We start from the raw sequence: 72089 nt of genomic DNA on the forward strand, positions 1-72089 counted from the left end.
CAACTGGAAGTGCGTTGGAGTCAAGAGGAGTATCTTTGTCTTCGATCGTAATAAAAGTTTCTAATAGTTTTCATTATCATCTAACCAAACCCAGTAAAGAGTATTATCAACACCTACCAATCTAGTAGAATCCACATCTTGTGGATGGTTACGGGTCACATCTAGGTTCTGGCTATACACAAAAGTTACAAGTTTCTTCCAAAAATGATTTGTAAAATCCTGACTTCATACTTACAAATGACCTTTTTTTGTATACACTTGTATAGTATACTCCTTGTGTACTTGGAGTATACTATAGTATACTATACTTGGAATATACCATACTATACATTGCTCTTGCATCTAAATAGGTCTAAACACGCACACATATTTCTTTGATGAGTAATAAAGATTTATTAACATAAAAATAAAAAATAAAATAAAAAAGAAAAGAAAAAGACACCCAAGTAAGTAAACTATACAAGTGATACAACCAATTACAAAAATTACATAAATCTAACTAAATCAAAAGTGAAAATAAAGATTGGTTTCTCGATGCTAAAAACCAATCCATTAAGATAATGTCTTCGGTATGATATATATATATATATATATATATTTTTTTTTTTATAGAAATGTTATCTCCATAATATTTTCATAAAAAATTCTAGATGATTAGTTGTTACTGATTTTAAAATGGACCCAAAATTGATATCATTTTTTTTTATCCATCAATAATGGCTTACCTACGATTTGTTGTGAAATTAATGTGAAAATGTTGTGAACTTAGCATTTTTTATTATTTGATTTATAAGAAATTAAGATCTCAACAATTGTGAAAATATTGTGATAACAACAAGTGTTACAAAATTTTCACAAAATATTTATTTTCAGTTGTGGTTGGTTACAATCTCATATTTTATTATTTTATTTCGACCTATAAGAAATTGACACTTTAATAATTGTGAAAATATTGTGAAATTTTTTGTGTTAGTATAACAATGTATATGCCAGCTCATATAAATATTTAAAAGAAAAAAAAGAAAGAAAAAAAAGGTAGAAACCAATGACCAATGAAAAAAAAAAAAAACGCCATAGCTACTGTGAATTTACGCGCGCTTTTTATATATAAAGATATACATATAAACCATTCAATTCAAATTTCAAACCCATTCCCACCCCTCTCTCTCTCTCTCTCTCTCTTAAAGCCAGTCGCACTCTTTCACTCTCAAAACCAACGACGATGTCACACTCTCTCACTCTCAGAACCAACGACAATGTCGCACTCTCTCTCTCTCTCTCTCTGTGAGCCAACAGTTTCGCATTCACTATCGACAGATGTCATTTTTGACATATTGTCGCGGTTGCCAATTAAGTCCGTTACCCGATTCAAATGCGCCTCCAAGGCATGGCGCTCTCTCATCTCGGAAACGGTATTCATAAAATGCAACCGGAAGTGCGTCGGAGTCAAGAGGAGTATCTTTGTCTTCGATTCTAATAAAAGTTTCTAATAGTTTTCGTTATCATCTAACCAAACCTAGTAAAGAGTATTATCAACACCTACCACTCTAGTAGAATCCACATCTTGTGGATGGTTACGGGTCACATCTAGGTTCCGGCTACGCACAAAAGCTACAAGTTTCTTCTAAAAATGATTTGTAAAATCCTGACTTCATTCTTGCTAACGACCTTTTTTTGTATACACTTGTATAGTATACTCCTTGTGTACTTGGAGTATAGTATAGTATAGTACAAAGAGTATACTATACTATACTTGGAATATACCATACTATACATTGCTCTTGCATCTGAATAGGTGTAAACACGCACACATATTTCTTTGATAAGTAATAAAGATTTATTAACGTAAAAATAAAAAATTAAAAAAAATAAAAAAGAAAAGAAAAAGACACCCAAGTAAGTAAACTATACAAGTGATAAAACCAATTACAAAACTTACATAAGTCTAACTAAATCAAAAGTGAAAATAAAGATTGGTTTCTCGATGCTAAAAACCAAGTTCTAAAAAAGAATAACTCGAGATCTAAAATAACGTCTTCTCTACCTTATATCTATCTCTCTCTCCCTATCCTATCACCGTGAAATTTGCCACTTTCCCTCAATCCATTAAGAACTTGACGTTGCAATATCAAGTAATCTCTGGCAATCTACATCTGTTGTGTTATAAATATACAGTGGAAAAGAATTGTCTTCCAATATCCAAGAAGTGATAAGGATCTCCTTCCTAGACTTAAGGAGTACGAAACTTATCCTACCAGCTAGATCAATACCAAAAGGATTGGGTAAAAGTTCCCAGTCCTTTAATACTGGGTCAAAAACCTCCATCCAACCTAAGAGATATGACGAAGAATCTTGTTTAAAAGAACCACCAAAAACATATGTTTTACTGTCTAGGACGATAGTTGTAGGGTCAAATCTGGGATGAGTCATTGGAGGACAATACTTCCAACATTGGCTAGGATCGGTCAGATATAGTGCCCACACTTTAGTACTATTGTTCTTAGATTCTCTATCACTCAAAATTAGGCCACCAAAAGAATAGAGATGAAAGCCTAGGATTGCGTGGTATGGGGACTTGTTGCTGTAAATGACAAGATATGTGATTCTTTGAAACGGGCAGTTGGGAATTCCATCTTCGTATAACGTAGAATCGGGTAGAAAAAGTGGATTGAGTTGCTTTTTATTAAAGGAACTCAATACAAAGCAACTCAATAGACAAATTAATATAATATTTATAAAATTAAAATAAAAAAAAAAAAAAAAAAAACCTCAACCTATTGCAACAAGGTTGTTTTTTGTAATAAGCTATGGCATTTTTCACATATTACAACAAAACCTTTGAAGCAATAAGCTATTGCCATAAAGTTATTTGTTGTAATAAAGAAGTTATTGCATCAACTTGTTTGTTGCAATATGTAGAATTTGTTGCAACGAGATTTTTGTGTTGCATAAACCTATTGCCTCAAAGTTTATTACAACGGCTTGCAACAACTTTTTCGTCATTGCAAAAACACCTTATTGCAACAATTTTGTAGTTGTTGCAACGATTTTTCCGATTGTAACATGCCTTTCTTATAGTGTGATACTGGATTATTATCTAATTTTGTTTGTGTGCATTTCTATTTTTATATTGGAGCAGGGTTTCATTGATTTTTGTTGATAAGTTTTGGCTTTGGGAGAAAAAAATTTCTATTATAACAGTGTTCTTTTTCTTAGACTTCAAATCCTACATGAAGCAGCCACTGGGCCTTGTAGTCTAGTGGCACCCAGTGTCCTTGTATACCTTGAGCTCGGGGGTTCGAGCCACCGCATATTTACCTAGCAAAAAAAAAAAAAAAAAAAAAAAAAACTACATGAAGCAAAAGTTTCTAATAGTTTTCGTTATCATCTAACCAAACCTAGTAAAGAGTATTATCAACACCTACCACTCTAGTAGAATCCACATCTTGTGGATGGTTATGGGTTACATCTGGGTTTCGGCTAGGCACAAAAGTTGCAAGTTTCTTCCAAGAACGATTTGTAAAATCCTGACTTCATTCCTGCTAACAACCTTTGTTTGTATACACTTGTATAGTATACTCCAAGTAGTAAACATGCACACTAATTTCTTTGATAAGTAATAAAGATTTATTAACGTAAAAAAAGAAAAAAAAAAAAACACCCAAGTAAGTAAACTATACAAGTGATACAACCAATTACAAAAATTACATAAATCTAACTAAATCAAAAGTGAAAATAAAGATTGGTTTCTCAATGCTAAAAACCAATCCATAAAGGTTCTAAAAAAGAATAACTTGAGAACTAAAATAACGTTTTCTCTGTTTCAAACCCAGTAGGAAGCTTCCACACACCTATTCCTTTGAATTTGCCACTATTCTTCTGGACTACAACCACCTATCATAAGATAAATTCAATTTAAGTAGTCAGATATATTAACCCATTATTGCACAAACATTCAATTTGGTATTTAAGTGTTGGAATTTGGAATAGTTAAGTCAAAGACACCATAGCAATTTGTTTTGCATATATGAAAAAAGAATCCAGGCTAGCTAAAAAAAAAAAAACCATGATCAAATTTTTTTTTAGGGTTTGAACCTACTACTTAAGAATCTAATCAAAACCCATTAAAATACCCAAAAAAAAAAATCAAAATCAAAATCCATGCCAAATAAATAAATAAATAAGTAAATAAATAAAAAAACTCATACCAATATGAATAGATTGATATCCAAAAAATTATCCCAAGCCCATCAAAATCATGAAATCCAAAGTTTGGGGAAATAGCAAATCATAAAAGAACAAACCTTAGATTTGGTGCGGCGGCATCAGCTCTAGAGATGACGTGTGCGGCGGCGCTAGCGACAGGGTGGAGCTCCAGTGGTCAGAGGAGAGGAGGAGATGGAATGGGTTTAGCGTTGGAGGAGCTGTTCTTCAGGTCTGAATAGTGTATACATGTTTGAGGATTTTGAGTTTAATTGAGATATAATTGTGTGTGCTAGAGTGTATTGGTTATTCCATACAAATTTGACGTGGCATTCATTTATTGGTGGCGTAAATTAACCCATTTCCGCCATCTCCAGACTGAAGGTTTACTATTTTAAGATCCACATAAGTACTTAAATTTAAATCTTTTAAAAAAAAGTCACATCAACATTTAAATAAATAACAAAATAAATTTATAGTTATATCTCTTTTTTATACCAAAAAAAAAAAATCACTTTCATAAACTCAGGGACATTTATCAACTTCATTTCTATCCAATCGTAGCCACTAAAAGTTCATAAAAAAGGCCCACTGTTGACCCATAAAACTTCAACTAATAAAACATTCTTATAGCTCAAAAAACTTCATAAAAGAAAATAATTTTTAAAAAATTATAAAAAAAAAAAAATCAAATATCCAAATCAAAACCTCAATCAAAATCAAGAATTCAAAAAAATGAATAAGCAGCAGCACCAACATCGACCTAACCCAAGCCCAGAAGGCCAACCATTCATCACAGTTGCTCTCCTTCCTCACTGTTCATCGCCACAAGCCACCATTGGGAAAATATCATTTCACACTACTTTATGTTCACTATTTCACGTATATTCATAATTGATGCGGGATTATGCACATTTTAACACATCTAGAGAGAGGACCAGCTTGCTTTTTTGAGACCTATCCAAAGCTTTAAATGATAGATATATTTTCACCGAGGACTTCAACAAAGCAGCATTTTAAGCACTTTTGCCAAGGTAGACTTTCCCTCACTTCAATTTCATACTCTTCTTGCATAAACATGTATCCTCAGTACATATTTAGCATATTGAGAATCTTCCCCACAAATCGCACAGTTAGTCGAGGTGGAGATATCTCTGTTTGACATCCACTTGTTGGTAAAATATCATGATCATTCGCCACACCAAGGTTTGTATTTTATGAGGAAAGGTAGATTATAATTTTTTTTTTTTTTTTTTTGAGTTTTAACCTATAGCGTTTGCTCTGGTGATGCTCTCTATCATCAGACCAATACATTAATCGGTTTTTGGTGTAAGCGGAAATTGAACTTCAGATCTTTTATTCAACCATCAGAGACTTTACCAGTTAAACTAACTAAATTACAATTAGAGAATCTAAGTTGATTAGTCTCAACTCAAAGTATTTATTTTGAAGATTATTTTGGATTACGCCCATAAATTACCTAGGATTGTACCTAGGCAATGCAAGAGATTCAATTTCAAAACTGTTTTATTTAGTCTATGAAATTTAAAATGATATAATATCCTCATGTGTTTTGTTTTAAATACATTTTTTTTTAGTAATAATGTTTTGAATTTTTTTTTCATTACATTTTTTTTTTAATTTAATTGTGTGTCAATGGGTGACTTGTTTATATATATTGGTCATTGTATGTTAGAAGACCAGTCTTCAACTTAGGCATTTTGACACCATCTCACTCTATTACTTAGACTTAGAGATTAGTTTAAGGAATGTAGGTTAGGCTTATTTATGTAATTTTTCCCCCTTTCACTATATTGTCATTAGAAAATAAAGACTTGTAATTTTTTTTATTAGCTTATACTTAGGACTAAAGCCATGTAAGTTTTTATTTTAAATATGATTGTAATTTCATTTATTCATAAATGAAAATTTTTTGAGGGTTTTTCTTTGTTTTTTCATACAATTAAATTAAGTGTAACTCCTTATAAATTCCTTAACATTTTCTACACTACAAGAAATGAGGGCTATAGGCTATAGCCGCTTTTACAAACACGGCTTATACAGCGCGACAATAGCCCCTGCGGGTCTATAGCCACATTTTTTTAACTGCAGCTATAGGTTGGGCCCTATAGCTGCGTTTTTTAAACGCGGCTATAGACCATATTTTGGCTGTGTTTAGAAACGCGGCTATAGGTTTTTTTTTCCTTGCTAAATCTCTAATCCCTGCCCAAATAATTTACATAACAACCCAACCAATAATTATCTGCAAGCACTCAACAAAAAATATACATAAGATAATTGATCAGCCAAAAGAAGTTCCTAGCAGCACTCATACAAGTTCCCAACAAAAAATTTCCAAAAGAACCATACATCACAAGGAAAGACAAAGAAACTAAAATCCCATGGTTGTCTAAATAACAGAAGATAGAAAGTAACAAATTTTGAAAACCCAAAAAATAAATTAAACTCACACTCAGTATACCATCCCCAAGAAAGGGGAAATCTTAAAAAGAGAAAATTTATTCAATAAGCTAAGTTTTCTTTTCAATTAGTTTTATGTAATTGATTTGTATTAATTGTATATACATTGAGCAAATTAGTTTAACAACTTAGAAACACAGAATGCTAAAGAAAAAGAAAGAGGAAAGGGCCAATTTGGGTAAAAGGAAACATATTATAAGGTGGCTGAACTTACTTGGAAGAAAATTTTAAAGTTGACATTAATTATTGGTAAAGTCAAACACACAAGCATGTAGTAGGTGTTGAACCCTATACACCAGTGACTGGCAGAAAATGAAAAAGTGAATGAATTAATTAGTGTAGAGTGATAGTGATATGAATGCAAGGAGGATATTTGCCCACAATTTAGGTGAAAGTGGATCCCGTTGCTTTAAGCCACAATATTGAGGGAGAAGAATTTTACCCAAGGAACCTTTCAATAGAATTTGATAAGAAACTGAGTAGAAGCATTACTTCATTAAATTGATCCAATGAAGACAAAAATTCATGTTTTCCAGCATAGCCAAAACGAAATCCCAGATAAGTCTATCCTAAGTTTTATTCATATAAATTTTTTAACCAAAAAAAAAAAAAAAATCTACATAAACTTTATAGGATGCAAACCAAGTTTTCCACCTCCTAGTCTTTCTAAATTTCTCATCCAAGTTATAAGCTCACAACAAAGTATCATAAATCAATCTCCCTTTAACAAAAGCATGATTGGCAAGAACAACTAGGTAGCAGCCCACACAGGTCACGGACATGAGCTTGAAGATGATCTTGAAATACTAACTTCTTAGCTGGAAGATGAAAGAGAATGTAAGTGTATGTGTGTGTGTCCTTGAATTTGTGAAATGGTCCAACGCATACCATCTTATACAGTTATTAGAAATCATTTGAACATTAAAGTATGATTAAATTTCATTAAGAGTAATGACATTATGAAAGAAAGTCTTATACAGTTACCAAAACACAATTACTACATTGCAGAGAAAGAACAACCCTAAGAAACCACACCAATCAAACAACATTGATACTCAGCTTAAAAATCACAAAAACTATAATTATGCTGTAACGTTTCGATCAATATTAACCATAATTTTTTTTCCTCTTTACCTCCTTTAAACTCATCAAACGATTAACAAAATCATAGAAAATAATTAAAATGAGATTAGTACAAATTTAAATAATTAATGTTTTTAGCAAAAGGCTAGCACTTACTTTTTTGGTAATCACCACTTAAAAAAAATCATTGATACAAAAATATAAAAATATCTCATCACGCATTTAGAGAGTTTAGATTTGCTTTAAATTCTAATTAATAGATACCATCGATATAATACTAAGATATTGTTACAGTATCCATCTAGACAAGTATATAAAAAGGCTGTTGAGGACTGTTTTTTCGGCCCACGTGGCATTACTTCATTGGCACCCCATGCCACATCAACATATTATTGGTTTTTTTGGGTAAATCTATTTAAAGCCCAAAATAAGCTCATATCTCATTCAACTACATGGATTGGGCTCACATGGCCCACAAGATCCTTACTTCAAGAGGCGAATTCATGGTCCACGTTTCCTCTTCATCAATTGGGATCATAACCCCACGACATTATCAACATCAACATATGGATTAGGCTTAAGCAATGAATCAAAGCTCACGGCCCATATTACCTATCTTACACTCATGGCAAGCGGCTTCTTCAACAAGAGCCCATATTTACACAAAATAACAACAAAACCCGAGATACGTCATCTCATCTTCGGCTTATGACCCAAGTTTATAAGTCTCTTTGGGGAAACTTTGGGAGTCGTGGTTTGGAGGGCCAAGAGGTATGTTCAGTAAAGCTCCAGCGGTTTAAAGTTGATAAAAGAAACATGTTGCTTGGCGTGTCTTCTCCAACTCCCTAAACTCTGACGAGTCCGTGTGTAGCATGTAACATATAGTAAGTATCTCTTATCACATAGCACTTTAAATGATAAAATTCCCCATTACTCTTTTCCTAAAGTTTAATATTTTTCATGTGACAAATACTCAATATCTCCAGCCATCTAACTGCTGGGTAATTATTCATTCGATCCCTAGCTGTTGCTATACAAATTTAGAAACTTCATTATATTATTTTACATAAATCTCATTACTTCTTTCAGCTAAAATCCAACTCAAACACATGGCCTAATCTAATTGGCTATCTTTTATCTCCAACTATATACAAAATATTCATGATATCTCTAATACCCAACTGCTGTCTACCACAATCAGACCATATATGTCTCTCCTAGCTGTTAGAGCAGAGCATTAAATACTCTTCTTGCTCACCAAGATTATGTCACAACACAATAAGGCCTTGACTAAATCTCTAAAGCTTCCTTAGCCTTCAACCAATCCTTCTATTACTTGCTAAAAATGTGTTGTAATGGAACCTTGGACCAAAAACACAAACACCCGAAAATGAAACATTTCTAGCTAAACCCCAGCAGTGCATTCAGCACTTGACACCTGGCTAGAAGTGATATCATCAGCTATTTAATACTAAAATCCCAGCAACCAGCTATTATACCTAAAATAGCAAGATACCCTTCAAAGAGATCTTACCATTTTTCAGTCAAATCCATCCAATAAATGCTGAATGTCCTCTCCAGTAGTCTGAAATCACCCATCTGACCTCATTGGCTTTTGCCCAAAGCAAACAGCTTTTCCTGATAGCTGGGATAGTTTTTTCATGATAGCTGTCACAGTTTTTCCTGACAGCTGGCACAGCTTTTTCATGATAGCTGTCACAGCTTTTCCTGACAGCTAGGACAACCTTTTCAAAACAGTTGTGACAGCTGACCCAGTAGCTTTAACATTACTGATTTTTCCACATTTGGCTAAAACCAAAACCAACTATTGAAACTACCTTTCTCTTGCTAAAACACCTTCCTTTTCTGTTACTTTTTCCCCAGCAACTCTTATCCGAAATAGCAAGAATACCTTAAAGCTAAACATACCATTTTTGGCCAAATCTTAAGATGGATTCTCTGAAGATTCATTGCTGTTTGGGACAGATTTTAGCTGATATTATTTGCTAAAATATCCCCTTAAACTCAGTTCTAAAGGGGACCCCTCATCAACACCTCAAGGGGAGACCAATGGAGGAGAACTCTCTCATACATTTCCCTATTCTTTCTCCCTCTAATAATCATCTGAAGCTCTCAATGAAGTACGGAGCTTTTGAGTTTTTAGTTTCTAGATTAGGAACTAAACTCTTCAGCCCTTAGCTCATAAATGCCTTCATAAGCCTTCATACAATCCCAGCACTTTGCTAGACATACTACAATACTATTACTCTCATATACTCATTATCTCACTCTCTATATTCTAAAAATGCATATATCGTGCTGCCCATATCTCTAAACACCTCTTTCTTCACCTTTCTTACACAACCTCATATATACTTACTACACCATTATATATAACACACCATAACTCTTCTAAGCTCCACTCTCATACTCTCTCACTCTGAAATTCTATTGTCTTGCTACCTATAAACACATCTCAATACTCTTCTACACCTATCTTACTGCTCCTATCTCCAAATGCCTAAACTCATTTCCATACTCTTCTCTTACAAAATCTTTCCTCTTGGAAAGCAATCTCTACAACATCTCCAGCAGTTATAATCTCATATTTTTACTATCCTTAACCACCATATCTCTCATACTTCCATATATCACACATATTACAAATACTACATCCCACAAAACATCTATGTCTTTACCATCTCCACACTTCTGAAGAGATGCCAAATACTCATACTAAAAGCCCTTCTCATGGAACGCATGAACTTCTATTACTAAAGCCCTTCTCCTAGAAGGCACCAAGACCCCATATCAAAGCCCTTCTCTTAGAAAGCACAACTATTTCTTACAAAAGCCCTTCTCTTAGAAGGCACAAATACTTCATACAAAAGCTCTTCTCGTAGAAGACAACACTATTCATAACTCCACAACAATTAAAAGAGCATTGTCAAAGGGGAAACTCATTTAAGTACATGATAAGAAGAGCAAGCTTAACCAGCCCCTACACACAGCTGGACATACTTTCTCTCCCTCCAGTTGCACCCACTTTTCCTCCTCAATCTTGAAGTTATCATGGCAAACTGTCTCTCTACTGCTAGGGTCATTCTGCTGGAATCCCATCAGCTCACAAAAGCTGTACAGTTGGGCTGCAAACCATCAGAGATAAGTGACCTTGCTTCCTTATCTTTAAATTTACATTATTGAGTATATGATTACTTCATATTTAAATACATATTACTTTATTCCAACTGCTATTACAACTATTAACCAAGACTTAAATTCATTTAAATGCATGATAAACTAGCCTTTACCGCTGACATTCTGCTGGAATCCTATCAGCTCACTGATGCTACACAGCTGGGCTATAAACCATACAAAGATAACTGGCTTTGCTTCCATATCTTTAAATTTATATCATTAAGTACATGATTACTTTACCTCTAAATAAATACTACTTTATTTCAACTGTTATTACAACTACTAATCAAAGCTATCATATCAAACACATATTACATATTTACTCAACCATTATCGCGATTCTTAGACTTTGGCTTTAATGATTTTATAGGCTTAAAAAATATGCCGGTAGCCATTGGATCACGTGGCCCAATGTTGAGTTTCGGACGCAACTCCCCAAAAAGAACCCGAGCCTAGTAAGATTATCCCTCCAACGGACCACAGGTGGCTGGGCATCCGTAAAAGGCCCTCAAACATTTGGCGACTCCACTGGGGAGTTGCATGTATTGCCATGTCATGCCTCCAAAGTCTAGAATCACATGTCATAGAGGAGAACTCGACTCCAAATACTCAAAGTGACTTGATCCAGCAGCTCACAGCACTGAGTCACATCAATATTATCTCATATTTATTCATGGAAATGCTATTCCACATGTCTTTCTCTCTCCACCATCCAAGCAGCTTCATGGCTACAACATGCTTATTATGAGCTTATTGACTCCATAAAAGAAGATATTTTATCATTCCAGCCATAGAGGGCCTCAATGGTAGAAACCCCTCTTATTGCTGGAGATATTCACTATTATCCATCATCCCAGCCACAGAGGGCCTCAGCAGCAGAAAACCCTCTTACCACTAGGGATATCTCTTATCCATCATTCCAGACACAGAGGGCCTCAGCAGCAGAACACCCTCTTACTGCTGGAGATATTCACTATTATACATCATCCTAACCATAGAGGGCCTCAGCAGCAGAAACCTCTCTTACTGCTGGGGGTCTCCGCTATTATCTATCATTCCAGTAATAGAGGGTCTCAGTAGCAGAAACCCCTCTTACCACTCGAGGTTTTCACTATTATCCATCGTTCCAGCCACAGAGGGCCTCAATAGCAGAAATCCCTCTTACTGTTGGAGATCTTTCCTATTATCTATCATTCTAGCAACAGAGGGCCTTAACAGCAGAAACCCCTCTTACTGCTAAAGATCTTCGCTACGAACAGTCATTCCAGCCACAGAAGGCCCTAGTAGCAAAAACTTCTCTTACTGCTAGAGGTCTCCATTATTATCTATCATTCCAATGACAGATGGACTCAGCAGTAGAAACTCCTCTTACTACGAGGCATACTTATCTCTTCAACAAAAGAGAGCCTCATATAGCTGGGCAGATCTATTATTCTCTAGCAATCCAACAAGAAAGGGTCTAATCAACAGCAACCCTTTTTACCACTGGACACGTTCATCTCTCCGATAGCAAAGGGCCTCAGCAACATATTACCCTTCTTTGGCTGCATTATTACCCAGCAATTCAACATCAGGGGGCTTTATCAGCAAACCCTCATACAGCTACGCAAATCTATTGTTATCTAGTAGTCCAACAAGAAAGGGTCTAATCGACAGCAACCCTTTTTACTGCTGGACATGTTCATCTCTCCAGCAGTAAAGGGCCTCAGCAACAGATTACCCTTCTTTGACTGCACTATTACCAACAGTTCAACATCGGAGGGCCTTATCAACAAACCCTCATACAGCTGGGCAGATTTATTATTATCCAACAGCCTAGCAACAAAGGGTTCGATCAACAGTAAGCTCTCACACATTGTTATCCATCACTTCTGTAGCAGCAGGCCTCATCAAGCAGAAAGCTCTCATTTTGCTGAACAACCTATTTTCTGCACCAGCAGTTCAATCAAAAAAAGCCCCAGCAGAAAACACTTCTTCAGTTGGATGAATTATTACATCTCAAATCCCTATTTACCCACTCACCAAACCTGACTAACTAACTTAAGACTCAATTAACATTGGTCAAAGTTAGTGAAAATCAAGTTTTAATAGTAAATTCAAGAAATTTTTTTTATCTAATATTCATTTAGCATGAATGGGCTTGGTGAATTAAAATTTTGGGACTCCAAGTGTAACATTTTAATAAAACACGCTTCTAGGGTTTACCTAGGCCGAAAATAAAATTGTGATTTTCGTCTAAAATTAAGGTGAATAAAGTACAATATCGACATATGAAGTGTTCCACGCACACACACAAATCTTGGAATTGAATGGAAGCATAATAGAATGGCTAGGCATGAATTGAGGCCTAATTAGTTGTTATGACAGATATTGTGGTTAGAACATTGATTGGGAAGTTGTTTTCCTGAAAATATTTATATTAATTAAAAAATGAGTGTGAGTTAAAGAGGATTAAAGTCTCAGCCGTGTATCCAAGAATTGCCTTTTTGGATATACATCACTGTTAATTTCTTTAAGACCTTTTCCCTTTTCCCGTGTGTGTTTTGAAAATACTTGGTATTCTATAATAAAAATTATTAAAAAAAAAAAAAAAAACTCTCTTGAAGTAAAGTTTTTTATTATCAACCACTGCACACTCTTGGTGCGATGATCACTCCACAAGTATAAATGCTTGTGAGGTGTGGGGGGCAAAGGTCGGGGTTCGAGTTTCTAAGAGAGAGTTTCACACACATATTCACTTATATTAGGCTAGAGTAGAATTCTATCTTGTATAAAAAAAAAAAAAAAATTAAAAAAAAGTTTTTTATTATCGCAAAAGATCTACAATTAAAACAATTAAAATTCTACCCCTTAAAACGGTGTATTTGTTCTCTATGATGCTCTCAGAAGAAAAAGTAAGATCCATAAAGGGCCAAATTCGTACATTAATTTCTTTTTATGGATAAAAATTACAGTGTTTCTTTTGACATGAATCATGGCTCCATACAACACTTTGAGAAGGAACACTTTTAATAATAACCCATTACCCATGCAGTATTGCACCTTCCTGCTCCTAAGACAATTGCACGTTCATTTCCACCTTTGGTGTTTCCGAATGAAGCATGAATAAATAAGTACAAAATTAATATGCAGCATCTTAACTCTCACATCAATTAAAACAAAGAGAAAAACACCCATAGGATTTTCTTTTCTTTCTCTACAAATATAATATTTTAGGGGGAGATTATTATCGCCTTGTCATTCAAATTAATATAATTAATATATATATATATATATATAGTCAAAACTTATCCACCATCAATGATTCTAAGAAACTTTATTAGAGTTTGTGTTTGATTGCAGGTCAAAACAAAAAGAAAAAACCCTTACCAATATTCTTTCTCAAGTAGCCAATTCAAGCAAAAACCCTATTTTTTTGAAATTTCTAAGTCAGCCATGGGTAATAAGCAATTGTCAAACACGCTTGAATCCCTAATCACATTCATCCAAAAGTAAGTACTCCTCAAACTATGAATACTTGGTAGCCATGATAGGTAAAAACTCAAAGAAAGTCAATGATAAACAAAAGAAAAGAAAAAATAGAAGAACTTACAAAAGATAGAACTTGAAAAGCTATTGAAGCCTCTGACAAAATCTGTTTAAATTGTTTAAAAACCATATCTGAAAGTAGAAGAAGAAGAAAGAAAAGGATGTAGAGTTAAACTGAATGATTTCAATCTGAAGAAGAATGAGAGAAACTAGCAAAGCGTATATGAGTTTGTGGATTTTAAAGTGTAGGAGTTTTAATTTACATATTTATCCTTGTTAGTTGAAAACTTGTAAGTGGGTATGATGAGGATATTTTAGGTATTAAAATTGTGGAATCCAAACAGTAAAAACCTCTAAAATAGTAGTAAATATATATATATATATATATATATACGATTATCCTCTCTAATTTAAAATCAATATAATTAATACAAGATATATGTAGATATTTTTAAGGCTAAAATGCAAAATTTATGTTTTAAGTTTCATAACTTTTCATTTCAGTTCTATAAATTTGCACTTTGTTATTTTAATCCTCTAAGTTTCAAATCTTCTCAATTCAATCTTCTGTCAACATTCACATTTGCCGTTAAGCTGCCCAAAATGATCACATCATTTTGGCCATTATTAAATATTAAATATTTATTTTATTATTTATTTCTTATATTAAAAAAAAAGTTAATTTGAAAAAAAAAAAAATTAAAATAAGCAAACATGTCGTCCCTCCCCCATCTGAAGAACACGAGATACAAACCCCACCCACCCCTAGCCTAACTCGATAACTGAGACTGAGAGGGAAAAGAGAGAGAGAAATCGAGAGACCGAAATGATCTGCATCTTGCTGTCCATCTCTCGAAGCTTAAAAAAAAAACTTTGAAAAAGGATTAAATGACCCTTGAAAGAAAAAAAAAAAATTTGTGTTGGGATGCAAAGATTGTTGAAGACTTTGATGGGAAAGATTATATTACTTTGTAGCTAGAAGAGATCGTACACTATTGATAATCTCAATGACAAAGATTAAGGACGAGGGGTCACCGCCATTTTCTAGAAGATCAACCTCCAGAGACATTTTCAAATTTTATTTTATTTTTTTGTGGGTTAAAATTTGGTTATTTAGTTTGATCAATCTATGTTCGTTTGTTTCTTTTGATTGATGGTGTAGATTGTAGAAAGGTACGTGTTGATCTGTATGACAGGAGTCTGAGGCAGCAACATCCACTTTTGGTCCTTCAATCTATCTCTCCTCTCCCTCTAATTTTTGGGTTTTTTAAATTAAGAAATAAATAAATATTAAATATTAAATTAAGACCAAAACGACATTGTTTTGAGCAAGTTAATGGTAGCAATAAACGGAATGTTAACAGAGGATTGAATTGAAAAGAATTAAAACTTAAAGGACTGAAATGATAAAATGCAAACTTAGAGGACTGAAATAAAAAATTGTGAAATTTAGAAAGTGAATTTTGCATTTTGGCCTATTTTTAAATCAGGTAAAACATAAGTTTAAAATTTTATTTATGTTTGTTTATATACTACTAAAAAAAGATCATATCTGATAAGGGTAAAATTGTGAATGTGAATATTCATGAATATAGTATCATGAAGCGACGTTCAAAATAGACCCGTCAGCCTCACTTGTCATAAATGGAAAGCTGACACTACTAAGCTGAAGGGAGTAGGCAAAGCTGACGACCCTAATGAGGCTGACGACCTCGACGAGGGAGCTGGCGAAACTGACGACCCCGACGAGGGGGTAGGCGAAGCTGACGACCCTGACGAAGCTGACGACCCCGACGAGGGGGTAGGCGAAGCTGACGACCTTGACAAGGCTGACGACCCCGACGAGGGGGTAGGCGAAGCTGACGACCCTGACGAAGATGACGACCCCGACGAAGGGGTAGGCGAAGCTGACGACCCTGACGAGGCTGACGACCTCGACGAGGGAGTAGGCGAAGCTGACGACCCCGACGAGGGGGTAGGCGAAGCTGATGACCCTGACGAAGCTGACGACCCTAACAAGGGAGTAGACGAAGCTGACGACCCTAACGAGGCTGATGACCCCGATGAAGGCAGTAAGCTGAAGACCGTAAGCTGAAGGCAGTAAGCTGAAGGCAGTAAACTGAAGGCAGTAAGCTGAAGAGAGTAGGCTGAAGAGAGTAAGCTGAAGATAGTAAGCTGAAGGCAGTAAGCTGAAGACCATAAGCTGAAGAGAGTAAGCTGAAGGCAGTAAGCTGAAGGCAGTAAGCTGAAGACCATAAGCTGAAGAGAGTAAGCTGAAGGCAGTAAGCTGAAGGCAGTAAACTGAAGGCAGTAAGCTGAAGGCAGTAAGATGAAGCTGAAGATAGTAAGCTGAAGGCAGTAAGCTGAAGGCCGTAAACTGAAGAGAGTAAGCTGAAGGCAGTAAGCTGAAGGGGATGCACAAAGCTGACGGTCCCGACATAACCTTGACTTAGCTTCCACGCATGGGTATATAAGGAAATACCTTGTACATCACGCTCAGTGTTAAACTCCTACAAGGAAAGGATTTCGCAAAATACGCTCATAAAGACTCCTATAAGGAAAAGACTTCTACAGCAAGAAAAAGAGGTCAATCCTCTACTACTATAAAAGCCTCAATATCCTCACTAGCTAAGGTACGCATAATTTACCCTCTCTAACAGTTTAGAGTTGTGAGAAGTTCTAACTTGACCTTCGGAGGGTATTTGGCCGACACCACACCGGTGCTCTCTGCGAGGTCTTCTCTTTTTGTGTTGTGCAAGCGTTGTTTCGAGCACGTGAGTGCCGTGTAGCTCACTGACGATTTTTCGGCATCATCAATATCTTACTTATATTTCACAATAGAATAGATGACTGAAAACAATGAAAGGAAAAAGATTTCGTAATTTTTGTTTGTCTTAAATTTTTGAACAAAAAAAATAAAAAAAATAAAAATAAAAAGACCATAAGGACCAGAATAGGTAGAACTTAAAAGACTTTATATATGATTATGTGAAGCTCTCATATTGCAATACATCTATCTCATATATGAGATAATTATAGTTATTTGACGCTAAGGATTGTAATGAATGCATCTCTCACTATAAAAAAAAACCGGTATAGCCCGAATGGACCTATGCCGGTGCTTTAAATACCTGTAGTGGATCTTATTAACATCAAACAAAATCTTCAAACTCAGAAAGCAATCAAACTTGCAAGAATAACAAACAAATTCAAGCAAACACCCACATTCACTCTCTCTTTGATTCTTGAACTCCCACTAGGTGTAGGAGCAGCTGCATCATGTCCAGAAGCAACAGGTTGAGGTGCATGCGCAGGACTGATCACTGGACCTTCTGCCTTCACCAACTGAAGGGTCCCATAGGAATTAAGATTTTCTGGATTGAAATTATGTTTCATAGGCCAGCCTTGTTGGGTCACACCAGGACCCACTTGCCAAACTTGGTTTACCTTCTCAGTGTTCTCTTTCAGCTTCCATTGAGCAAAGATTGTGATAGTCCCATTAGAGTTCTCAATGCATGCTAAGATCCCACACATCGTAGGACAAGTTGAACCCTGAAGTAGTGAAGTTATAGGAGACAATATTGTAGGTTTTGATGGTTATGACGCCGTTGAACTTGAAGGCTAAGAGAGCCTGAGCTCCAACCATGCCTGTAGAGTTGGGGTTGATAGCCCAAGCGACCCAGCCATCGGGCATAGCTGGTGGGGCTATGTAGGCAATGGAAAGAGAGGAATTGGTTGCGTTGTAGGTCCAGTGGAGATAGGCATTCAGGTATGGAAGATCGGTGCAGTTGGTGAAGACCTTGCCGTTTGTGAAGCTCTGTGATGTGCAGGTTTGTGACTCGGTGAAACCACTGATGATGCCGAAAAATCGTCAGTGAGCTACACAGCACTCACGTGCTCAAAACAACGCCTGCACAACACAAAAAGAGAAGACCTCGCAGAGAGCACCGGTGTGGTGTCGGCCAAATACCCTCCGAAGGTCAAGTTAGAACTTCTCACAACTCTAAACTGTTAGAGAGGGTAAATTATGCGTACCTTAGCTAGTGAGGATATTGAGGCTTTTATAGTAGTAGAGGATTGACCTCTTTTTCTTGCTGTAGAAGTCTTTTCCTTATAGGAGTCTTTATGAGCGTATTTTGCGAAATCCTTTCCTTGTAGGAGTTTAACACTGAGCGTGATGTACAAGGTATTTCCTTATATACCCATGCGTGGAAGCTAAGTCAAGGTTATGTCGGGACCGTCAGCTTTGTGCATCCCCTTCAGCTTACTGCCTTCAGCTTACTCTCTTCAGTTTACGGCCTTCAGCTTACTGCCTTCAGCTTACTATCTTCAGCTTCATCTTACTGCCTTCAGCTTACTGCCTTCAGTTTACTGCCTTCAGCTTACTGCCTTCAGCTTACTCTCTTCAGCTTATGGTCTACAGCTTACTGCCTTCAGCTTACTATCTTCAGCTTACTCTCTTCAGCCTACTCTCTTCAGCTTACTGCTTTCAGTTTACTGCCTTCAGCTTACTGCCTTCAGCTTACGGTCTTCAGCTTACTGCCTTCATCGGGGTCATCAGCCTCGTTAGGGTCGTCAGCTTCGTCTACTCCCTTGTTAGGGTCGTCAGCTTCGTCAGGGTCATCAGCTTCGCCTACCCCCTCGTCGGGGTCGTCAGCTTCGCCTACTCCCTCGTCGAGGTCATCAGCCTCGTCAGGGTCGTCAGCTTCGCCTACCCCTTCGTCGGGGTCGTCATCTTCGTCAGGGTCGTCAGCTTCGCCTACCCCCTCATCGGGGTCGTCAGCTTCGCCTACTCCCTCGTCGAGGTCGTCAACCTTGTCAAGGTCGTCAGCTTCGCCTACCCCCTCGTCGGGGTCGTCAGCTTCGTCAGGGTCGTCAGCTTCGCCTACCCTCTCGTCGAGGTCGTCAACCTCGTCAGGGTCGTCAGCTTCGCCTACCCCCTCGTCGGGGTCGTCAGTTTCGCCAGCTCCCTCGTCGAGGTCGTCAGCCTCATTAGGGTCGTCAGCTTTGCCTACTCCCTTCAGCTTAGTAGTGTCAGCTTTCCATTTATGACAAGTGAGGCTGACGGGTCTATTTTGAACGTCGCTTCATGATACTATATTCATGAATATTCACATTCACAATTTTACCCTTATCAGCTGCCCCCCACTCCATGATCTCGTCAGCTTAAACTGACAGGTTCATGGAGTTTAAGTCCTTTTCATTTGGATAATTCCAACTCGTCTCTTTAGTAGACTTGTTCATCTCGTTGTCTTTTATGTTAAAACCATCGTCTTAGTCATATCCTTTAGTGGACGAACTCGTCAACTTTATGGGCTCGTCCGCTTTGGGGACTTGGCGTAATCGTCCATTTCGTGGGTATTACTAAGTGACTCGTCCAATCTGTAGGCTTAATGATAAACTCGTCCACTTGTGGACTTAATAATTTTTCATTCTCTTAGGATTGGGTCGTCCACTTTGGACTTAGCAATGTCGTCCGCTTTGTGGATTTAGTAGGGTCGTCCAGCTTGTGGACTTAATAAGGTCGTCCAGCTTGTGGACTTAATAAGACATGGTTGTCCACTTTGTGTCTATTTTATGGACTTCATAATTTTTTCATCCTCCTAGGATGAAATCGTCCATCTTGTGGACTTAATAAGCTTGTCCATTTTATGGACTTGATAACATTTCATCCTCTTGAGATGAGGTTGTCCACTTAATGGACTGCATATTAGGGTCGTCTATTTTGTAGACTTGGATTCCTCCACTTTGTGGACTTGTTGAGGTGACTAAGTGTTGGTACCTCGTCACCTTGTGAGTTGTCCACTTGGGGTCGTAGACTAATTGAGGTGACTAAATTTTGGAGCCTCGTTACCTTTTTGGTCGTCTACTTGTAGGCGACTTAGTATGGTGATCATCCACCCATAGTCAACTTCGGTCACGCGTCTACCCGTAGGTGACTTAGCGTAGTGACCGTCCACCCGTAGGCAACTTTGGCCATGCGTCTACCCGTAGGTGACTTAGCATAATGACCGTTCACCCGTAGGCGATTTTGGCTATGCGTCTACCCGTAGGTAAATTAGCGTAGTGACCGTCATAGGCGACTTTGGCCATGCGTCTACCCGTAGGTAACTTAGCGTAGTGACGTCCACCCGTAGGCGTTGGCCATGCGTCTACCCGTAGGTAACTTAGCGTAGTGACCGTCCACCCGTAGGCGACTTTGGCCATGCGTCTACCCGTAGGTAACTTAGCGTAGTGACCGTCCACCCGTAGGCGTTGGCCATGCGTCTACCCGTAGGTAACTTAGCGTAGTGACCGTCCACCCGTAGGCGACTTTGGCCATGCGTCTACCCGTAGGCTTAGCGTAGTGACTCCTTTTGGCCATGCGTGAATAAACTCCTCTTATTAAAATAAACCATGCATTCATAGAAAAAGTAGTTCTTAAAAAGAAAACGAAGACCTGCCCTTTGGGCTTTAAAAGAGTTATTGTAGCAAAAACTAAAGTAAATAGAAAAACTGAGGAGTATAGCTAAAATTCACTAAGGTAAACTAGAAATAAAGGGGTGCTGCTCTTCATGCCATCCTTTTTACTGGTAGTACTTCCGTAGGTGCTTGGTGTTCCACGGGCGGTGTAGCTTCTGTCTGTTCAGCGTCTCCAGTTCTTGCCATCTTCTGCCCTCTGTCCTGTCGCGTATCCTCTTGCCTTTCTCTCTTCTCTCGAGTCAGAAGCGCGTCCTCAGCATTCATGTACTTGGTTGCCCTGTAAAGCACGTCCGACATAGTCTTCGGGTCGTTCTTATATAGTGAAAATAGGAACTTACCCTTCCGCAGCCCATTTGTGAAAGCGGCTACAAGTATCTTGTCGTTAGCTTCATCAATTGAAAGCGCCTCTTTGTTAAAGCGTGCTATGTAAGACCTTAGCGTCTCATCTTCCCGCTGCTTGATGCTTATCAAGCATGCTGTAGACTTCTTATACCTGTGTCCTCCGATGAAGTGCGAAGCAAACTGGGCGCTTAGCTCCTTGAAAGTACTGATGGAGTTAGGCGTCAGCCTGCTAAACCATATCCTTGCGGGACCCTTCAGCGTGGTGGGGAAAGCTCTGCATATGATCTCGTCGGGTACCCCCTGAAGGTGCATCAGGGTCTTGAAGGACTCCAAATGATCTAGAGGGTCTTTGTTTCCGTCGTAGTTTTCCACTTGCGGCATACGGAACTTTGGTGGAAGGGGGAAGGAGTTGACGGACGCGGTGAACGGCGAGTCGGTTCGGTGGACCAGATCATCAAGGTCGCTGGACACCCGTCCTTTGAGGGCGTTCATCATGACGTCCATCTGTTCCTTCATCGCCTGCATCTCCGCGACAATGTGGGGTTGAGCCATATCAGTGACGGATGGACAGCTCATATCTTGTCGCTTGGGTCTGCTTGGGGCATTACTACCTTCCGGCCCCTCTTGGTCTCTTCGCTCGGCACTGGTACCTTCTTGATTTTCCCCTTGGGTACCCATAGCGGCGTTCTTTTGCCGTAGCTGTTCTTCAAGGTCCTGATTCTGTTTGGTGAGACGTTCCACTGTTGCCATGAGGGTTTGGACCTGCCTCTCCAGGGTAGTGGGTCGCAGCTCGTCTCCCTGAACGTTGTTGGTAGTTGCCATCGAGTGAGTAAGTACCATGCAACTCTTTGTCCGGGAAGCGATAGGTAAAGTACGCTTCGTTCCCACAGACGGCGCCAACTGATGATGCCGAAAAATCGTCAGTGAGCTACACGGCACTCACGTGCTCGAAACAACGCCTGCACAACACAAAAAGAGAAGACCTCGCAGAGAGCACCGGTGTGGTGTCGGCCAAATACCCTCCGAAGGTCAAGTTAGAACTTCTCACAACTCTAAACTGTTAGAGAGGGTAAATTATGCGTACCTTAGCTAGTGAGGATATTGAGGCTTTTATAGTAGTAGAGGATTGACCTCTTTTTCTTGCTGTAGAAGTCTTTTCCTTATAGGAGTCTTTATGAGCGTATTTTGCGAAATCCTTTCCTTGTAGGAGTTTAACACTGAGCGTGATGTACAAGGTATTTCCTTATATACCCATGCGTGGAAGCTAAGTCAAGGTTATGTCGGGACCGTCAGCTTTGTGCATCCCCTTCAGCTTACTGCCTTCAGCTTACTCTCTTCAGTTTACGGCCTTCAGCTTACTGCCTTCAGCTTACTATCTTCAGCTTCATCTTACTGCCTTCAGCTTACTGCCTTCAGTTTACTGCCTTCAGCTTACTGCCTTCAGCTTACTCTCTTCAGCTTATGGTCTTCAGCTTACTGCCTTCAGCTTACTGCCTTCAGTTTACTCTCTTCAGCTTATGGTCTTCAGCTTACTGCCTTCAGCTTACTATCTTCAGCTTACTCTCTTCAGCCTACTCTCTTCAGCTTACTGCCTTCAGTTTACTGCCTTCAGCTTACTGCCTTCAGCTTACTGCCTTCAGCTTACGGTCTTCAGCTTACTGCCTTCATCGGGGTCATCAGCCTCGTTAGGGTCGTCAGCTTCGTCTACTCCCTTGTTAGGGTCGTCAGCTTCGTCAGGGTCATCAGCTTCGCCTACCCCCTCGTCGGGGTCGTCAGCTTCGCCTACTCCCTCGTCGAGGTCGTCAGCCTCGTCAGGGTCGTCAGCTTCGCCTACCCCTTCGTCGGGGTCGTCATCTTCGGTCAGCTCGCCTACCCCCTCGTCGGGTCGTCAGCTTCGCCTACTCCCTCGTCGAGGTCGTCAGCCTTGTCAAGGTCGTCAGCTTCGCCTACCCCCTCGTCGGGGTCGTCAGCTTCGTCAGGGTCGTCAGCTTCGCCTACCCTCTCGTCGAGGTCGTCAGCCTCGTCAGGGTCGTCAGCTTCGCCTACCCCCTCGTCGGGGTCGTCAGTTTCGCCAGCTCCCTCGTCGAGGTCGTCAGCCTCATTAGGGTCGTCAGCTTTGCCTACTCCCTTCAGCTTAGTAGTGTCAGCTTTCCATTTATGACAAGTGAGGCTGACGGGTCTATTTTGAACGTCGCTTCATGATACTATATTCATGAATATTCACATTCACAATTTTACCCTTATCAACCACCAATGTCAATGCTAAGATTATCACAAATGTAAAACAAAGCCTCGCCATGAGAGAGAGAGAGAGAGAGGCTATGCTATCTTCTAAAAAGATTGAAGGCTATGCTATTGCTATCTTGTAGATTTGTAAGAATGTATATATAGGTTCTATGGATGATGAAAGATTTCTAACTTAAATCACAGTCACACTTGTCATTACTATAGAAATAAATAGAGGGTTTGACTTTGAAGCCGTGTATATTGCATGCTTGTGTTACTAATGAAAAAAGAAGAATATATCGTGGAGACTTTGAGAAAATGTTATATAGTGGAGTTCACGTTTAAGGTATATTCATGGTTCAAACTACAGAAACAACCAGTGAAATGCAATGAAGCTTTACTCTCCGCTTATAAAGAAGGGATGAATCATGATCTCATCTCAAACCAAAGTATGACAACAACAAAATAATAATAAAATAAATAAATAAGTAATGCATTCTTTGTCATTAATACATTTGTTTGAGATAATTGTAGCCATTTGCGAGAATTGATGATTGCATCAAAGATGCCCTCTAGTACTAGTAAATTACATTTTAAACTCTATAATTTAGTGTTATGACAAATTAAGATTATATAATGCATTTTTTATTATTAATATATATGTTTGCTCGCAGTAATTATGGCTATTCAGGAGAATAAATAAATAATGCATTCTTTATCATTAATATATATGTTTGCTCGCGGTAATTATGGCCATTTAGGAGAATAAATAAATAATGCATTCTTTATCATTAATATATACATTTGCTCGTGGTAATTGTGCCATTTAAGAGAATCGATGACTGCATCAAAGATACACTCTAGAACTAATAAATTACATTTTAAACTCTATAATTTAGTGGTATGACAAATTAAGACTTACAATTTCTAGATGGAAATGGTTCTAACAAGACCAGAATTAGAGTTGCACCTATCAAGCCTAAGACTAAGCCATGAATGAATCCTAAACCAAGCATCAATGTCGGCCTGCAAGCCTTAGGATTAGACCTGACAGGACGCGACACTCAAAGGTAGCCTAGATTGAACACCATTTTGATCTTTGGGATTGCCTATACATACGATGTTAGACTTTCAATACTTTCTGGACCAACTAGCCATGTCTTTACCTCACAACAAACTGTATATGACTCGAAGCGATCAACTAAGTGCCAAAGGGAACCTTTCCTTTGGTCAACCCGTATAGCTTTCCTCAAAAGAAGAGCTTTTTATGCACTCACAACTTCCCTTCATGTTAGAAATTAGTTATTGAACCTCACCAACTTTCATCGCAAAAAAATTCGATTGATTCTATCCCATCTACAAACTTAGGCGCACTGCCTTGGTGTGCATCCCTTTAGATGACCAAAGGGGACAACCTCTAGCACACTGAAAATGTTGATTTTAGCCTTTTAGGGGATGATTCCTGTCAAAATTAATCTACCTAATTCCACTTATAAAAACCTACTAGTTCAATTGACCAAGGTATGTCATCTTTGAACAGTGTTACTCAATTAATTTAATTCCAAAAATGTTTTGATTTATTAAGCATCAAAGTATCTTTGCTCAACCCGTGGGTTGGCCTAAGTTGCATTTGGGTTTTCTCTCCTAACAGGAAGGAAGGTAGCTTCTCGAAGGGGTCACTCTTGTTCGGTTGAACCAAGCAATCAATTGTCATGCAGTTCCATTTAAGCGGAATGACATTGTGTTTGGGATTTAATATGTTATTTGTTGAGAATTCAGTGTTTATTTTGATACTTTTAAAACTTTAGAGTTAATTTTTCTTTTTATAAATTTTTTTTAAAAAAAAGTATATAATTTATTGCTTTTGAAATTTCAGGGTTTAATTTTTTACTTTTAAAATTACATAGTTTAATTTGTTACATCCCTTAAATACATAGTATTTAAAATGTAATTTTCCCGAAAGCATTTCTCCATTCAAGAATAATAATTTTATAAGATTCAAAACTAAAGTAATATATGAAAATCCAAACATGAATGTTGATATAATATAGACAAAAGAAAAGATACAAATAATTGTGAATATTCAACTTCATTCTCTATTAAAATTAAAGTCAATATTTTTTTAATTCTTAAAGAGACTATTAGAAAATAATCTTTAATTTTGTTACGAAGGCCTAGTTTTAACGATATTATTGATTGGAAGGTCAAATATTGTAATTATCTCCATCATCTACAAATCAAATAAAAATCATATTTATTATCTAATTGTACATATGTGCAATATTTTCCTATATAACTAAAAAAACTATTATCTCTTGTTTGGGAGGAGGGAATGGAAATGAATGAAAAATAATAATTTTACAATATTCTTCCTTTCCATTGTTTAGAATTTTTAATGGTGGGAATAGAAAGTCTATTTAATGAATTTTTTACTAAAACTCCCAAAATACCTCTATATATTCCGTCATTTATTTTAAAATAAGGATCTAATAGTAATATTTTCATAAAATGATTCAATTATTTTCTCTCTATGTTACTCCCAAGTAAGGTTACTTACATTCTATTCATTTCTATTCCTTTATTTTAAACATTCAAACAAGATTACTTAATTTCATTTCATTCATTCCTTTTTCATTCCTTTTCCTTACTTAAATAAATTTCATTCTTTTCAATTCTTTTATGATTATTTCTTTCCATTTTATTTTATTCACATATGAACTTAGACTTTGTTTGGGAGTTCATAAGAGAAATGAATGAAAATGTATGGAATTGAAGGTATTTAAGTAAGAGAAAGGAAAAGAATTAAGTAACATTGTCTAGATGTTTTAAAATAAAGGAATGGAAGGTAAGTAACCTTATTTGAAAGTAATATAGAAGGAAATGAATAGAATCATTTTATGATAATGTTACTATTAAACCCCTATTTTAAAATAAATGGCTAAATATATAGAGGCCTTTTGAGAGTTTTATAAAAAATTCATTAAATCTAATTTTATTCCCTCCAATTTCTCCCAATTTTGAGGTGAATGAAAATCTGAGATTTTAAGAGAATAAAGAAGAATTAGTATTCTCTCATGTCCATTCTATTTCATCATACTTAAACTCTCAAATTCATTCCCTTAATTAAAACTCCTATACAAGGGAATAGAAGAATATTCTAAAATTATTCTTTTCATTCAATTCCTTTCCCTCCTCCCAAATGAGGGCTTAGTGTTGCCAAGTAAAATATAAATAAAACAAAAATAAAAAACTTCAAAACAACTTAGTCTTATTCATTGAATATTATGTTCCATAGATCAAATATTTTGAAAATATTTTTTTTCATTAATTTCCATTCCGTTTTCCCTCCTCCCGAATGAGGGCTTAGTGTTGCCAAGTAAAATATAAATAAGACAAAAAAAAAAAAAAAAATTTCTTCAAAACAACTTAGTCTTAATCATTGAATATTATGTTCCATAGATCAAATCTTTTAAAATTATTTTTTTCCTTCATTTCTATTCTATTTCTTTCCCTCCTCCCGAATGGGGGCTTGTGTTGCCAAGTAAAATATAAAAAAAAAAAAAAAAAAAAAAAAAAAAAAACTTCAAAACAACTTAGTCTCAATCATTGAATATTATGTTCTATTGCTCAAATATTTTTCTAATGTATTGCCAAGTAACAATAAAAATAAAAATAAATAAAGTACCCAAATGAATCATTGGGAGAGGCTTCCCTCCCATTTAAGAATTCTTTCAAATTTTTGGGCATATGGAAGATACATGCCATTTACATAAATTCAATAGTCTTCAAAAATCATGTAAACCACTTAAAGTTATAAAGTTAAATAAATGCTATGTATCTCACATCTGACTAAAAATAGAAGAGAATTGAGAACTTAAATATGAAAGGATCTTCAATTCGAATGGTTTCGGTGGAGTCAAACAACAATACGCTAACACATAAATACCAGAATTCCAAACTTTAAACGATCTCAAAAAAAAAAAAAAAAAAATATATATATATATATATATATATATTTATCAAACACACAGTCCCCATTTGAATTATAAACAAAAAGAAAAAGTTAAACACATCAACTTGCCTATGCAAAAGCAGCCAAGTTGGCAAACAACTTGACACCATTAGCACTTAGGGATTTTTTATATAAATGAAATTTTTTTCTTGTCATTTGTTTTAGTAGTCGACACAGGCCATAGGAATATGATTGATCATGACCATTTTACTTTATTGGAACAATTTTCAATTTTGGTGGGTTACTCGGATTTTTTTTGGGTCCAAAATTTAAAATCTTATCTATATAAAAATATTATAAAATATTAAAGTAGAAGCTCAATTTAGAATTCAGATTAAATTTTAATTGCACTCCAATTTTGTTATAAGTTTCCTTCTAATTAGTAATTATATTCTGATTTGATGCCAACTATCTTTAACTTTTGAATGTACTCCAATAGTGTGTCATTATCCTTCTATGTAAATTCTAAGTTTGTGTAAATGTCGGTATTAGTACATAAAAATTCATACACCTACACATAAAAAGAATAATTTTTAATTTATTATACGTTTATGTAATATTGTGAGTGTATATACTGTATTGCTTATTAGTTAAAAATGCTCCAATTATTAGCCAAAAATAAAGTTAAAATGTTTCATATATTTGTACATGAGTGTGGTTATGGTTAAATTTAATTGCAACCTCAGATATGCAGGGATTTATTAGCTAGTATATAAATGATATCAAGTTATACATGTTATCACTCTTGTATTAATGTTATATATATAACTTAATAATAAGTTTTTATTAGATTAATAATTTGAAAATATTTTTGTTGGATTACAGATTCTCTAGATTTATAACTTATATATCAAATTTCATGTCAGTTAAATATTATTTACTATTTGATAATAAAAATTATGTCTTATATATGATTTTAAAGTTAAAAAACTTAAAATTTAAACATTTTATAACTTAGATAGCTATTTATCTTTAATCATTTTATTACATCAATTACATATATATAAGAGGTAATTTAAACCTGATAAAGTTTGACTACAAACTAGTTTGTAACCAATTGTTACAACAACTCTACTCAACATCTTTTTGTTTAATGTAAATTTCGAAAAATTCATCTTTGGATTACATTGTTTTATTATATTCTTCATGCTTGTAAAATTTTCAGAAGATTAAAGATTAGTAACTATATTATCAATCAAATGTTTATATTTCAAGTTTTTATAATCTAAAACTATGCATAAAAAATAACTTTATGTATTGAATAATAAATAAGATTGAATTGGAACGAAATTTGACATGTGTGTTAAAAATATAAATGACATGTAATCCAACAATTAGATTTTCAAAATATGTAATTATGTTAATTTTTTTAATGGAAGTTGCAACAATTGACTATATCTAAATTTGTAGCTAAATTTTGTTCATTTGACTAGGAGAATTTAATTGTCCCTTAAACTACCCGAGGTGCACTTATAGGAAACTCTTTTCTGAGGGCTTGTGCACCCCCAGGACTAATCAGGACAAAGTCTTGAGCACTTGGTGTCAATCAAAAAAAAAAAAAAACCCAATCCTATAATTATATTCAAAATTTTAAAAAATTTAGGAGTCGAGAATGATGCCTTCCCTGCATACGAATGTCCTCGAAGCTCACTGCTACATGAATTGAGTGAAATATTAGTCTGAGGGGGGTGTTTTGTGTACAGCTAGGAAGTGACACTTTGTGATTTGAATATTCGAATGTGATTTATTTATTTTTATCATTTGGGATGGTGGTTGCTTCCATGTGAGAGAGAGAGAGAATGCACGCAAATGATAAGAAATTGCATATTCTCGAGAGACCATGCACGCAGATGATAAGAAATTGTATATATTAGTAGTCAAATATTTCTTCAGAAACACATCCAAAGGTGAGTACACGCTCTGTAAGAACTATTTACAGGAAGCTTATGAAATCATCTCTTCCAAAATATCATAAACAGAAGTGTGATGTTGTTGGCTTAGCATTTATACAGTTCTATCTGTAAATAGTAGAAGCTTTAAAAAGTTAAATTAAGAAATAAACCAAATAAATTATGAAAATAATATATAGTTACTACACTCATCACACGTGCTTTGCCGTGCAATAATGCTCATTTTTATTTTTATTTTTATTTTTTTGTTTAGTGTTATAATGCTTAAAAGTGATATATAAATAACCGTGTGTATGTTTTGTTTATTTTTTTAAAGAATGAGGTAAGGTAACATGTAATAATGTTTAAAAACAAGATAGAAAACCATAAGAAGTTGAAACCTAATGACTACTGCACACCCTTGGTGCAGTGATCACTTTACAAATATAAGTGCTCGTGAGGTGTGAAAAGTAAAGACCGGGGTTCAAGTCTCCAAGAAAGAGTTTCACATATATATAAAAGCACTTAGATTAAGTTAAAGCAGAAATTCTATCTTATAAATTAAAAAAAAAAAAAAAAAAAAAAAAAAAAAAAAAAATGGGACATTTGGATTTATTGATTCGGATAAGAATTGTAATAAGTAAAAAAAATTGAGATTTGAACAAAAGAAAGATGAAATACGTTAGTGTGGATGGATGAGAATTTGTGATAAATATATAGAATTTGGATAACAAAAATTTTGGAATGTTTTAAAGAATTTAAAAATAAAAACTATAGAAATTTTGGAATAAGAATGAGTAGTTTTTACATTTTACATGAGGTAGGTTTTTATTTTTTAAGCAATAATTTTGTAATTTTTTTTATAAAAATAATTGAAGTATTTGAATTCAAATAGATAACAAATATAAATAGAAATCAAATATTTGAATACAAATGGGTGGTGAGAATAACAGTTTTTTTTTTTTTTTTTTTCCTTTTGTACCTGAGATAGTATTATTGTTTTAACCTTTTTTGCTTTTTTGTAGGAAAAAAGTTAAAATAAAGAATATATTATTTCAAAATTTGTTTGAGTACATTTTGGTACGTTAAAAAATGAAGATGAAACAGGAAAATCCTCTTATTAATAATATAGATTGTAAGGACTCGATTTGTAATGAACCGTAACAGTGTTAGGTTTGTTCGTAAAAAGGTCCAAACAATATCATTTGTAGAGCGTGAGTTTGAAAGGTTAGGCCTTAGTCACCAGACGGCGGGTCTTTCGTGGTGTTCATGCATGGTTTAAATCGTGTTCGCCTTGGGAGTCTTTCTCCTGAAGGCGGGCTGGGAGGCTCTGGTTTTTGGCCATTTTTCCCAGCCCCTGCTATGATTTGCTTACTTTTCCTTTATAATAGCCTGTGTTTTTTATCCTTCGTCCACGTGTAGGATCGACATTCCAAGACTGATACTTGTCCCATCAGCCCATACCCAAAGTGGTTGGGGGTGGTTGTAAAAACTGGAGAGTATGGCTCTGTGAGGTGCAGAGTATTGAATGGTAGTAAGGGCAGCTTTCCCTGGTGGTTACACTTTCCAGCGTACCATTTTCTACTAACACAGATATTTTAGATTTTTTCCCAAGTTGTTTCTATACCATTTTTGCCCTTTCTTCTTGTGAGATCTCGGACATGCCGAGGACTGAATCGTCCTCGGCTGTGTCCCAAGGCTATTTTGTACTTGTATTAACGATCCTGGGCTATAACCATTCTCGACTCGGGCCTTTAAACCCTAATGAATAAATGGGTCAGGGCCACAAACTATTGGGCCCCACAATAGCCCCTCAAAATCCTGCTGTCCGACCTCTTGGTTAGGAGAGGAGGATTTTGGTAACGCCCAGCCTTTATTACGGCTCATTTAACTCTGTCTTTCATTAATGCTGGTGCCTCTTTATCTACCCAGGAAACATACTGGACTACAAGACATTCCTATGAATTCATTCCCAATGCGTCCCCGCCATTTGATTATCTGAAACGTGCCTTTAATGACTTACCTTTACGAGACTACTTAAATTCGACGGTTTGTTGACGAAGTGGGGAAGTAGAACGGATACATTCTCGTTTACAGATTTTCTTGGAAATCTAGACGGATTAAATACCCTTCGCTCTACCCTTCATATAAGAAGGAAGGCAAGAGGTTATTTCTCTTGTACAGAGACCCTTTTAATCCTTCTGAAATCTGAAACCTTTAACTTCCTCCAGAGTTTACTTTATCCGCTAGTTGTATCTTAACTTGTGATACACTCGAGATAGGAGTAAGTAATGAGAGAACCATACCCCTCCCAGAAACACCACATTCTTACGAAACTCAAAACGGCTCGGTCAGGGCAAGGATAGCAGAGACTCAAGATCCTTCTTACCTTCCTTTCAGCCAAAATCCGAAGCAGGGGCTCGTCACGTCAAACTTTCGGCACGACTGAGTTGGGGTCACCCATTATCAGTACCAGCCGCTCTCTCATGAGCATAGCTAACATGGTACCAGCGTGTTAGAAGTCAGGACTGACGCAGGGACTAAGTGTCCCTGCTTCTTCCTCTCTTCTTTCACTGGTGCCTCCTTTTGCCTTTCTTTCTTCTTCTTTCCACCACCAGGTCCATCTTGGTGCTTTTCCTTCTTCCTCTTCTTCTCCTCCTTCTTTCTCCTCATCTCCTCCCTCTTCTTCTCCTCCTTCTTTCTCTTCATCTCCTCCCTCTTTTTCTGAAGAAGGTCCTCCTCTCAATATGGGCGCTACTGGGGCAAAGTTTGGAAGGATTTCGGAGACGAGTTTAAAAAGGCATCTGACTGTTTATTTGGCTGTATTATTGTGGTTTTTTTTTTTATTTTTTTTGTAATCCACCTTCTGTATAGGTTTGTTTAAGCCCTTCTTTGTACGTTATAATACATCTTTATATTAATAAAAGTCGTTATTGCTTTACTTCACATGTTCTATCTCTTTATTTCTGAAATGGTTACGCCGTGAATAGACATATTGTCTTGTAAATCCTTTTTATTTTTACACTTCGACCGACGTTTAGGACCGAAATATCAGTTAATAGAATGATCGTACTCTGTGTTTATTGAAATTATCCGGCTTAATAATACTGAATCAAACAAATGATACTTAGGGTTGAAACCCACATTAAGAAGAAAAAGATAGGATATTATGATGAGCTTATTGGGGCGGTCTAACACAATATCGCCGACCTAAGAGTACAATACTTAGGACCGAAATCCCTTATCAAGGGAAAAGGTACTATTATGAACTTATGAAAGCTGTTCGGCACAATAATACCGACTTGAACAAATGATACTTAAGGTCAAAATTCTTGCTAAGGAAAAGATATTATCATGAATTTAATAGAGTTGTCTGGTACAATAATGCCGACCTAAAAGAAAACAGCACTTACCCCAAAATAGCCGAGATGACTACTGAATGCTCGGCGCGTTGTAGGAGGTGATCATCCGAAGACATATAACCCAAAAATGAGTAGCCCCTCCAGGTTGCTGAGTAATAGGGCGTTTCCCCATCTTCCAAACAACTTTCATAGCCTTAACTTTCTTCTAGTATTTGAGCCGAGAATTGAGCAACTTAAAATTTTTATTAAGTAGCCGACCTTTCCATAGGTTTGAGTCCGAGGACCATACAATACTTTGGTTCTGTCCAAAACTCAGTTTTCTCATCTAAGTAGTTGGTTTCCCCATAGGTTTGAGTCCGAGGACCATACAATACCTTGGTTCTGTCCAAAACTCAGCTTTCTCATCTAAGTAGTTGGTTTCCCCATAAGTTTGAGTCCGAGGACCATACAATACGTTGGTTCTGTCCAAAACTCAGTTTTCTCATCTAAGTAGTTGGTTTCCCCACAGGTTTGAGTCCGAGGACCATACAATACGTTGGTTCTGTCCAAAACTCAGTTTTCTCATCTAAGTAGTTGGTTTCCCCACAGGTTTGAGTCCGAGGACCATACAATACCTTGGTTCTGTCCAAAACTCAGTTTTCTCATCTAAGTAGTTGGTTTCCCCACAGGTTTGAGTTCGAGGACCATACAATACCTTGGTTCTGTCCAAAACTCAGTTTTCTCATTTAAGTAGTTGGTTTCCCCATAGATTTGAGTCCGAGGACCATACAATACCTTGATTCTGTCCAAAACTCAGTTTTCTCATCTAAGTAGTTGGTTTCCCCACAGGTTTGAGTCCGAGGACCATACAATACCTTGGTTCTGTCCAAAACTCAGTTTTTGGCATGGGGTCTTGGCTTTAGGGGGATTAGCTCCTCGGCCAAGCCCCTGGAACCATCCATGCGATTGACGCTACAAAGCGTAGCCCCTAGTCAAGAGTCATAGCCCCTAGTGGAACTTTACGCTAGAACACTATAACCGGCTGTTAGAAATGACAAGGGAACTGTCTCGACCTATCGCCTATGCCAAGACACAAGCCTTTCCCACAGACGACGCCAATTGTAAGGACTCGATTTGTAACGAAACGTAACAGTGTTGGGTTCGTTCGTAAAAAGGCCCAAACAATATCATTTGTAGAGCATGGGTTTGAAAGGCTAGGCCTTAGTCACCAGACGGCGGGTCTTTCGTGGTGTTCATACATGGTTTAAATCGTGTTCGACTTAGGAGTCTTTCTCCTAGAGGCGGGCTGGGAGGCGGGCTGGGAGGCTCTGGTTTTTGGCCATTTTTCTCAGCCCTTGCTATGATTTGCTTACTTTTCCTTTTATAATAGCTTGTGTTTTTTATCCCTCGTTCACGTATAAGATCGACATTCCAAGACTGATACTTGTCCCATCAGTCCATACCTAGAGTGGTTGGGGGTGATTGTAAAAGCTGGAGAGTATAGCTCTATCAGGTGCAGAGTATTGAATGGCAGTAAGGGCAGCTTTCCCTGGTGGTTATACTTTCCAGCATACCCTTTTCTACTGACACAGATATTTTAGATTTTTTCCCAAGTTGTTTCTATACCATTTTTGCCCTTTCTTCTTGTGAGATCTCGGACATGCCGAGGACTGAATTGTCCTCGGCTATGTCCTAAGGCTATTTTGTACTTGTATTAATGATCCTGGGCTATAACCATTCTCGGCTCGGGCCTTTAAACCCCAATGAATAAATGGGCCAGGACCACAAACTATTGGGCCCCACATAGATAAATACATCTTTTCTTGAAAATAAAATAAGAAAGAGCTTTTATCTAGACCCATATGCCCCAGTAATTGGTTTTATGTATATTTGGCAAGTTCACACAAGCTAAAATAGCATAAAACCAAAGGACAAGGTTTCTTAGAGGAACATTTTAAACTTCTTTTATATCTTTTTATTGAGTGAATTTTGAAAATTTAACTATTGGATTGCATGTTCTTTATATTCTTAATATATATGTCAAATTCAGTTCAAATTAGATATAATTTACTATTTGATTAATAAACTTATTTTTTATGCATAACTTTGGACCATAAAAATTTGAAATTTAAATATTTGATTGATGATATAATTTTTCATCTTTGATCTTCTTAAAATTTTACAAGTATAGAGAATATAATAAGACGTAATCCAATGATTAGATTTTCAAAATTCACATCCAATAAAAAATTGTAGGAGGAGTTTAAAGGGTTTCTCTCCAAATTAGTTTGGAAATAAACCTTTTGCAAACCAAAAATATAGCCAATAAAATCAATAATCACCAACATCAAATTATGAACCGGTTATGTAAAATGGGATTTTGCTATAGTGTTTGTGCAAAGAGTTATGCTAGTACCACTGAATTGGGCACAACTTTGTGTCACAACTCGTCACATGACGAGCTGTGATTAGCAAAGGTGTGTTAGTGGGCCATGTAGGGACACATCTTTACCAATCACAACTCACTGTGTGGCGAGTTTTGGCACAAAGTTGTGCTCAATTCGGTGGTCTTAGCATTATTCTTGTGCAAATATACAAGTAGATCACTACAGCTTTTTTATACAATTTTTTTTTCCGTTTCCCAAGGATGAAGGAAAAATGAATTGTAATTGTTGTGTGTGTGAAGAGAGAAATGATTAAGAAATTGAAGAAAATTGATATTTTAATGAAATAGGGTATAGACTGGATAATTAGATATAAGTGTTTTAAAAATAGTTAGCTAACTAAGAAAAATAAGCTCTTTTTTTAAAACAAATAATAATTTTTGCATAAGCTGATATGAATGCTTTAGTTTTTTCACCATCTTATTATTTGTTTAAAGGTGAAATAGAAAACAACTTTAAACAAATAAATAATCTTATTTTGGTTTTCTTTTTTTAATTTATTGATATTTTAGGATGATAAAATAAGTAACCTAATAAAATAATATGATGTTTAGTAATATTACTATGTTTAAATTCTAAATTATAAAGGATAGAAGTTTCGTAGGAAACTCTGGACCAGTTGTGGCAGGTGGCCATTTAAGAAACCATCAGGGCAACTAGATGGCAACACCATAGTCACCTAAGCCGAATTATGGGTTGTACGTTTTGGCCACGAAATGGCTTGGCAAATGGGTCATAGATATGTTATATTAGAAGTAGACTTAACAACAGAGCTCAATTCAACCATTTTAGTTTCTAAGACTCCATGATATCCATGAGATTTTGAGTTTGAAAACTATTGCTAGCATCTTTAGACCATCCTCAAGAAACTTCTCCCTCAGTTGAGTTAAACCCACAATTTTGATCAAACATTGATCTACTATGTTTTGTATATACTATAAATATATTCATCCATATAAAATGAATTAAGATCCATGGTTAACTGCGGTTTTGGGTCTTGTGGAAGCCAAAGTGATTAATGGATTTGACTAATTCAATGTAGGCACCGTAAAAAGAGGAGAGACTGAGAAGATGAGCGATGAGGGAAATGAGAGGAAGAAAAGAGAAAAAGTTTGACTAGTTCTTACTAAAAACTCCTAGCCGTAATTAACTCTCAAGTCTCAACCCATAAACTCTTAATTGCATACAAAAACAATTAGAAGTACAATTGGCAATGCACGCAGTTCGTTTTCATTACACATGTATATGCTAGTATCATTCTACTAAAAATGACTTTTAATAACATACAGCACAATGCTTTACAAGGCCAACGAATTCTCGGCTTTGTTTTATTTGTCCTGTACTCATATTACTTGTCCAGCACTTACATATCTGCCTATATAAAGACAATTCATTGTATAGTTTTACACAATTCAATATATATACTTCCAGTCTTTACGATTACAGCACAAGCTTTCAAATACTGATTTAATCTGCAGTTTTCAAACTCTTAATACCTCTTGGCACAGTACATGTAGGCCAAAAGATTAAGGATGTTAAGAATGGAAAGGAGGGTATAAAATAGATCCAAACGGCTTTGATTCAAACTTTTTCCCCCAAGCCATGGTTGACCATATTTTCCACTCACTGAATTGGTTATGCCCACAAGCACTGAGCTAAGGAAGTACCCCATTGATGTAGAGCACCATGACAATGCAGTAGACATGCTTCTCATGCTAGCAGGTGCCTCTGAGTAGAAAAACTCAAGCATTCCCCCAAGAGTTAACATGTCAGAAACTCCTAGCAAAAGGTATTGCCACCCAAGCCAAAAGACAGACAATATGACATTATTCTCAGCAGCCTCACGTCTCTTAACTTCAACTATAGCTGCCACAGCCATGGACCCTGATGCCAGTGCTAGCCCCAACCCAATCCTCCGAAGTGGTTGGAACATTTTAGCCTTCTCTTTGCCAAAAATACGTACGAACTGCTCGTATAAGGGAATCGAAGCAAGCATGATGATGAGGGGAAATACTGTTAATGATTGAGTAGGGATTTTGAAATGGTGTATTGTTCTGTTCATGATGTTCCCTTGTTGCACTGTGAATGTCATTAGTTGAGCTAGGCAACAGTTCATCAGAATTGTGGTTGCAAATATGGGAAGCAGGCCAAGAAAGGTTTTTGTTTCCTCCACCTCAGTTGCAGTAACTGTGTTGTCAATCAATGCTTTATCTAGAATCCTGCAAATAAATTTGTATTATTTGTCAACTTAGGAGACATAATTAATGATATGTAAACATTTTGAAAACAACATGAAGCAAGATTTTGCACTGGTAAAAACCAAAAATTTCTCCCTCTTCTGCTTTTTTTTTTTTTCCCTTCTTTTTTCCCAATTGTTTTAGAGGTAGTTTCTATGTTATCAGAGTTTAGATGAAGCTGCCAAGATCAGTAGCAAGAGCAAGGTAGAAGCCAGCAACACAAAGGGTCATAGCACTGTTCACACAGCAATTGATTCTATAATAGAGCATAAACGGCAGAGAAGCATAAGTGAAGAACAATGACCATACGACCTGTAGTTTAGTGTGTTTAGGAGCTTACTTAAGTATTAACACGTGGGATAGTTAGTTAATCCTGTAACTAGCACATGTGATAGGTTGTTAGTTGGTTATTTTTGTGTTCACACCTGTACAGACTAGTATATATGTAGTTTCTGTAATCATTTTGCTAATTAATGAAACATACAGATTTCAATCTTTGATTCTGTGATATATGTACGTGCTTGAGTGTGGGAGATGTAAAAATCTACTATGACTTTTTGCCCCCATCTACTATGACTTTTTGCCTCCTACATAAATTATCAAGGATTTGAAACTTGTATTTGTTGCTCTCCTACCCAAATCTGCCAAAATCATCTTTTACACATGCTCTATATGCTATATGGAACATTTAAGACACAAGGTTTTGGGTTGCGTGAGATCCACATGCTTGTAAGAGGCCCTTCAATGAAGTGGGCTAAAAAGATGTTTTTCTTCTTACTCTTTTTATTTTATTTTATAGGATTCATCATTCATGGTAAATTAGGTCCACTTAACATTGTGTTTATGTGTGCACATGCACTCAAATGTGCTTGTGTGAAGTGAGTGATGAATTTCATTCATGTCAAGGTACTTGCTAGGCACGCACAAATCACCTAATTTAAGAATAAGGAAAAATAAATTAATTACTTGAACTTGCTATGTGATCGTCCATTCACTCTCTCTATTGGTGATAATTTCCAGTTTCGAGCTGTAGAAGCAAACACCTGGACACAAACATATAGCCAAATGATAATATATAATAATAAGCAAATAAGAAGTAATTGAAACAAAAATTCAAAATTGTATTGACTAAATTACAAATTGTACCCTATAATTTTGATTGTTTTTAATTCAATACTTCAAGTTTTTTTTTTTTTTTTTTTTTTTTTAAATTTCAGTCTTTTAACTTATATATGTACTCAATTTAATCATTTCATCTTTTTTTTTTTTTTTTTTTTGAAGAAAGTAATCATTCGATCTTGTTCCATCAAATCTCAGCGTTAATTTTAGTAATTTACAGTATAGATGGAATGAAAAGACTACATTGCAAATGGATGAAAGTTGAAGGTCTAAAATTAAAATAAATAAATAAAACTATTTTTTTTATAGAGTTTCAACTTTTGGCGTCCGCTTTTGATGATAACTTTTTATCATCAGACCAAGACATCAATCAGTTTTTGGTGTAGGTATGGATTGAGCCTCATATCTCTTATTCAACCATAAAAAACTTTACCAGATGAGCTAACTAGAACCCACTAAATTAAATAAAATTAAAATGATTAAATTAAAAATAGCTCTTTATCATCAGATCAAGACATCAATCAGTTTTTGGTGTAGGTATGGATTGAGCCTCATATCTCTTATTCAACCATAAAAAACTTTACTAGTTGAGCTAACTAGAACCAGCTAAATTAAATAAAATTAAAATAATTAAATTAAAAATAGATTATAAATAGAAATCTTAAGGCAAAAATACAATTTACACATGTTAATTTTGCCCAAAAATCGTTTTGGTCTTTCAAGTTTGAAATTGATCATTTTAGTCTGGTAACTTTGCCCAAAAATCATTTTAGTCTTTTAAGTTTGAAATTGATTATTTTAGTTTTATAACTTTGCCCAAAAATCATTTTAGTCTTTCAAGTACTCACTTTGTCCGGTAACTTTGCTAAAAAATCACACCAAATGACTAACTTAAAGGACTAAAATGATTTTTGGAAAAAGTCACTGACCAAAATGACTATTTCCAAACTTAAAGGATTAAAATGATTTTGAGGTAAAGTTAATTGACTAAAATGACCAATTTTAAACTTAGATTACTAAAATGATTTTTAAGCAAAGTTAGCCGGCGTAAATTGAATTGCCAAATTTTAATTTTATAATTTAGCCAAAAGTATTCTCTGACATGTGAATGAAGTCTATTGAAAGTTGAAACCATAATAACAAACTTCTGCTTTACCTTAAAGATCCTTGATAATGGACTTCCACCAGGAAGTTTGTATCTATAAAATGAGAAACCAATGGTGAAAATGAAGAGGGTCACACTCAAGACCATCACCGATATCTTAAAACTCCAATTCCAACCAAGGTTCTCTTCAATCCAAATCATCAAAGTTACAGATATGAGGCCACCAGTACATAGGGAAAAGAAAAACCAGTTGAAGAAGGCAGAGATGAGTCGCTGATTGCTGTGGTCAAGCTGATCAGCACCATGAGCAGGCAAGGTGGCCTTAACACCACCAACACCAGTGGCCATAGCATAGAGCCCAGCGTAAAGAATGGCTGCTTGTGACCCTGAAGGCCTTCTACCCATGGCTGGATGTAAATGTGGTTCATGAGCTTGGACTGTCAGCAAGATAAGTCCCTACAAAAATGGTATCGTTTTAATAGTTTATATATGTCAAGAGCTATGAAAAACTTTTGACTTTTGCTGCACAAAACATTGCATGGATGCAAAATTTGGTAGCCAACATTTGTGACGGAAATAAAAAGATTTAAAGATCCCATCTGGCTAGGTAGGTTAATTTACATTGTACATTGTATTACCAAACATTTTGGCTACATTTAGCACATTAGTGAATAAAAATGCTCTGTCCTACTATAAATTGTTCATTTTATTTTTCCGCTAATTACAGCTTGTCACATGTCTCTTTTTGTTTCCTTGTAAAGTGAATAAAGTCCAAAATAGGGGGAGGGGGAAATCAAACACATAACATACTATAATTGGGGGCGAGTGGATTTTTATTCCACCTTATCTAATTAAGGTGCCACTTGGAAACAACCCAACTAATATCATGCATATAAGATAGAACCTAAAAGAAAACTTTGGCTACTCTTATGATTTCCTCCAAATGTCTTGTTCGTATTTCACTCACAATAACTCATACACATAAGAAGAAAAAGAAAAGGTCTTGCACTATTTCAAATTTTCAATTCCTTAAACCACATGACCATGTGAACAGAAATTAAACAAGAAAAGAGAGAGTTGAAGGATAACATACCAGCAACTCAATTGAACAAAAGAAGATGAAGGTTTTGAATCTTGTGATGAATGAATCACTAATGAATCCACCAAATATCGTGAGCAGAAAAGAGGTTCCCATAAAATTGGTCACCATGTTTGAAGCTTCAGCAGGTTTGTAATTCATAGACATCAGAAAGTATACAACAAAGTTTGAGGCATTTGATAAGAAAACCAAATTCTCCAATACCTCCACCACTGCACACACAAAAATGAGGTGCAATTACAGCATTATTAAGTTAAATCAATAAGTCTCACTCTCACATCTACGTGATTTGCATGATTGAGAAGAATCAACACATGGATGATAGAACAAAGCTTATACTACTCCATTATCTAATTTAAAGGTACTTTCCAACTGATTTTATGATGGTTGTGGCTCATTTACAGCGTACTGTATGTTGACAAGATCAAAGAGAAACCAAGCCAAAAAATGCAAAATGAAAAAAGAGAGATAAAATCATATAGAATAATAATGAGTTAATTTGATTTCCATAGGATCAAACCATAATTTGTTTGCAACTCTAAAAATAGTGTTTACCACTACCACAATTACCTTTTGTGCAACGGCAGAGTTAAGTTTGGAGGAATTGATCCCTACAAAAAGTTGCAAAACCTTTGAGGTTTATGTCAAATATGTAGGGATTTGAAATTTTTTTCACAGTTTCACCCATTAAAAAAGAAAATTAAGTTAATGTGAGAGCTACTTCAAATAGAAGAGTCTCTTGTACTTTTGAAAACTTACGGAATATTATATTAACAAGGAAAAACATTACAAAAAAATTGTCTAGAAAGATAGATGTAGTTCTCATCCTCTTTATGTGTCATTGTTAGAATAAAAGATGCTAGTGCTTATTTGTTAAAGTTGAAATTATCGTAAAAAGGAGAATAAAAACTTTTTCTGATTTTATTTTTTATTATTTTATTTTTTTGGTGTAGGGTCCATCAAAATAAGCTCAAAAAGTCTCCCAAACTTGTAAAATGCACCCCGAAGTTAAAATTTTTTTTTTTTTTTAAGTAAAAAGGAAATGAGAGAAGGAAATAACACAATTAAACCTCTAGTAAATAAAGTGAAAATTATAAAACCACAAAATTGACCAATCGCATTCAACTCAAACCACAATTAAATAAGGTGTGATTACCCCTTAGTTGAAATATCTTACCACATACAAAGCTTGCGGCTCTAACTCCACCATGCTTTCTGGGATCTGCGTTTTTCCCTCTCCAATCCACATACTCTTCTCTCTCGGGACTCATCTCAAGAACCTATTTTGAGGAGATAGAAAAGAAAAATAAGTGATCGAAGCATATAACAATCAGAACAGCAAGAAGAAGCGAAAGTGTGAAAGAATATCCTTGTACAGGATAATATAACAAAGTAGTGACCAAATTTTATTCATTTCAACACTCAAAAAATGGACCACAGGCTTTGTATTCAAGTGATATTGTTATCCCCTATAAAAGGGGAAAACTTTGGTCCCATTCTATATTCTATAACCCTATAGCTCTAATGGTAGCTATGTAGATGTATTTTTTCAACCCCACCACCATCAGAAAGTAACTAGAGTCACATATATTAGGCATGATATAAAAGATCATACTCAATATATAAAACTCTCACGTTTGTAGAGTCTAAGAAGACAATTGGTAGGTATTCTTACCTATAATTGATGCAATATATGACGATTAATATTTTAAGAGAGTTGTAATATGATAGAACATAAGAAAATAATATTCAAGAACTCATTGTGCAAGCTTACCATGAGTAGTTGGCAATGGAGTGAGAGTTTCTTTGCAATGCAATCAAAAGTTAGTCCTTGAGAGAGAAGGTTGAGGAAAGGAAAGGAAGTGGAGTAAAACTTGGCATGCATGCGGGGTTTCTCTTTATTAAGTATTATGGCTGGTGGCAATTAATAGAAGATTGGTAGATAAGTGAGATACTTTTTCTTTTTTTTAGATAGTTGATAAGTGAGATACTTAAGACATTGAGGACAAACTTGCATATGGGGATGAGACTGTCCATACACTTGTACTCAGAACCATGCATGTCGAACCTCACGCCCACGTAATGAAAAACTGTCTTCATTTACATTCAATGTATACTTTTGGAAGACAAGATTCATGTTAATGCCGAATTTAATACCTCATATAGCATTTTATACCATATTTGGAATTTTGAAGATGTGATTTCAACGTGTACCTTCCATTGAAGGAACTAGCTAGTTAATTTAGAATATTATTTTGATCGATGCTCATTTTGTTCCCATTGTGTTTCTTGGTAGGTTTACACAGCTCTGCCTCTGCCCAAGCAGGTTCCCACTATTAAAAGTTTAAAACCCAAATGGGATGCACAGAGTGGAACCTGAAACTTTTGTTATTTCAGAGTTCGAGGACCAAACTATATGGTTTGATTCACAATTCGAGACAAACTTAAATAGATAATAGGTTCAGGTTGGCATACATGCATACAAACATTCACATGTGTGTAGGGACATTTAAGTACACTTGAAATCAAGGGCCTCTTAACATTATAAGTTGTCAACTCTACTTATTTTCAACGAGAACATCTAAAATTCAAATTTCCCCTTATTGAATATAGAATTTTTAAAAAAAAATCTAAAAAAGAGGCAAACTTCTTAGCAATTTCTTTTTAATTAAACTAGGTACCAAATTATCTGTAATAAACTCATCCCCCATTCTATTATGGAGTCATGTTTTTACAAATTTTAAAATGACAAACTGATCACATTTAAGTTTCATTCTTTTTTTTTTCTTCAAATCTCACCAATCCTTGGAAAGTAATTATTAGATACTCCCGAAGCATGGTGATATAGTGCTCATTCCTCTCATATTCATGATGATTCCCACCAATTAAATTTATAAATCCCACTATAAATGTAAAATGAGAAAGCACCACATTACTAGCGAGTACCTAAAAATTTTCTATTCTTCGGGCAGTCTTAAAGCCATAACATTAATTAAAACTAAATATAACAAAATGTCCTTACCATTGAATTATAATTTGAAGCCAAGTAATTTTTTTGATTTTCAATACACTCCAATTTATGCTAAGTGTCTTTCCAGTTTCCAGATATATGATAGTTTTATGTCAATTATATTTACATGTAAATTTCTGCACTTAAAATTAGAAAATATAAAAATACTCAATTTAAATCCTCTCCCCTAACTATCGAATTATCTCATTAAAAAAAAATATTTACAAGCATTATTAACCATAATATAAATAGGAATTAAATATAACAAAATCACTACAAGTGACCGATAATGTAAATAAAAATTAAATTTAACTAAATCAAACTAAAATAAAATTCTAGATAAAATTAGTGAAGTAAATAAAGTGAAAAACCTACACTTTTACCACTATCTTTTAGGGGTTGTTTTTCCCCTTGGGTAGTTCCGTCTCTTTCCAAACTTTCCTAATTGGTCACTAATAAAGATTAGTTATTCTTGGTATGATGTATGAAGTTGTAATCCAATCAAATAGTGAATGATAGAGCTTGACTTAACAAAAATAATAAAATGTTCAAACTCACTTACATCGTTCTAACTAATTGGGACTAAAATTGGCTAAATTTTTAAGGACCTATAATATATTGGAACTTTTTTTTTTATTGTTTGTTTGTTAAGGTGGAAAAGAGAAAAGTGATCAACGGAAATAGAGTAATATTTTTCACTAATAGTGGAATAAGGAATTAAAGAAAATGTTTCTCAAAAAAAAAAAAGAATTAAAGAAAATACAAAGTGGACTACTATTAATACACTTTGACTTCGGAGTTGGGCACATACACTCCCTCCTAAATGCACAGAAAATTAGGAGCAAAATTTTGCGCGACGAGGTAGGAATGATCCAAAAAGTATCATTTTGATTCCTCCTTTATTATGACTTTTTTCCCCCTTTTATGGCAAGTTTATCTCCTACATAAATGCAATCATGTTTATCCAGAATATATATTACTTGAGATAGAATTCTACTTGAGATAGAATTCTATTTAGTCTTGTTTGAACGTATGTGAAATTCTTTTTTAGACTTAAACATCGTCTTTTGACCTGAGTGACCATCACATTAAGAATGTATAATTTTTATTTTTTAATCCTATTTTGGCTTTTTTTTTTTTCCTTTTTTGGGTAAGTTTATCTTTTATATTAGTTAAATTTTTATGCAATCCTGTTTTTAATGGTTGAATAAGAGATCTGAAGTTCATTCCCTACCTACATCAAAAATCTGATTTGTGTCTTAGTTTAATGATAAAGAGCATCATCAGGAACAAATATCATAGGTGGAAACTCTCTTAAAAAAAAAAAAAAAAAGAATAGGAATGATCATAATAGACTTGAAGATATTTTCAAATAAATTGACATGTTTTGAATTAAAAATAGATCATTTATATTTTAATGATAAAATTGTTTACCAAAATGTAATATTAGAATTTAGATCACCAAAAAATCTTAGAAGGAATTAATGATTTTTTTTTAGAAGACTTAACATGAATTGGTGAAATGCATCCATATATATTATAAAATATAATAATAATTATATTTTAACCCACGCTTATTCCCTCACAACCTACTTGATTATCAAAAAAATTCCTCGGGAAAAAGAAATGCATTTTTGTTTATTCATTTTTTTTTCATTCCAAGCTTCCAACTAAACGTCGATATATGAAAAGGGGGGAAAACTTTTTATTTCTCTTATTTTTCTATTACCTTTATCATACAGTACATAGAGATGTTATTGGGATTTTAATGTGACTCTTACAAGGCCCAATATATCTAACTCAGCCCCAATTTGTTTAAAAGTGTATTTGCATTACTCGTATTTAGAGAATTATTCGTCACTCATTCTACACTGATATTCTATGGGGACAACTTTTTCTTTTTAACAAAATTTTCACAATTTTTTAAGGTGGCCATTTTTTAATAATAAAAAATGTGACCAATTATGATTGGTGCGACATTAATTTCATATTAATCCTCTATTAACATTACTTCTATTATACACCAATCACATCTCAAAAGTCATTGAAAAATATTGTAAAATATTTTGTAACACCATATTTATTGATACTCTATCATATGATGATGTCGTACTATAGTATTGCCTAGATTTTATATTATGTTTTAGGGAATGCCATTGTCGAATACTATTATGCCCATATCACTATGATTCAACTCAACTTAAAGTGGTTCTATAAACAACAAAAACAATAAATAAATAAAAACCTCAACTTAAATAAAATTTACAGCCTGATTCTTTCAAAAAACAAAAATAAAGTGATTGATTTAACCATGCAAGGATATGATTTTTATATTGGAATGCCATGTTGTATTCACAACTCACAAGTCAGGAATTGCGTGACCAAATTAATGCGAACTCCGTTACATTTTACATGCACGCTGACGCCGTGTGGGTCAGCCACAATAGACTCATGAAGGTGTCACGTGGGGCATGGTGTGGACTGTGGAAGGCTAAAAGCTTAAAAGCAGCCTGGTGGTGATCATTGGGCCGAAGGTTCTCTAAATCCACTTGGAAAGGATAAGGCTTATTCGAGGCCCATATCTTTTATAGGTCAGGTTCAAAAATCTCGTGCCATTAGAGCAAAATGAAGCACCACCCATCAATGATTTTTATTTTTATTTTTTTGTTGGATAAACAAACATTCCATTTCATTAGAGCATTCACATCAAGAATGCTAAAAAATATAGCATTTAACACCTCAAAATGTCACATTATACATTTTAACATCTCACTTTTAAACCCAAGGGGTTAGCTGAGTTGGTTAAACTCTCGGTCTCAAGGTACTTGTACTGGGCTCAACTGGGTGTGCTCCCCAGTTCGAATCCTGCTACCTGCACCTTGAGAAGAATTTCCTGGGCCAGCACTTTACTCCTTCGTGGGCCCACTCGGCGCTAACAGTGATTAGTTTCTAATTGAAAGTTTTGAGGATACATTATACGAAAGCAAAAAAAAAAAAAAAAAAAAAAAAAAAAAAAAAAAAAAAAAAAACATCTCACTTTTAAATACACTCAATATCAAAGCTTTTTATTTTAACATACTACACATTAAAATAATATAAACAACCTAATTAAATAAATATATATAAAATAAATAAATAAATAAAACCTAGTTCACCTCTCTCATCCTCTCCAACTACTCTATTAGCCACCACAATCTACAATCACTACCAGCCACCACTGCAACCCACTACCACCACCCACCACAACAAGCCCAAACAACCCCATCACAACCCACACCCCACTGCCACCTAATGAAACAACCCACTACAACCATCAAACACTACCCACAAACTCACATAACAACTCACAACCTCCACCACAACCCACCACAATGCACAACCTCCATCACAACCCATAACCCACAAAATCCACAATCCAACCCACAATCACTACAAATCACAAACCCATGGCGGTAGAACGAAAGAGAGAGATGAAAGATTTGGCGGTTTTTAACTTTGGCGTCGTCAGCAACTTTGCCAAATATCATTGGCAGCGGCTTTGGCTTCTTCAAGCTTTTTGGGTTCGGTTAGAGGGAAAAGGATCTTGGATTTTTGGCAGCTTGGTTGAGGGAAGGGAAGCAACGTGGGAGAAGAAGGCAAGGTAGCTAGGTAGCATGTTGAGTCTAAACTAGAAAAGAAAAGGAAGAAAAGGTGGCGTGTTGAGTGTGAACTAGAAAAGAAAAGGAAGAAGAGGCAGCGTGTGAGAAAGGGTAGAGGGACTTGGCACGTGTGGGTGGGGATTAAAAAATTAATATTTGTTTTTAACAGCTCACTATAGCTGAGTGTTAAAAATTTTAACATTTGGCATGTTTGATGTAGAAGGTATTTTAGTGTTTTGGATGTCAAATATAGCATTTTAGCATTATACCCTCCTTGATAAGAATGCTCTTAAGCTATGGCTTTAAAAGCCAGTATGGTCAAAAAACCATTTTTTGTCTTGGTTTCTAATTTTTACCCTTTTTATACTGGTTTTAAGGGTTTTATTGGACTGAATTAGTGTCCAGTTCTCGATTGAATTGGTTGATCCAGTCCAATTTTTAAAACCATGAATTAACAAACCAAAGGAATAGAATATACAATCAACATAACTCTCTCCCAAGCTTCCCACACATAAGAAGGGAGGGAGTAATTATTACAATTGAAAACAGGGGAAACAAGAGAAACAATCTTAACTTGAGCATGAGCTACAACATTATACTTTCTCTTCACTCAATAAAAAAAAAAACAATTAGCAAAATAAGTCTTGAGTTCCACAGCATTTGACAGCAAAGTCTTTACATTCCAGTAATAGTTCTGGACATCCCTATTAAGTGCATCAAAGTAGAGTTTAGCATCTCCTTCAATCACAATATCTTGGAAAATTTCCTTAATAGCAAGCATGCATTCTAGATACCTCACATTTGCACCCGAAAACTCACCCTTGATCCTCATGTTTTGTTAAATTAAAGCATTACCACTACCTTATCATCTCATCTATGGCAATGTATTCAAGACTCATGGATTTTCTAGTGAAGGAATCACGCAAAATAACGTTTTAAAGCTCTCTCAAAAGCCTTACTGGTGAGGCACCAAAGAAAAAGAGTTGAACCAAGTAAAAGGGTTTCACATCTGTCTAGGTTTTCCTAGAGAGCTAGAAAAATTGACCAAATGGTTATTTTTGTTTGACAAATCATATTAGATTACATATATTTGAAATAGACTATGAGCATGTAACTTATTTTTATTTAATTCAAGAAGAAAAAAAATTTGTTTACTACATTGATCAAAATAATCATGGATTTCTGTTCAATTAGGAACCTAGGCTACAACACCGAAGAACTATACTTAAATGAATTGCAAATTGGTTTCAATCACATGTAATGCATGTGAGAAATTTGTTGTGTGTGTATATATAATGACTTAGAGGAAGTTAACAATTTATTAGGTGATATAAGGAAATAAAATAAACATTTTGTTGTTGTTTTAACAAAATTAAAATGCATGCAAAGAAAAGAAAACTAAAATAAAAAACATTAGTCAAAATAATACCCCCTCCATCTTATTTTGATAGGCCTATATGTATTGTCTTTTACATAAAATGGTAAATTTTTTTAAAAATAACCTCATTACTTTAAATTTTAGTGAAAGAGGGGTATTGAATTTTTAAATAAAGTAAGACACATATTAAAGAATTTATTTTTTGACTCTTCAAAGAGGACTTCATTTTAGGACATTCTAAAATGGAATAGATGCCTAACAATTTGAAATGAATAGAATCAATAATTTACTTGCATGTAACTAATTATCATTTGGAACTGCTAGTAAGCCTCGTAAGTTATAGTTTTTTTTTTTTTTTTAGATATAAGAAGTTTTAAGAACCTTATTACTTGGTCTCTAAGATTCTCTTCCGATGAACTCTCAAACTCACTTCAATCTTTAGCCAGAAAAAGGTGACATTTTATTTGATTCTGGGTGGTTTATATGGGTCTTTTCAACATCATTGGATTTTTCAAATTCATATATATTACATCTAGATTAAAATTAGAGAATTTATGTACCATATAATTACTGTTGGTCGAGGCCAAATGGGCCTTCTTCAAGCCCATTTAATAGGATGAGGCCCCCAAGGGTCCGGTGTTTCCAGTTAGGCCTAAACGCGAAACATAATTTCTTATAGTGACCCTGACCGCACCAAATCGTGACTCTTTCCTATATATAATCGCTTAAAACTTAAAACCCTAGCCCTCTCTCTTTGTATCCTTCAGAACCAGTGGCAGAGCAGCCTTTACAAACCTGTGAGTCTCTCTCTATCTTCCTATAACATTTTCAATTTCTCTGTAACTATTTTGATGATATATTTATAAACCTTATATGGGTTTTTTGTTTTTGATGTTATAGAAACAATGGCTGTTCCTTTGCTGACAAAGAAGATTGTTAAGAAGCGTGTGAAGCAGTTCAAGCGCCCACAAAGTGACAGGAAGATTTCTGTCAAGGTTGTCTCTTTGCCCAACTTTGTTCATACCCTTTTGTTGTTTTAATCTAATTTTAATGTTTGCGTGTGTTATTCTGGTCTGAATTGTTAATTCAAATGTTTGTTGGGATTATGTCATCGTTTGACAATGTTTAGATTGATTGGACGGCGACCCATTTGTTCAAATCTTGAGTATAAATCGTATGCTTTCTGCAAATGTATATTTTTCACATGTTTCCATTAATATTTATGGCAGCTTCGGGCACATTTTACAAGTCTTTAAAACTTGCACATCCGAGTATAAGATTAAAGATTAGAGACCTGCATAGCTATTTTTGGCCTCTGTTTGTGTCTAAGTCCTAGCATTAAGGTAATGAGTAGATGGTGACGCAAAACATTAGTTGTATGACTCAAACTCACTAGGGGTGTACGTGCTATGAAGGGAAAGATGCTCTTGATGTTTTGATGCATGCTTATTCTTGGAAATTGTAACATGAAATGCCTGTTAGACAGCTGTTTGACGCCCTTTTGTTTGGCCGTAATACAATTGAGAGAGAGAGAGAGAGAGAGAGAGAGAGGGTTAGGGGGAGCATAGAAACTTAAAACTAGGAGCCATATCTTTATCAGATGCATATCAGATGTAGATATTTTATTCTTGAAAAAGTTGAAACCAGCTGGAAGAAACCATACATATCCTAGGATTACAGGTTCATACTTTGGAAGAACACCTTGTATAATCTACCTTTTATTTCCTTTGCCTTTTTACTATACCACTATGTGATAATAGAATATACAAGTTACAGTGGGACTTGGTGTTAGAAAATCATGTAGTTTGAATCATTGTTGTAGTTTGAATTATTGTGAGGAGCATGATACATTGTGGGCACAAATTATTGGGGTCAATGGAGTTCTGCAAAGTTTGAAGATCCTTTGGTATGAGCCTGTCAAGAAGAGTGTATGGAGCCATGCAATTGCTTTTTGTGTTTCATCAAGTTTTCAGTGGGTGGTGTTGGGCAGGTTTGATTTTGATGTGATGTGGGAAGGACTCATTGCTAGGTTTGCTTCTTTTAGTGGTTTACAAGGATACTTTTTTTGCCTCTGATATAGTGCGATCATACGAGACAGATGCTCATTGTTTGAAACATATTTATTTTAATGTGCTATTCAAGGTTTGGAAGTGGAATCAGTTGTTTCCTTTCGTGTCATTTGTTGTACACCAATCTCCCTTTCAACGATGCTGAATGGTGAGGTCAGACTGTGTTGGAAATTGGCACATAAGGAAAAATTCGGAGTCTGTTTCTTTTACACATCTTTTAGAGGTAATACCATTAGAAACTTCCCTTGGAGGAGTATAAGGTGTATGAAGGTTCAACGGATTGCATTTTGTGTACTTGTGGACGCATTAGGTTGATTTTAAAATGAAAACTCCTTTAAAGGAATAGTCATCTGGACAGGTGTAGCATGTGTAAAATTCTGGTGAATTGGTTGGCTTGTTGATTTGCTTATTTCTTGAAAAGGACAGTAGAATGGTGAAATTTGTTATTCTCTTTCACATTGTCTTTCGTGATCATTCACTTTTTTCCATTAAATTTTCTTTCTTGAGATTATTGTATGACCAGATGTTGGCTTTTGGGACCATCTTCCTTTTTTCTTTTTCTTTTTTTTGTGGGTTTAAATTTAAGACTGTTCTTTTGGACACATCCTAAATGGTTGGGTGTCTCTATCTAACAAAGTATTTACTAATGGAAGAAAATGATTGTTTTGAAATACAAATAATTCTTTTGGTAAAGGCATAAGTCTTTAGTTCATATATTGGTGATTGCCTGAATGGTTAGAGTTGTACCACCTGTAACATCAGCTGAACCAAGGAAACAGTTCTGCGATCTTGTTCTACCTATGTCAAAGATTATGGAGTCTTTCACATACATTCTGGAATCTTTAAGGACCAGATGAAAGTGATTCACTGCATCTCTTTGATCATTTTTCACATGATCAAGGTCCTCCTTTTTGGACTTAGTTTTGTCAAACCTTACTGAAAAGAAAGGAGCTCAGAATTGTAGAACTCTTTGAATATTGTATGTGGAAAACCAAATAAAGATTTCCATTCTGGTTAGCTTTATTCTTTCTAGGGTTGTTGACGTTAGCTTTGGGTAATCTACACAAGGAGACTCCCCATGAGGGCTGATGCATTAATATTGTTTCTTGGGAGCTGGAAATCTAGCTCTTTATCTGGATTTCTTTGAAATAGATAATGTTTTTGTTGTGATATATAGCAGTAGGCCTGTACATTCTTGGTGGCCTTTGGTAGGGAGTTCTGTTTGTTCTATTTATTTTCTCCTGAGTTATTTGATATGTTAGTATTTTATTGCAGTTGTTGCATTATGATGAACTAATTTGCTAAGATTAGAATGGAAGATTAGGATAATAAAGTGATACAAATTTCTGGTTTGAAGCTGAAACAGACCTTGGTCTTCCTGCTTGGCACTGAATGTTTAGGTTTAAGACCAATATTATATTTAAATCTGTTCTTGACTGGAGAATCATGACCTGTTAAATAGTTTTGTCACATACTTGCTCGTAAGTCATGAATCTGAATGTTGTTGTGGTTATGTTTCTTGTTAATAACTTATATGGATCTATGAATGCTAACTTATTTAAATATACCTGTGGATGGCAGCCAAGCTGGAGAAGGCCTAAGGGTATTGATTCACGTGTCAGGAGGAAGTTCAAAGGATGTGCTCTGATGCCAAATATCGGTTATGGCTCAGACAAAAAGACTCGCCACTTTCTTCCCAATGGATTTAAGAAATTTGTTGTGCACAATGTCAAGGAGCTGGAACTTCTTATGATGCACAACAGGTAATATTAACACTTTTTTACTTTCATGTGCCTGCAATCTCTTTTTCCTTCTCTTGGTTTGAATTTTCTCCCTTATTATTTACTTGTTGATGTAATTTCAGGACCTACTGTGCTGAGATAGCACACAACATATCGACCCGGAAGAGAAAGGAGATTGTTGAGCGTGCAGCGCAGTTGGATGTTGTTGTCACCAACAAACTGGCTAGGTTGCGCAGCCAGGAGGATGAGTAAACTTGGTGCCATAATTTTGTTTGTTTCAATTTGGTACAATTGTTAGGCAGTTTCTTCACTTTAAATTTTGTAAGGATAATTCTGTTTTGGTTGAATGGTTTTGAATCTAAACCTGGCTACTGTTTGAGTCACTTTAATTGACATCTTGAAGAGCTTTTATTCACAATGCTAGATTGTTTATGTTAATTCCCTTGTTTTTATTCAAATCATTCAATTTGTTTACAATTTTTGAGCAATTATAACTCTCCTTATATACAAGTCTGGAAGCATTAGATATCTTTACCAGAAAGGGACATGGGGATGGTATTATGTTTATACTTGTATATATGTATGTATATCTTAAATGAGGGAGAGGATTTGAATCATCATGGTCATTCCAACAATGAAGAATGTTTCAATTTTTGTCATTGCTTTGAAGGTGCAGACAAAATGGTGTATTCCTAGTGTATGTATACAAAGGCGGATTTAGGAGAGAGGATTCTCTCCATTGGTGCAACCTTTAACCAAAGTTAATAACAACGGTGAAATATAATTACTTTATGTTATACAGATTAGTTCTTTTATTTTGGATCAATAACGTGTATCATAAATTTTTTGGGCGACTCTTTTTATTTTAACTTTTTAGTGCTTCACACGCCAACACTTAAGTATAAATGTTTTCTAAACTTACATTCCAACATAAATCTTGTATTAATGGAGAAGCCTATTTTAGGAGAAAGTATTAATTGAGAAGCTTAAATAACGGGTTTTGCTTAAAAAACAAATGTCATTTAAACCTAATTAAAAGAAGTCCTAAATCACTTCCAATTCTCTACAAAACAGTCAATAAACCGCTAATCTATAAATAATCTATGGTTTGAATGGTTCTTTAACAATGCTATACTATTTTTTCTTCTTACTTGTAGATACATTAATCAAGATGGAGAAACTTGTAGATACATTGGCTTCCAATTCAGATCTTGAATCTTCATTTAAGAAGAAAAATTATTTCTTGTTACTATCCTAAAGATAAAGGCCAAATTTCCTTATATGATTGGCAAAATATGACATTAATTGATATCTTGGCATGATGGTAAAGAACAAGTCATTATAGAGGTTCAATCTTTTATACTATTTATAATAACAAACTGTAAAACAATTCTTACCCTAATATTGGTCAAAACAAAGTAATGTAGTTGGGATGGTCAATAGCCTTATAGCTTTAACTTATACTTTCTAGTGTTTTCAACCAAAATGTATGGTCTAAGTTCTTCCTCTTTGAAGTATTGAAGTATTTATTTTATTTTATTTAAAAAAAAAAGAAAAAAAAAAAGGAAGAGTAGTGTGGTAGGAATGCTTACCTAAATGACCTCAATAGAACCAAATAGTGATGTGAGATGAGCCCAGTTCGTAGTTACCCTTCTTGATCAACCACTTACAAGCATACTCAACCAATTGGTATGTCTGTTTGCTTCAAAAGAGGGTGTTCCCCATTCTAATAAGGTATTCTTACCAACGTATTCTTGGAGGACTTTAGATGCCAAAAGAGTTTGGGCAAAAAGGTCGCAACACATACTAATTCTAGATGATGAAGATTTTCCCCCAAGAAGTGCGAGGACTTTCTTCCAGTTTCCAGGGGTGGTGTAATAAGTAATGACCAATTGAGCATCATTCCACCAAAAACAAACAAGCAAATAAGGAAAAATTTGTTTTTTTTTTTTTAATATATAATTCCTTGTTATAGGTGGTAGGGGGATTTTTTTTTTTTTTGAAAGGGAAATGGTATGGAGTTAAACCATAACAAAGAGTCATACAGAGACAACCTGCAGAGCAGGATAGAAGCTCAAATTACAAACATATTACAAATATATCAGCTAGAAATAAAAGAAGTTACACATGGGGGCGTGACTCCAATCCAGAGGTGCTGGGATCTAGTTCTTCTAGCAGACTGAGCAAGCTCATGAGCAGCAAAGTTGAAGTTTCTGCTTAAATGTTTGAAGATGCAGGTCTCAAAGGATTCACAAGCTTGAAGAATACTCTGCACAATGTGCCCATAGCTGCTGCCTGTGGCCTTGTCTTGGACTGCTTGAATAGCGTTCTGCGAATCTGATTCAATTATGATCCTGGGTAGCTGAAGCTCTTGAGCCAAAAGAACACCATGCTCCAAAGCCATTATTTCCGAAAGTTCAGCAGCAAAACAAACTTGGAGAGGCTTGCTGAGGGCAGCTACAACTTTGCCAAAGCTATCTCTAATGACAACACCGATGCTAGAAGAATTTTCTAATTCAGAAGACGCCCCATCTACATTTATTTTATGAAAGCCATGAGGAGGGGGAACCCAGCAAGTAGGGGCAGCCCTTGGGAGATTGAAGTCCCACAATGCCGAGCCTACATAATTTTCAACATTACTCTTTGCCATAAGCCACACCTGATTGGGAGGGAGCCCACAACCCTCATGAACAAACTTGTTTCTATTGTACCATATGGCCCAAGCAATAGTAAAGAAAAGCTCTGAGTCTTGGGGTGTTGCATAAGAGAGAATGAAAATAGTAGAGTCAAGAAAAGATTTTTTAGTACCATGGGTATTCAGTGGATTCTCCAGCCAAAAATTCCAGACCAATGATGAGGAAGTGCAGCCAAGGAGGGCATGGTCAAGATTTTCATCTTCATTTTTACAAACCGGGCAGGTCTTGGAATGGGAAATCCCTCTCTGATTTACTGCTTCCATTGTAGGAAGGCCATTAATACAAGCTCTCCAAGAAAAGATCTTAATTTTAGGTGGGAGACTTAAGTGCCAAAGCTTCCTCCAAATCAGTTTGCACGGGTCTCCGGTTGAACATTCTTCACTCCCATTTGAATCTAGCATGTTGTAAGCTAGATGATAGGCACTTTTTACAGTGAAGTTCCCCCGGCTATTTCCAATCCAAATGATTTTGTCCTCAGGAAGGTCATGACTTAAGGGAATCTTTAGGATTGTTTCCGCTTCGAAGGGAAGGAAGGCAGCCTTTATTGTGTTTACTCTCCACCACCTTGTCATTGGATCAATTAGAGAGGGGACCATTGGGAATTGAGGGATATTGCTTGGAGGTGAGATGACTTTGTAGGTAGATGGTGTTGGCAGCCATTTGTCATCCCATATGTGAATTAGCTTCCCATTCCCCACTCTCCACCGGGTTCCCTTCCTTATAACTTCAAGGCTGCTGTGGATGCTTCTCCAGGAGTATGATGGGGAGTTTCCAACGGCTGCATTTAGGATGTCCCCGGTAGGAAAATATCTAGCCTTGAGAACCCTTGCCACAAGAGTGTTAGGATTTTGGAGAATGCGCCAAAGTTGCTTTGCTAGCAAAGCTTTGTTAAAAGCTTGCAAATTCCTGAAACCCATACCTCCACAACCTTTTTGTTTACACATGGTTTTCCAACTGACCCAACACATTTTGGTTTCTTGTTGCCGTTGGCCCCACCAGAAGTTCCTCATCATACTTTCAATTTCTTCGCATAGGCTTTGGGGAAGAAGAAAGCACCCCATTGTGTATGTGGGGATTGCCTGGGCAACCGCTTTAATGAGGATTTCTTTTCCACCCATGGAGAGGAGTTTCCTTTTCCATCCGGTAAGTTTCTGCCCAATTCTCTCCTTCAGAATAGCAAATACCTGCGTCTTTGATCTCCCAATAAAGGATGGGAGGCCCAAATACTTTGTATGTCTAGTATCTTGCATTGGGCCAAGATTAGCCAAAATCTCCTCCTTGGCTTCTTGAGATGTATTGGGGCTGAAAAAGATTGAAGACTTATCTGTGTTTATTTTCTGCCCCGAGGCATTCTCGTACTTCTGAAGGATAAGTTTCAGCATCCAGCTTTCCTCCACACTAGCTTTGCAAAAAAGAATACTGTCATCCGCAAAGAGAAGGTGAGTGACTCTTGGGCAGCCCCTACAAATGGAAATGCCAGTCAACAGCTGGTCCCGGACAGCCTTATTAATGAGTGCAGAAAGCCCCTCAGTACAAATGAGAAAGAGAGTTGGAGAGAGGGGGTCTCCCTGCCGAAGCCCCCGGGTGGGAGTGATATTACCACAAGCAGTCCCATTTATGAGAACTGAATATGAGACCGTAGAAATGCACCTCATAACAAGATCAATCCATTTTGAACTAAACCCCAAATTTTCCATGACCCCTTTTATGAAACACCATTCAACCCTGTCAAAAGCTTTACTCATATCTAGTTTTGTAGCCATATAGCCAACTCCCCCTGCATTTTTATGATTTAGATAGTGCATCAACTCAAAAGCCACAAGGACATTATCAGTAATTAACCTGTCTGGAATGAAAGCACTTTGATTTTCTGAGATAATATGAGGGAGAATGACTTTGAATCTATTAGCAATAGTTTTAGATATGAGTTTATAAACTACATTGCAAAGACTTATGGGTCGAAAATCCGTCATTCTTTTGGGGTTATTTACTTTGGGAATGAGGGCAATGTTTGTCTTATTTAGGCATGCCATAGATAAATTATTATTGAGAACATTTAAGACCATTTTAGTGATACTACTACCCACAATGCTCCAATATTTTTGATAAAAGATAGCGGACATACCATCAGGGCCGGGAGCTTTAGTAGGGTGGATCTGTTTGAGAGCAATGGCCACCTCCTCTCTAGTGAAGTTTCTGTTCAGGTTTTGATTCATTTCTTCAGTCACCCGAGTAGGTATGGCATCAATAATCTCATCTATCTCGGAAGAGGAAGCTGATGCATAGATGTTGTTAAAATAATCTATGGCTGCCTGAGCAATATTTTCCTGCCCATCACACCATCGACCACGACTGTCCCAAATTCCGAGGATAGTGTTCTGCTTGCGGCGCTCAGAAGCTTGGGCATGAAAGAAGCTGGTGTTTTTGTCACCTTCTCTAAGCCAATGCGCTTTGGCTCTTTGTCCCCAGTAAATCTCCTCATCATCAAGGAGATCATTGATTTCTCGCCTTAGACAATTAATTTCAGCGCTTAAAGATCCGTCGTTGTCTTGTAGGGTTAGAGAATTCAAAGCATTCCTTTTTTCCTGGATCTTTTTTGGAATCTGGCCAAACGTTTTTGAACTCCATTTCTTTAACTCCACAGCACAGTTAAAAAGGTTAGACATGATTCCCTCCGGAGTACCAAGGTCAAGGTTCATTCCCCATGAATTTTCAATAACAGTTTTACATTCAGCATTCTTAGCCCACATTGCTTCGAAATGAAAACGTTTAGCTCGGCTTTGGCGCTGAAATGTTGGGTCAGAGATAAGCAATGCACAGTGGTCGGATGTTGAATCAACCACATGCTGGGCTTTCATTCCCCCAAATTTTTCTATCCATTCTAAGTTTGCTAAAGCTCTATCAAGCCTTAAATATATCCTGTTCTCCCCATCTTGCATGTTACACCAAGTAAAATCAGAGCCGTAATAGCCTAAATCTTTAAATGCACAATAGTCAACTACCTTCCTAAACCCATCCATTTGTTGTTGAGATCGAATGGCTCCCCCTTGTTTTTCAGAGTTTGATAAAATTTCATTAAAATCACCTAGACATAACCAAGGGAGATGCAATTGATTGTTTAGGAAAGCTAATAAATGCCAGGATTCGTACCTTTTATGAGTCTCTGGATGGCCATAAAACCCCGTCAATCTCCATTTGTAGCTGCTCTCTGTGTCGTTAATTACCGCATCTATGTGGTTCGGAGAGTAGCTTTTGATTTCTAAATCAACATCTCTAGCCCACAGCATAGCTAAGCCCCCCTTCCGACCGACACAAGGAACAAAAAGACCATTAGCCATCCCTATTCTGCTCTTTATTCTTTCCATCCTTTTGTTTTTTGCTTTTGTCTCCATCAAAAATACTACTTTGGGATTCCACCGTCGCACCATATCGTGCAACGCTCGAACTGACCGGGGGTTCCCAAGTCCCCGGCAGTTCCAACTTAGGGGATTCATGGCTCCCGGCGGTGCTGCCTTGCAGTCACCGCCGATCTCTCATCAGTTTGTGTTAGGTCCCCTGCATTTACTAGCCGTTGCTTCTTCTGAGGAACTACCAATTTTTCATCTTCTTCAGAAATTAGCTTCCCGGCTCTCTTAGTCCCACTGTTTAAAAATTGAAACTTCTTACCTGGGCTTTTATTTTTCCCCTTTTCCCTTGCCATTCTTTTCCACTGGCCTGTGATCTTTTTTTTCTCCTCTAAGCCTTGGCCCGTGTTCTCCAGACCAGCTTCTTTTTTCTCTCTTTGATCACTTGTGGGCTTAATAGGGCTGCTCACTTCCATCTCTTGCTTTTCGGAATGGGCTTTCTGGCCCACTAAAGAATAAGCATCCTCAGAGTCCACTAAGGCCATATCACAGCACGTTGAGTCAGTCAAAGGCCTTTGACTCAAGTCACGTGCTAATTCATTTCCCAAATTCCTCTTTGTTTCACGCGCTAAGTCTGGAGGAGGATGATTTTCCAGCTCACATGTGCTCCCATATTTCAAAACTTCACACGGCAATTTTGAAAAGGAGCTAGTTTTCCTATCACATGCGTCTGACGTAGCAACAGTAAATTGTACCTTCTGATTTGACTGGGCACATGCTGCCTCCTGTGCACCGTCTCCCTCACTGTGGCCACCAGCTTGTTCAAAATTTTTTGAACTTGAAGCTCGCTGGTTCTTTATACTGCCTGAGAGTCCATCGCCACAATCGGACACCGAAGTAGATGAAATCTTCGTTGCAGTGGCATGGTTTCCTTCAAACTGGTCTGCACTACCCTCGCCACGGTCCCCATTGCTGGTTGAGCGAGATTTCTCTGTGCCCATTTTGGAATTCCCCTGTGCTCGAAGCCACTCGCCGTATTGCCTGGGATTTTGCTGGTTTGAGAGCTCTTTGCAGCGCTTCTCGTCATGACCCAGCCTCCCACACTGAAAACAAAAAATGGGGAGTCTTTCATACTTGAAATTAACCCAAAATTTTTCACCTTCCATACTAGCAATTTTTCCTCCTCTTCTGAGTGGTTTTTCCAGCTGAAGGTCCACTCTAATTCTCATAAATTTCGCCTGGTCTGACTGTCTTACTCGCCGATCAACTTCAATGAATCTTCCTATATTATTCCCAAGCTCTCTACCCACTTCATCAGACATGAGCTCAAAGGGAAGACCCCAAACCTGGACCCAAAAGGGAGAGTGTGTGAAGCTGATGTTTGTGGCAGAGAGTCCTCTTTTCCATCTACACAGCAGTAACAAATTGTTTTCGAAATTCCACGGCCCATTTTGTTCCACCCATTTCATTTGGTACTCCGAACTGAACTTGAACTGCATAATACCGTTACCCACTTCCACAATCTGTAAATCCGAGCCCATTTTCCATGCCATCCGTAGGGTGTTCTTCAACGCTCTTAAATTCTGGTTTCTGTCCGCTAGAAGACGCCCAAAAAGACTGAGTGAGCACTCCTCCAGCAGATCCGATTTACACCTTGACTTAATGCAGATTTCCTCTTCTTCTTCTTTGGTGAGACTGAGGTTGGACAGACCCTCCACTACCGTGTTGTCCATGGTAGTGATGGGGAGAAAAAAAGAGAAAAGAAATCTCTAGGAAGGAACCCTTACTGTGTAATGAAAGGGAGAGAAAGCTCGGCTAGAGAAGACGAGAGAGACGCTCCTACTTGGGAGAGAAAAAGTGGTGGTAGGGGGATTTGATGTATAATTTATATACGATATAAAACCGAAGTCTGTTGAACAGTAGTTAACTTTTGTAGCCTCCACAAATTAATTTATTAAATTATTTAATTTTCAAACTTAGTGTTTTTTTAAGAAACACGTTTAGGGTCATTAGGTTTTTTTAGAGAAACACGTTTATAGTGATTGTGTTCTCTGCCAAATCCAAACAAACACTACATTGAGTAAGATTCAGATTCGCTAAATTTTCTAGGGTACTCTATTAATAGATTTTCTTAAATCATTCTTTCATGATTTAAGAGTCTAGATTTTGGCATGTCAGGATTCCACTAACAATACTCTTAAAATAATATAATAATGTTGAAAACAAAACAATTATAATTATTGTTAGTGAAATGCTGACATGACAAAATTTAGATCATTAAATCATTAAAGAATTGTTAATATTTAAGAAAATCTATTTGGTAGAGTAGATTAGGAAATCTAGAGGATCTGAATGCTGTTGAATATGTCATTATATGCATGACATTATTAATGAGGAGTGTTTTAATATTTTGTTCTCTTACCTTTCCGGCTTTCCCTACATTTTTATTTTTTATTATTGTTTGAGCTACTATGGGCTCTTTGAAAAAAAAAAAAAAAAAAAAAAAACTACTGTGGGCCAGGGCTTGTACCACAAGTAAAAGGCCCGGTCTAATTATTTCATCTCTTCAATTTAAATGGTCCACAATTCACTAACCTTACATACAGGTTTTGGGCTCGAGTCTTACCCAAGACTGAAAACATTATTGTGTCCTAGGTTTATGTGAATTTGCACTAGGTTTCACGAACCTTTATCGATCCAAAGCATTTAGACTTTTAATATTTTCCATAATTTATAATTTTATATGAAAAATCATTGTTTATTACATGAAGTGACAATTGGAGGGAAAGAAACACTTGCTCAACCTTTTCTTAATTTCATGTAAAGTTAACAAAGAAAAATAGTTTGATGCATGGAGTAACACTTGGAAATCAATAGTTTGAAGATTTCTTAGCTTTTCCATAATTCATAGGAAAAAAAAAACTAACAATCATAGGGTTAAGTATTTAATACAAGCTTAATGGAGGAACTGCTGCTAATAGTCGAGGAATAAATTTAATCATTTAAGCTTGTCGATCAGCTAGAAACTTTCCGATACTTATTGTTAATTAAAACCAGAAAGTTGCGGTTTTGCCGGTGTAATACCAGGTGGTGGTGGTTCTTCACCCCCTGTAGAATCGCATTCAGCTGGATAGTTCATACGCTGATCGTCATTCACTGAAACAAATACAAAGTGTTAGTATTAAATGGTAAAAATTATCAGATGTTTTTTCTTTAATAGGATTGTTAAAACAAGAAAGTTGCGATAGTGCCGGTGTAGTACCAGGGGGTGGTGTTTCCTCACACCCTGAAGAATTGCATTCTGGATAGTTCACGTGTTGATCGTCATTCACTGAAACAAATACGAAAGGAGATGTAGGTTAAACTATCAGTCGTAGAGTAAAACAAAAAAAATTATATTGCTTCAAAATGAGAGAGAGAGAGAGAGAGACTATTCAACAGGAGTTTGTTTCGTTTGGAAGCCATTGCCTCGCATGAAACCAACAAAAGACATATAATGAGTGTTAGAGGAAACTTATGGGAGGCCATCTCAACCATTATTCTATAGTGAAAAATGATAAAAACAAGTTCATCATGCCCCCTTTAAGTTTCCTCGTTATTTATAAGAGAATGGTTGGACTTATCTCTCTCTCTCTCTCTCTCTCTCTCCTCCTTTGGCAACACTTTTAAAATGGCATTAAAATCTCTTTGAAAAGGACACGCTTGCAAATTACGTTAAATATGCATTTTATAAGAATATATTTGGTTATTATGGACATAAATTAAGGAATATATTTGGTTAATAGATTTAAAGTTTATAAATACGGACAAATGATCAAATTTAAATTAAGGATATATATAAAAGGACATGATTGACATAATCATGCAAATTACGTCAATATGTATTTTATAGGTTGGCATGCACAAATAAAATCAATTAGTAATTAATAGTGACATAAATTTAGGAATTGTTTTGGTTAATTAATTTTTTAGAAGGAGAGAAGAATGTCTAATAAATTTTCAATAACATTTGACTTCCTCAATTTAATGTCCAAATTATATTTTTCGTAAGATAATAAATAGCTTTATACTTTTCAACTTTTTTTTTCTCTCCTTTTATTCACTACGTATTAGCTAGACATTTATGCCTATATATTGTCTAAAGAAAAATGTAATATAAATAATATTTAACAGAAATTTAAATGCTATTTATATATCTATATATATTAAGAATAATGCTAGAGATACAAACATTTTTACATAAAAATTTACAAACTACTTGTGATGTAAATCGTAGGCCTAGATGAAAACCAATAAAAAGTTGGTAATATCAACAGTTTGTAAAAATGTTGTAAAATAGTTTCCGACTGTAGCATTACTCATATATCAATAGCCAAAGTTTAGAGAAAATCAAATTAGATTTTAATTAGACATTTTCTCAATTTTACGCCACGTGTCTCATTTAATTTTTAATTTTTACTAAGTGAATTATTGAGTGTAAAATTCGAGGAGTCCAAATCCAATTAGATTCTAAATTGGATTTCAATTGGAGTCTAATTTACTGCCGCATGTTCATCTAAGTTTTAAATTTTTGTGGCAAAAGAATTATTCGGCGCAAAAATAAAAGTGTTTAAAACCAATTAAAACTAATATATATATATATATATATATATAATGAGAAACTATTACATATTTTACAAATTTATGGTTTTAAAAAAATGTAAGTTAATTCCATGTATAATTTGAACTCCTATAAAAAAATGTATAATTTAAACTATATAACTATGATTTTAAAATTGTATCCCTGCATATGCACAGAAATACACTCCAATTATTAATAACGTGCTAATCTCAAGCCATAATAACATTTGTAAAGAGTCTACTTGACGGTTGATGTATTGTAGTCTCAATTGTCTTGCCAGCCTATGAAACATAACCAAATGTGTAATTAGATCTTCCCAAAGTAAAAATGTTAGAAATAGAAACTTCCATTACTATTGCAATGTTGTGTAGCTTTTCAACATACTGGAGTGCCATTATCTTCATTTATTTATTTTTTCAAGAATCTAGACCCAAAGGCCAAGTTTTATTCAATGTAAAAACTAAAAAAATTACACATAGTCCCGTGTAACAAGAGGAGCTATATCATCGGGGGTGGATTAATTCTATCCAAACCTGAAGCTTATTAATTACCAAACTTGGAACGTCTGGCAAGAAAGTGGGCAACTTAGTTGCCTATACGCTTAACATGGGTAAAATTACCAGAGCAAGTTGTGAATGTTCTATTGTAAGATCTTCGAGTAATCCAAGCAACCAAAAAAATTCACTAACAAGAGCTACCGTAGACCTGTATTTTGATTCTACAAATGACTTGGAGATTGTGTGTTACTTCTTGGACTTCCAAGATATGAGAGATTCACCCAAGAAAAAAACAAAAACTTTTACTTGATCTTCTTTAATAATCTAAACCGAATCAAAATCATCTGTCTCACACTCTCTGTTCCACCCCCATACTCCACAAATCCAAATAAGTCACATGTCTCTTAATTCCTAATTTGAAGCTATTTTATTCAACTTACCTAAAATAAATTAGAAAGAAAAAACCCAGCACATATTCTTCCCAAAGTACCCAAACCCTCCCACCTCCAACCTCTGCCCAACGCCCAACGTCATTGACATGAGTTCACCAGCGCCATCAACTCTAGTCACAGGCACTAGTTCCAAACATATCTAAATTCAATTTGAATGCCCACAACCACTAGTCCACCACCATCATTGTTGACTTTGCCTTGTCCCTTATTCGCTCCCAGACCACCGCACCTACCTCCTCTTACTTCTCGTCTTCTTGTATGCCCCAAGGAGTACAACCTAACCTCAACACTTAAAAGATTTTGATTAGGTAAATAGAACATGCTGGAGGTGTTGGTGGTGGTAGTGGTCCCAGGCCCTTATTCTTCTTAATTTTGATTCGAATGCTTGAAATTTCTGGCTATGTTTATTCTTTTTAAGAAATATATTAGTAGAAACCTTCTTAATCATGATTCAAAATTTTGAAATTTTGGAGTTGAACCAGCGGGGAAGAATATAATCATCAGTATAAGAATAAGGAACCAAGACAAAGCCAACAATGACGGTGGTGGTGTTTATTCAAGTTTATTGCAATTTTTCCTAGATTTAGTGGCGGTATGGTGGCTATGACTGAAGTCGACGAACTTATGTCAGTAGCGTTAGGCGAAGGTTGGTGGTGGGAGGGTTGGGGACGACTATGTGCTGGATTTTTTCTTTCTTATTTATTTTAGGTAAGTCGAATAAAATAGCTTAAAATTAGGAATTAAGAGACATGTGGCTCATTTTGATTTGTGGAGCATGGGGTGGAACAGAGAGTGTGAGACAGATGATTTTGACTCATTTAAACCAATCTAAACCACAATACCCCTTTAATAATCTATACAATGCAAGTTATACACAATTAATAATGGCTGATGACTTTAATAATGGCTGCAGGAAAAATATATTTAAAAAAAATATATAGTGATTCAATAATCAAACAAAACATTTGATAATTTGGAGCCACAAAGAAATGTTTTCCATAGACAATATATACACCCACAAAAGAGTTGCTAAAAGGTTACTACAAATTTATCCCTTGGAGAAAGCCCGGAGAATTTTTACTATTTCTAAGAAAGTTTTGAGAGAAGAGGGTATGGAAAGTGAGAGTTACAATCATTTATATATCATAGGTAAAGTCTTATAACTTCCCAAAAATTGTTTCCAATATTAACAATTGTTTTTATTTCAAGTTGTACAACCTTTGGAACCAAAAAAAAAAAAAACAATTGATAATTTGGAGCCACAATGAAATGCTTTCCTTAGATAATGTATGGACCCACACAAGAGTTACTAAAAAGTTACTACAAATTTATCCCCAGGATACAACTAAGTTTATTAGGTTCTAAAACTAGCAATTTTGTTGAAGTCCCAGAGGATTTTTTGTGTTTCTAAGAAAGTTTTTAAAGAAGAAGACATTAAGGGTGAGATTTAGAATCATTTATATACCATGGGTAAAGAGTTATAACCGTTGAAAAATTGTTTTCTATATTCAAACTTCCATTTCAAGTGAAACAAAATTTGTTCCAAAAACTATCAAATTTGAAAATTTTGCATAATCCCACGCAACTCTTGTACATTCGAGTTTCGTACAAACTCTCAGGAAATTTTGACGCTAACGTACTTCTTACATACATCTATCACATGTAAGAGATTCTCTAATTTGTTTTTTCATTTCATTGCCACAGTTTTTGTCACTTTAGCTCTACTAAAGAGAAATTAACAATTCTCATATTAAAAAAAAGGGAATAGACATCACCTTTTCACTACCACAAAATATAATGAAAAAAATATATAGTGATTCAATTATCAAACAAAACATTTAAGAATTTAGATCCACAATGAAATGCAATCCTTCAATAATATATGCACCCTCGCAAGAGTTGATAAAAATTTACTACAAATTTATCCTCAGGATACAACCAAGTTTATTACGATCTAAAAATATAAATTTTGGAGAAGGCCCATAGTAGTTTTAGTGTTTCTTAGAAAGTTTTAAAAGAAGATGATATTGAAAGTGAGAGTTACAGTCATTTATATATCATGGGTAATGTCTTATAACTGTCCAAAAACGGTTTCCAATATTCACAATCATTTTTATTTCATGTTGCACAACATTTGGCCCAAAAATTGTAAAATTTGTAAATTCTAAAAATACTCGTATGTTCGAGTTTCATACGAACTCTCAATTAACTTTGATGAAATTAAACTTGATAATCTCGTACATTTTATATACACCCCTCGTACGTCCAAGATTCTCTAAACTTTGTTTTTTAATTTGTTTGCACTTTTTTTGTCACTCTATGTCTCTACCTCTAATAAAGAGGAATTAAAACTTTTCACCACTAAAAACAAAATTGGGACTAAACATCATGTTTTCTATACTGAAAAATATAATTGAAAAAATATAGTGATTAAATAATCAAACAAAACATTTGATAATTTGGAGCCACATTACAATGCCTTCCTTAGACAATGTATGCACCCACACAAGAGTTGCTAAAAGGTTACTTGAAATTTATCCCTAGGAGACAACCAAGTTTATTAGGTACTAAAGTTCCAAAGGATTTTTAGTGTTTCTAGGAAAGTTTTGAAAGAAGAAGGCATTTAAAGTGAGAGTTAGAATCATTTATATAACATGGGTAAAAAGTTATAACCGTCCATACACTGTTTTCAATATTCACAAACGTTTTCATTTCAAGTGGAACAAATTTAGTCCAAAATACTATGAAATTTGTAAATTCTACAGAATCTCTTGCAACGCTCGTATGTTCGAGTTTCATACTGAATGTTCAAATAGTGTGTAAAACACCTATGAACATTTAGACCCCCAATTTACAAATTACCAACACAAGCTTATAATCAAACAATGTATGTGCGGAATATGAAAATAAGCTAAAATAGAATTCGTAAAACAATCTAAACCAAAATTAATCACAACCACAACAGTAATTACAAGGCAAAGATTATGGGAAGAGAGATACAAATACAAAGAAAACACAACGATGTGTTATCGAAGAGGAAACCAAAGTCCTCGGCGAAAAACCTTTTCACCGCCCTCCAAGCGATCAATAATCCACTAAAGAATAAAGTTGGGATACATGAATAGTAGAAGACCCTCCAAGCCTAATCTACCCTATGCACCTAAGCCCTCCAAGCTTCTTACTCCAACAAGGTTATGCCGAACCTTATCTTCTCTAGTTTACCAGATCCCACAATCATCCATTACATCAACCAAAATGAATTGGTTCCTTCTGAACTGCTTCCTCAGCACCAAATAACCTCCTCATAGATATGGGTATAGTGAGATAAGGATTTGGCTAATGTAACTCTCAAGGATGTATCAATGGATAGGATGAGAGTAGAGGAATTTGGAGAATCAAAGGATGAAGATTGTGGATGAGTCAATCTTGATTTCTTTAGGGTTTTTCTCTCAAAATTCTCTCTGGAAGCTCTCTACATTTCGTGGGTATAAGGGTATTTATAATAGGGTGTGTATGGAATACAAAGAGTTAGTTACAACCAAATAAGGTGTTCTGGCAACTTGAGCTCGCAACTGGAACGAGTCGCGAGTTTGAGTCGCGAGCTAACTGCCTGGCCAGACTGGAAGTTTTGTCCTGTAGTGCAATAGCTGGCATGACCCTTTAGTTCCTTGCTTGCTTCACACATGTGCCACCTTTGGCAACTTGCTAGTTGCGAGATCCAGTCGCGAGACTCTTCTTGAGTGCACACTCTTAAGCATTTCTTCACACTCTCTCACACAATACCCTTACATGATTCCCACCTATATACAGGGTTTCTAAATGTTAAATTACAAGAAAATTTGGCATGGAATAAACCAACTAATGATTGAATAAATTCAATGTTACAATCTCCCCCTTTGGCTATTTTGTGACGAAACCCTAAAACAAACTCTAGACTTAACATGTGAGTTAGGAACAGTTGAACAAAACTCACTCACACCTAACTCTAGAATCTGTGAAGCTCTTGAACCATGTGGACAAGTATTTCCTTAAAACAACAACACAATACGATCATTGTAAGCATAAAACTTGAAATGCATATGGAGCAAGTACAATGCGATCAAGCAAAAAGGAATGATGCAATAAAGCATGGCTTGACCAAAAACGAACAATCACTATAAATAGTGACCACAATGATCATTCACACAAGGAATGAACGTCCGGACATTCAAGCTAATAAGCTCAATGCAAAGTATCATTTGCATGTTCAACACTCAACCGATACAACAACACAAGGTAATTGCATCAAGGATATAAAATCCAACAAGGGCACAAGAATGATGTACTTAAAGAAATGAATAACATTAACAACTACTAAGCTACAAAGCATGGGTACAAAATACAAAAAACTTAATACACAACATAAACCCTGATATATGATAATATTAATTAACATAAGCCTTTACTATCTCTTTCTCTTTAACATCAATATTCCCCCTTTGATCAAGCTCTTCCTCCCCCTATCATTATACTCCCCCTATGATCATCATGTCCCCTTTTTTGTCATGGAATAGCTAGTCCTCATTTTCCTCTAGCTTCCTTTGAATTTGGTCCAATTGGGTTTGGAGAGAAGTAAACTTCATATCACAACGGATGGTGTGATGGTGTAGGAGAGAGGCGAGTCCAAACATCTTAGTGCTTATGTCATGGATGGATGCCATAATGTTGTCTAACTTCTCATCATAGGAGGATGAGCTCGAGCAAGAACCACTTTGAGATGCTGAAGTCTCTGTCCTGATTCCCTTTCGACTATGACCAATGCTAGCATTGAGTGTTCGAATGTTGATTGGACTTCGCTTCATGTAGGGAGAATCATCATCTGATGGATGCATGCCTTTGAGTTTCAATATCCTTGAAACAAGGCAGCAAAAAGGAATGTAGGTTCTTGAGTTAGTTCTTGCAACAGTTTTACGCAAAATATGAAAGATATGAGCACAAATGTCGATCTCTTCATCAGTAATCAGATCATGAAGGAACAAAGCTCTCTCGAGATTCATGTACCCGGTGTTGGATAGAGGATACAAATTGTGGAACATGATTATTGTAAGCACCCTTAGTTCCAGAGATAGTGAGAAAACACTGATTGAGTTCCTAGTTGGTGAGAATTCCAAGCTTCTTCCAAAAGCATCCCAAAGTAAATCCTCATCCGGACTCAAATCGTCATATACCGATGGATTAGTAAACATTGGCCAGTTGATGCGTAGGATTTCTGCCAAATAAATGGGAGTCATTGAGAAAATCTTTTCTCTAACCCAACATTTGAGCTCCTATCCCTTAACAATGGCATTAGCATAGAACTCTTTTACCAAATTCTCGTATGCATCATAAAGGTTGGAGAGAAGGAAGTTCCAATCCTTGGTGGCAAACTGAATGTTCAATTAGTGTATAAAACACCTTGAACGTTTAGACCCCCAATTTATAAATTACCAATTCAAGCTTATTATCAAACAACATATGTGCAGAACATGAACATAAGCTAAAACAAAATTGATAAAATAATCTAAACTAAATAAAATCACAACCACAGTGGAAATTAAATGGAAAAGATTAAGGGAAGAGAGATGCAAACACAAGGACAACACAGCGATGTGTTACTGAAGAGGAAACCGAAGTTTTCAGCGTAAAACCTCTCTGCCCCCCTCCAAGTGGTCAATAATCCACTAAAAAATGAAGTTGGGATACATGAACAGCAAAAGACCCTCCAAGCCTAATCTACCCAATGTACCTAAGCCCTCAAAGCTTCTTGCTCCAACGAGGTCATGCCGAACCTTTGTCTTCTTTAGCTTACTGGATTCCGCTATAACTCATAGCAACAACCAATATCAATTGGTCCCTTCCTAACTGCTTCCTAAGCACCAAATAGCCTCCTCACAAATATGGGTATGGTGAGAAAAGGTTTTGGCTAATGTACCTCTCAAGGATATAACAATGGAGAGGGTGAGAGTAGAGGAATTTGAAGGCATAAGGCTGATATCTTGAGGGATTGCCACACCTTTTGCTCTAAAAAGCCTCATAAGTAGGCTGGGAAAAATCAGCTTGGCTTTAGAGGTTGTTCTGGTCTCATCAACAATGGTGTAGAAGATATGAGCACTGATGTCTATGTAGGTGTTCTCCTTGAGCTCCATGAGGAAGATGGCTCTAGCATTGTTGATTGTGGTCAACTTCTTCACTAGGTACAGGTTGAACATCATTATCACAGTTAGGCATCTCATATCAGCTGCAAAGGTAGTGGTGTTGAGGCAACTCCCCTCTCTAACTCCACCAATATGAGTTTAAACAGTTTCTAAGGATAGCATCCTATCCTTGTAATGTGTGAAATCATGATCATCCATATCCTCAAAACCCAGCACCTCATCAATGTCATCTACGTCTGTAGTGAATTCATGTCCCCTTATCCAACAATTGATTTCATGCTCTCTTAACACAACATTAGCATAAAACTCCCTAATCACTCAATAGCTTATCCCAACCTCTGCCCTCAAAAAAACTGGGAATGAATGTGTCCCTTAAATCCACCAAGTCAACAAATCTCTCTTGGATGATAGGTGCCTTCAAGTAGAACTGAGTGTACCTCCCAAAATGTTGAGGAGACCTGAACATTGTATTATCCATCTTCAGTCTCTTGTCACCCTTCTTGGCAGTAGTCTTCTTCTTTGTAGGAGTCATTTGCAAAACACAATAGCAAAGCCCACAAAAATAGAGTGCAATAGATGGAAACTCAAAAATCAGTAAGAGACTAGTAGCACTGAAAAGAACAGAGAAGACTACCGAACATTCAGTCTATACTCAGTTCAGAATCAATCATGACATGAGATACAAAGGCTCAGTCCAGACTATTCTCAAAATGGAAGAACACAAAACAATTTATCAACAACTTTTAGGCATAGCACATTGTGATAGTGAGCACAGAAACCCAACATGAACATCCCAGGGAACACAACCAAACACACAATCCAATCATGCAATAAACAAACATTGTGAACCAACCATACTCTCAAACATTGTCTAATACAAAAATTTAAAAATAAGCATATGTCTATAAGACATATCTCAATGGGTATGACATGCTCAAAACAATATAGATCAGGAAACAAAGTCAAGGATGAAAAACACTTATGATAACACAACATCTAGCATCCTAAAAACGGTATCAACAAAACCCATTTAGTCAAACTCAACAAACATAAACCAACCCATGGCCGAATCATCATATATCACAAATCTTAATATCAACTCACAAATCAAGAAATCCAAGGCAAAGAACATGAAATATATTGTGAGAGTAAGAAAACCCATACCTTTTTCTTGAAGATTGAAGAAGAAATGATGAACAATAATGGTGGATTTGTGAGTGAAACACAGTGAGAGTGTGAGAGTGACAAACGAAGAAGACAATGAACAGTAAAAAATCTTTGAGGGAAAACTGAAAGGTTTTAAAAACTGTCCCTAAAGCGTAAAACATGCAATTTTCACGACTGAGCCAAGTTGCGTGCAAGTCGCCAGGACAAGCGGCCAAACACCTGGTGACAAAAATCTTGAAAAATTTGTCTAAGTGTTTTTCGGGATTGGAAGTACCACCCGCGAGGAAGTCACGAAGGGAGCCACGAAAATTTCTATGTAACCCTCGTGATTGGAGCTTCCATCCACGAACAAGTCGCTAGTCTAAGTTGCGAGAAACCTAAAAATCCATATTTTGAAAAATTTTCCAAGTATATTTCGCGACTGGGACTTTGACCCGCCAATGAGTTGTGAATATTCTTTGAGTGGTGCTCACGACTGGGGGCATGTGACTGGACTTACCCGTGACCAAGTCACTAGAACAGGGCAACACTAT

At 35.9% G+C, this 72089-nt stretch overlaps 3 protein-coding genes and 1 pseudogene across 3 annotated transcripts; 1 reads left to right on the forward strand and 3 right to left on the reverse strand.

The window, feature by feature from the left end:
* Nucleotides 1-17664: 17664 nt before the first annotated feature.
* LOC115961906 lies at nt 17665-19737 on the reverse strand (annotated as a pseudogene).
* A 1308-nt stretch (nt 19738-21045) lies between these two features.
* LOC115961907 lies at nt 21046-22119 on the reverse strand. Its single transcript, XM_031080804.1, has one exon. It carries the CDS (start codon nt 22117-22119, stop codon nt 21046-21048), a length of 1074 nt encoding a protein of 357 aa, XP_030936664.1.
* A 14178-nt stretch (nt 22120-36297) lies between these two features.
* Nucleotides 36298-42109, reverse strand: LOC115960887 (protein NRT1/ PTR FAMILY 4.2). The gene is made up of 5 exons (XM_031079887.1): nt 41947-42109; nt 40764-40981; nt 39722-40126; nt 38413-38489; nt 36298-37428 (listed from the first exon to the last, which is right to left on the reverse strand). Exons 1-5 carry the CDS (start codon nt 42038-42040, stop codon nt 36699-36701), a joined length of 1524 nt encoding a protein of 507 aa, XP_030935747.1. The 5' UTR covers nt 42041-42109; the 3' UTR covers nt 36298-36698.
* A 7391-nt stretch (nt 42110-49500) lies between these two features.
* Nucleotides 49501-53057, forward strand: LOC115960550 (60S ribosomal protein L32-1). Its single transcript, XM_031079487.1, has 4 exons — nt 49501-49592; nt 49696-49790; nt 52446-52627; nt 52729-53057. Exons 2-4 carry the CDS (start codon nt 49701-49703, stop codon nt 52856-52858), a joined length of 402 nt encoding a protein of 133 aa, XP_030935347.1. The 5' UTR covers nt 49501-49592; nt 49696-49700; the 3' UTR covers nt 52859-53057.
* The last annotated feature ends 19032 nt before the right edge of the window (nt 53058-72089 follow it).

Source organism: Quercus lobata, chromosome 9 (genome assembly GCF_001633185.2).
Source record: "Quercus lobata isolate SW786 chromosome 9, ValleyOak3.0 Primary Assembly, whole genome shotgun sequence".
Classification (NCBI taxonomy): Eukaryota; Viridiplantae; Streptophyta; class Magnoliopsida; order Fagales; family Fagaceae; genus Quercus; species Quercus lobata.

Coding starts and splice junctions, on each gene's coding strand:
- LOC115961907 (XM_031080804.1), bottom strand. CDS start 22,119: ATGGCAACTACCAACAACGTTCAGGGAGACGAGCTGCGACCCACTACC.
- LOC115960887 (XM_031079887.1), bottom strand. CDS start 42,040: ATGAGTCCCGAGAGAGAAGAGTATGTGGATTGGAGAGGGAAAAACGCA. Junction 40,982..41,946: donor AGCCGCAAGCTTTGTATGTG/GTAAGATATTTC, acceptor TTGTGTGTGCAG/TGGTGGAGGTATTGGAGAAT. Junction 37,429..38,412: donor CGATCACATAGCAAGTTCAA/GTAATTAATTTA, acceptor ATTTATTTGCAG/GATTCTAGATAAAGCATTGA.
- LOC115960550 (XM_031079487.1), top strand. CDS start 49,701: ATGGCTGTTCCTTTGCTGACAAAGAAGATTGTTAAGAAGCGTGTGAAG. Junction 49,791..52,445: donor ACAGGAAGATTTCTGTCAAG/GTTGTCTCTTTG, acceptor TGTGGATGGCAG/CCAAGCTGGAGAAGGCCTAA. Junction 52,628..52,728: donor CTTCTTATGATGCACAACAG/GTAATATTAACA, acceptor ATGTAATTTCAG/GACCTACTGTGCTGAGATAG.